Source organism: Engystomops pustulosus, chromosome 9, assembly GCF_040894005.1.
Source record: "Engystomops pustulosus chromosome 9, aEngPut4.maternal, whole genome shotgun sequence".
Classification (NCBI taxonomy): domain Eukaryota; kingdom Metazoa; phylum Chordata; class Amphibia; order Anura; family Leptodactylidae; genus Engystomops; species Engystomops pustulosus.
This window is the reverse complement of record NC_092419.1, coordinates 32,188,163-32,260,251: the sequence shown is the minus strand read 5'-3', so window position 1 is coordinate 32,260,251 and position 72,089 is coordinate 32,188,163. Positions and strand designations below refer to the sequence as shown.

At 41.5% G+C, this 72,089-nt stretch overlaps 1 protein-coding gene across 1 annotated transcript; it reads right to left on the bottom strand.

Annotated features, from left to right (window-relative positions):
• Positions 1 to 47,432: 47,432 nt before the first annotated feature.
• LOC140076928 (protein FAM162A-like) lies at positions 47,433 to 57,879 on the bottom strand. Its single transcript, XM_072123730.1, has 4 exons — positions 57,545 to 57,879; positions 49,721 to 49,826; positions 49,147 to 49,255; positions 47,433 to 48,293 (listed from the first exon to the last, which is right to left on the bottom strand). Exons 1-4 carry the CDS (start codon positions 57,687 to 57,689, stop codon positions 48,189 to 48,191), a joined length of 465 nt encoding a protein of 154 aa, XP_071979831.1. The 5' UTR covers positions 57,690 to 57,879; the 3' UTR covers positions 47,433 to 48,188.
• Between the last annotated feature and the right edge of the window lie 14,210 nt (positions 57,880 to 72,089).

Genomic DNA, 72,089 nt, shown 5'->3' with positions numbered 1-72,089 from the left:
GGGCCTGGTACAGTAGGGTGTCATTAGCATATAGACTACCGTCTCCACCACCCCTCCCAACGCCAATTCCTGAACACCAGGTGAGCAACAAAACATCTCAGTCAGAGGTTCCACAGCTATAGCTCATAGGAGGGGAGGAAGGGGACAGCCCTGGCAAGGAGGAGAGCAAGAGGGCAGCCCTGGCATGTGCCCCTTGCCAATGAGAGATGTCTACAGGGAAAACCTATGACCATGAAAGAAGCTACAAGAGAGCTATATAGGAGGTGGGCCCAAACTATTAATTTCATGCAGAACCCAAGCATCTTCAGTACCGAACACAATTAGGGCCACTCCACCAAGTCGAATTCCTAGGCCGCATCCAATGAGACCAAGACACTCAACCCAACATTGTCATGGACCACCTGCAAGAAAGAGCGTGCACAAATTAAGAGTTTACCCTATGGGCCAAGACCTTAATGTCTTGCTAATACCTTAATGTCTAGCTTTTATAGGGAGATAGGCCTGTAGGACTCGCATAGTGTGGGGTCTTTCCCTGGCTTGGGGATGACCTTCAGTCATTGAACCAGTCAGACATCCAGAAGAAGTGACCTATGCTGTGGAAAGGCTTGGGATAGCTGTCCCTCTCTTTCTCAGAAGGCTGGTACCCTGGCTAAAGGCTAGCAGACCATGGACAAGGGAAGAGTATCCCCGTATCAGCTTTATCTTCTGATTATAAAGATATACTGGCAGTCATAGTATCATATGTTCATAGTTTATACAGTTGAAAAAAGACACATGTCCATCCAAAGTTCAACCAAAGAAGGGAAGGAAGGGAAGGGATTGGATATGGAAGGGATTTTGGGAAAACAATTCTATGTAACATAACCTTCAATGTTATTTAGGTGTAAAAAGGCATCTAGACCCTTCTTAAAGCTCTCTGCTGTCCCTACTTTGACCAGCACCTGAGGCAGGCTATTCCACAGATTGACAGTTCTCATAGTAAAAAATCCCTGTCACATCTGGTGATTAAACCTTGCTTTCTCCAGATGGAGACAGTGCCCCCTTCTCCTCCAATCTTTGTTCCTTAACTCCACGCCACTAGTGACTGGGACTGTTCTTTTTATATACCTTGTATTTCAGTACAAATAATGACGAAGCATTCTCTAGTAGACTTCCATGGAGTCCCTATAATAATCTATGACAGAAAGTTTTTAAAGTGGTAAACAACTTTCCAGACAGCAGCTGGCATTCTAAAGGGGACGGGTTGTCTGCTTGCTGGTAAACAAGTCATTTTTGTTGTTTTCAAAACAATTTTTACTATATGTATGGAAAATTACTAGCTGCTCCTTAGTTAGAGATATACATTCAGAAATGTCTCTCAGTGTTCATTACCCCTTTCTACAGATCCATATAGGTTAACCCTTGATGTAAATTAAAGTAAGAAGTGATTACTTTGTATAGGGGAAATATTGAATTGTCCACAAATGTCAAAATTCACAAATTCATTGCGCCTCTGATCCAGGGAACTATACAACCATGTCAGAACTCTTTGTATAGTACTGTATATGCATGGATGGTACAGGCTGCAACTAGTGGCAATATGGATGTACTGGAAAAGAGGAATGGGATTCTGGACTCCACAATACTTGGTAAATGGAGGTCTAAGATGTGTTCTCCAGTGAACAATGATCCAATATTCTGTAAGTATGGAGTTACTACTTCATTTCTGTTCCCAATAAATATTACTTTTTCTTTTACACTCAGTATTTGAAGCAGATATTTTTGTCATTCTTCATATATTTTCAGTGTTTTGTATTTTACTTTTCTAAGCTCCAAAATCTTAGATTGCCAAGTTGTTTCCTAATTACTATGAACCTCAAAGAGGAATATCGTGTCACCCTGCATTGTTCAGAAACGTGAAGCTTGACGTTAATGAATACATACATCAAGGAGAAGTACATGCCCAGAAGTAACATGTATAATATACAAAAGGCGAATCACATTCCTTTCTTCCAGCTGGTATCATGTTTCTTTGCATTATGCAACAGAGAGGAAATGATTTGCTGAGATCCAGCTGGTATTGCCCTTAATTTTCCTGAAAATCTCATCATGAACTGTCAAGTTATGCAGTATTTTCTAAAAATTGAGTATAACTGCCCTTCGTTAGTGTACATTGGTTATTACAGTAACGTTGAGACACAATTTGCTTGTAGACACTTACAGGATACAATTTTTGCAAGTGCTTTCAGACGGTGCCCATACAAAACAGACCCTTATGTTAGTGTGCTTGGTTTATAATCCTTCATCCTGGTGCTACATTTCGAGGTAAAAGACATTTCTGATCCAGGGGCTTTAAAAAAAAGCGGTACAGAAATATTAATAGTTGTATATTAGTAAATTACCTTATATCCTGCCCCCCACACTTGCACACACATTACAAAAACAAGAGGTAAAGTGGCCAACCTGTCAGGAATCAGGGGTAGTGGACTAACTGGACCACCGCAGACGATAACTGAAGCCGACACCTGGGAGCAGAGTCTAAGTGGTAACCGGTTTTCAGCAGAGCTTAGTGTGGACAGGGAATCTTGTACCATCTTCTGTAGGTGAAATAAAGAAAGCTAATTAGGGGTTAAAGAAGAAAAGCAAATTTCATTAAAGAGTGAATTTTACATCTTAGGATTTAATTGCACTCTAACAGCTGACTTGGTAATTCTGGGGAAGGCGACTGCGGCACAGCAATTATTTTAGGATGTTGTTTCGTACTATAAGATATATGAATGCTGCTCTAAATGTCACTGCTAAACCCAAATATTGCTCCAATTTGCTTCCCAAGGTATTTTTAGCCACCATTATCCCCACATCACTGACACGGAGGCTGCATTGCGTCCAGTAACCTCTCTATTAATCATGTTAGGTTTGTTATTTTCTAGTTGCTGAATATATAGTCAAGAATTCTTCTTATTCAGGGTTTCTGCAAATATTTGTAGGAACCAAAAAAACGAAACCTGACATTTCCTATTTAGCAAAATCTCTCATAAGAACCACTGAGGGCTCTCTTGGTCTTTTTCTCAACATTTTTGACCATTAAAAAGTGTCAGAGGGCTAAAATTTACCAGCGGAGGACCGAAAACTAATAGTAACCTTTAAAGCTGACATTGGTCGACTGTCCATCAATCAGGCCACAGCTGAACACAGACTGAACTGAAGTGTTTATAAATCTTATAAAAAGCAGACCGGAGCTTGGGGACGGGATGTCCGAGGCTCCAGGGTGCTGTCTATGAACCCCCCCTTCATGACGTCATCTCCCTCTCTAACATGGGAGAAGGAGGTATCCATCACGCAGGAGGCATGAATTCACGCCTTTCACAAGATGTCACCTCGCTCTCCCAGCATGCGGAGGTCTGAGCGTCCCCGCGCTACGGCCTGCATTTCTAGGTGATCCCAACGTGTGAAGACTAGCGAAGACAAGTGAAAACTTCATTGGAGGAGTGTCGGAGAGTATTTTCAGCATTTTTTACCTTTTCATACTGGTTGATTTCCTTAAAGTGGAGTCTACTATCTCCTCACTCATTCCACAAATAAGACCAGCATTCAGTAGGGCACGTTATAAGTTATCTCGACATGCCTTTCTCATTTCACAGTGATAAGTCATGTAAGAGAAAATATTTTTCCCTTTACACAATGGTTATCAACCCCTGTTAAAGAAGGTGTATGCAGTCAACCCTTCTGTAGGTCAATAATATGAACACATGCTGGTTATATCTAAAATATTATATGATGATGGTTCTAGGAATTCTGGTATATGTAGTCGTAGTCAAGAACCATGTAAACAAATTAGCAAACAGCAGAGAAACATATAATGGAGGTGAAAAGAAAATACTGCTTAGAGTTAACTTTTCTCAAGAAATTCTTAACGAGGGTGCGGTCACATGCTCTATTTACATTTTGACTAGAAACACATGGGAGCAGACCTCTACCAAATTGCAAATCCATGGAAATGTCTGTGTTCGGTAACCAGCACTCAATGGGGCACATTTACTTACCCGGTCCTGTCGCAATCCCCGATCCGGACGGTCCAACGAAGATGAAGTCTGGCGCGATTCACCAACATCGTGCACCTGCATGTGTCGATTCCTGGCTGAGGTCCGCCGGAGTTCACCTTCTTTTTCCCAGGATATTCCGGCGCCAATGCGCCAAAAACCCCTGTTAAATGCAGCACGGAAATTGTCAGGAAAACCGATGAAAATGCAGTCCACGGACCTAAATGAGCCCCAATGTCTTGCAGTGCAAGATACCGGGTTCTTGTTACTGATGTCATGTGTTCTCCATGCGCAATGCAGGCGCCGCATGTGTCCGCACCCTGAAAGACAGTTGTCGATCAAAAGCAGCCCTGCGTGTGGTTTTGGCACAGAATCCTGACAATATGATAGTATTATTTGAATAATAAATGGAAGTATGATATCAGTACACTATAATGGTATTATTTTATAATAATATTATATATATACTGTATATATATATATATATATATATATCTATATATATATATCTATATATATATATATATACATATATATATATATATGTATATATATATATAGATAATACCATATCTTCTGTGTTTTTGCATAACCAAATGGAGTGCCAAGTGTTTTATTATTTTTATATTTGTTTTATTGTTATATATTTTATTAATTGTATTATATTTTCTATTGTATTTTTATTATATTACTTATATTAAAATTTTTTTAGTAATATTTTATACAAATATCAGATAATATTTTAATAACATATATAATAATAAAAAAATATAAAAATAATAAAACACTTGGCACTCCATTTGATTATGCAAAACCACTGAATTTTACTGGTGTACAAATTATGGCAATCCAAATTCATGTGACGTTCGGTCTTTACTATAGACCTTCTTCACACACGGATTGCAAGATGTGGAAGAGGATGATGATGAGCCGCTCTGCGGCGAGAGGCAGTAGAAAAATCAGTAAGTAGAAAAACCAATATGATCAGACCTCTGCCGACATTTATCTATTCAACTAATTGAGATTTTCTGCTCAAAGCATATAGATAAGCCTTTTCCTGTCCCTCCAGTATCTTTACCAGTAATATAAGTCTTCCTCCATCTTTCCCAGATACGTAAAAATCAAACTTTTATCCTTGAATTAGACAAAATTTGAAGTAAACAAGACACAGGTACATGAGCTGCTGACAATGAATAGAGCTTTATGAAGGATAGTTTCAAGCTGTGAGCAGCCAAAGTTGAAGCCTCGGCCACAAGAGGTATAAGACGAGCTTGATAAATGACTGGTGATATAAATAATTAATTGAGCGTTGCTCCCCGGATTTAGGGAGATGGAGAGCAAAGAGAATTCAAGTGCACGATTGATCTGTTTTCTACATAAATAAGAAAACCTTGAAACAAATCTCAGTTTTATTAACGAACTGAAGTTTTATGCGGGACGGTGTATGAAATCTAGGATTTAAAGGATAAAATGATATCATAAAAGCAGAATTTCAAATATAGGAAGTTACCAAAAAAAGCTAAATTAAATGTGGTTTGAAATTTAGAATGAACAGAGTGTAAGACTACTGGTCAGTTTTTGATGCTGCATGCACAAAATGTAAAATTGTATCTGCATATCAATACAGCCTGAGGGGCTTATTTACTAAGGGTCACGGATCGTACTTTCGTCTGACTGTTCACTGTTTTTTTCGGGGATTGCACAGCTTGGACAGGTATTTAACAGGTGGCTGCTCTGGGATTTTTGGCGTGGCTGCGCTGGCTTCCATGCAACACTGATTCGGACTGAGCGCGGGATTTAGCTTTCAAATTGTGTCGCAAGACAATGCACTTACATGCACCAGAAAGAAGAAGGTGAACTCCGCCGGACCTGAGCGGGGAAGCGACACATGCAGGATATTGGGCGCACAATCTTAGTGAATTGCGACAGAGTGTATTATAGTCGGACAATGCACTTTTTGTGAACTCCGTCGGACAGGTAAGTAAATGTGCCCTGATGTGTCCTCCATGGGCAGGTCAGGTAGGAATATATTCTACTTATGGAAACACTCATCCAATGGCGGATCTTCATATAAAGGTCTGCCATCAGTCTTAAAAAAAAAAATCACCCTCTTTCCCTAGTACTGAAAAGAAATAAAAAATAAATCACAAAAAAGTGCCATTCTCGAATTTGGGCACTGTTTTCTGTTACGGGGTTAAACAAAGTAAAAAAATGGTTATTATATTTTGATAGATCAGGCATTTTTGTATGCGGTGATACCTAATGTGTTAATGATTTTTACTGTTTATTTATATTTATATGACTTCTATGGAAAGGGCGTTTCCCAGATTTGAATTTTTAGTTTTTTTTATCTTTATTTTTACTATTTTTCAGACCCCCTAGGGTACTTTATCCCTAGGTTGCCTGATTGATCGTACCATATAATGCCATACTGTAGTATATGGGGATTTTCCTCCTCGTTCGTTACAATGTGCAAATTGCAAATTGTAATGAATGGGTTAAAACGAGACAGTCTCAGGTCTTCGGAACAACTAAGGTTGTCATGGCGACCAATCGCCGCTCCACAACGACATCACGGGGAGTGTTGCCCATGCGCCACCATCTGTTTGAAGCCGCCGGTAGCTTTGCCCGTGGCGATGGATGGGATAACACCTGTGATCGGTGCTAGCACTGATCGTTGGTGTTACCAATAAGTGTTTCTTGCAATATGCAGCAAAGACTTACCAGCTATGGAGAGGGCTCAGCCCATGCACCCGCATCAGACACGCACCGTACTAATACAGAGCACGTCGGAAAGGGGTTAAAAAGCTCCATATGCCAAAGTATAAAAAAGTTATTTGATTCACAATATGACAAAATGAAGAATTTTGTTTTCATTCAAAACTTAATAAAACTGATATAAATTTGGTAATCAAACTGATCCAAAGAATAAAGGGGAGTACACAGTTCCCAGTACACGGCATAAAAAATTAAATACCACCAATGGGCAAAGAAAAGTTGTTATACAGAAAAAAAGCCCTTATAAAGCTCTGTACACTGAACAATGAAAAAAAAAAGTTATGAATTTTTAAAGGGAAGCACAAAATGGAAATGGCAAAGAGCATCAACAGGAAGGGGTTAATTAATGGCACATACATTTCTCTATGCACAGCACATTTTCATAAGTATCAACCACGTATGTCACCTCTTCATAGCATAGCCTAGATGCAATGCTTATGCAATGTAGCGTATGGTGAAAAATACAAGATTTGTATACAGGCAGTCCTCGGGTTATGCACAAGATTGTTCTTAAGTTGAACTTGTATGTAAGTCGGAACAATATAATTTATAATTGTAGCCCCAGACAAAAATTTTTTGGTGACAATTGGATTTTAAAAATGTTGGATTATCATAAGAACCAGGATTAATAATAAATCCTCATTGCAGACACCTGTGATAACTGTAAGGCTCCATTCACACGGACGTATGAAAACGGCCGTATCTGTACCGTACCGTACCGTTTTTTTACGGATTACATGCGGCCACATTCATTTCAATGGACAGTACGTCTGACCATTTATATTGCCGTTGTTAACTCCGTTCCGTACCGTACCGTATACTAGCCGTATAAAAATATAGAGCATGTCCTATTTTCTCCCGTATTTCAGTTCCTCATGCCCTAGAAGTCTATGGGGACGTATAAAATACGGGTTACATACGTGCTGCATACGGATGAAAAACGTCACGTATATACGGCCCGTAAATACGGGACTGGAGAAATCATACGGTCGTGTGAATGTAGCCTTATAGCTGTTTATGTAATAGTAATTTAACAATATCCAGAGGTTTGTTTGTAACTAGGGGTCGTCTGTAAGTCAGGTGTTCTTAGGTAGGGGACCACCTGTAATTCGTTATGAAATCTGAAAACAGATAACAAGTGCTCTTTTAATTTAAAAAATGCCTATCTTCATGAATTGTTCCCTTTCTATTGTTGGGTAAATGTTATCTTTATGACTCAACAAAAACAATTAAATTTAATTGAATTCTCTTTAATGGGAAAAAAAGTTCCATAAATAAATAAAAAAAATAGCTTTTTTTTCGTGCCTACTGTTTCTGGAGAATGAAACCTTGGGGCAACCTGTGAATGTCTAACACCTCTGCATAATATAAGGTGATACATTGCTATGGCGACTTTATATCTCAAAGTATCAAAAATAAATCTAGCGGATTTAAAGAATGTATAAAACCACAAACATAATTCACAAAGAAAAGAGTGAAAATAAACATAAGACGATACTTAATCGTAAGAAGATTATTAAGTGTTACCTGTTGGCAAACACAGTGTTAGAAGAATTCTTTATACAATAAGAGACATTTTCAATATTTTCAAGTCATAAATAATACAAAAAATAAAACCTAAATAAGAATTCCCTCAAAATATTCCATTGAATAGCAACTAATGAATTGAAAGAGAAAAGCTCAAGGAAAGACGGAACACAAAGTAATACATTAAGAAGGAACTATTTTTGAAAGCGTAAAGCAAAAGCCCTGGAGAAGGACGAACAAAGACTTGCAGGAGATGTCTTTATTACTGTGTGTCTGATTGTTCTCACTTGTATTAGTTTTGTAGCTTCGCAGAGGAGGATGTATTGGAGTGTCGCATAAGAAATGCATTAAAAGTTACTTAAAAGCAACTAAAAACAAGCAGATTTTTTTTTCCAAATGCAAGTGTAATAAAAAGTTTTATGTTAAAAATGGATGTACCTGCCAACAGGTATTATTATCTAGGCATTCACATTTAATTTACTTCATCAGCCAGATATATACATTTCTTCAATTGCATGTGATTAAAAAACATGTACCTGTGTAAAGATAATTTTCCATAAATGTAGCCATCTTGTTCCTTAGAAAAAAGATAGCTGTTCTTGGATGCAACCACTCTTCCAGTGGTGGCCAGCCATGTCCTACCCATCTAAATTCAGGGTTTATTATCACAGGACAGCACTGGGACATGCAGTAATTCCCAGACAGCAGTGGTGGTCATATCCAAGGGCAACAATCTTCTTTCTAAGGGACAACATTTATGGAAAATTATCTTCACAAGGGCACATTTTTTTAACATGCAATGGACAAAATGTATGTATAGGGCAGATGTAGTAAATTAAATGTGGATTTCCAGATCAGGGTAGCCTTTTAAGTACTGTAGGGGTACACCATGTATCTGGAATGGGGCTTCAGTAGACAGGAGTCCAAGTCTAGCGTAAACCTCATACATTATTTTAATGGGTGGAGAGAGCCAGTGCAGTAATGCCCTAGTCACATTCCAAAGATCATGGAAAGGAAATCCAAAGTAATAAAAATTATTTGCTAAAATTTTTCTTTGCATTTGTTATGGGCTAAATATAAATTCCCTAATATGCTATTATTTAAAACAAACAATTGTATGTTATGTAGTTGCTTCGTCTAACACTAGACAACACTAGTCTTTTGCTGTGCCAGATTTATCACTCTGATTGTGTTTCACGTAGGTACTTTTAGCTGGTATAAACCTTGCATGATATGTGATACATTGGTGCTACTACTATTTTCTGTCATGCTATGTCCCTTTTCCGGAGACCATGTCCCTTTAGCCCACTCACATGCCCTTTGGTTGGATAATTTGTAATTCATAAATTTGGCACAAAGCATTTTATACAGCTTTTTGGCACAATTTGTGCCAGAAGTCTGGCCAAAGTGGGTAGATAAATTCCCCCCAATATGTTTAATCACTTAAGAGAACACATGTAAGAAGGGCTCACTTGTGGAGAAGATTATCACCACATTGGGGCCTATTTACTAATGATCCGCGGATCGCATTTCTGTAGGACTGTTCATGGTTTCAGGATTTGTGCCGCTGGGACAAGTATTTAGAAGGGGATTGTGTCGCACACGATCGGATTTTGGCGCAGCGGAGCCGGCTTTCATGCGTCAGAAATCGGGGGGGCGGGCCGTTGGACGATCCCACTGATTCGGACTGAGCGTGGAATTTAACTTTAAAATTGTGTCGCAAGCTAATGCACTTACATGCACCAGGAAGATGGTGAACTCCGGCGGACCTGAGCGGGGAAGCAACACATGCAGGAAATTGGCCGCATGATCTTAGTGATTCCGACGACAATGCACTTTTAGAAACTCCTCCAGATGGGTAAGTAAATGTGCCCCATTGTCTCGCTTCTTCTACTACTTTTTTGGCTTTTTTTTTTAACTGCAATAATAAAGTCTCAAAAAGTAGTACAACAAAAACAGACAACATGGTCATAAAGATCCTCTTTCATTCTACAAATAAAACTACTATTGTGTAGCCATTTCTTTCTCATTTCCCAGTGATTAGTCATATAAAATAAATAATTTTTTATTCCTTTACACAAAAGTTGACAACCTTTGTTAAAGACGGTGTATGCGGTCAGGGGTAACCACACTCCTATAGTTTAATAATAGGAACACCTGGTGGTTATATCTAAAATACCATCTTATGATGGTTCTAGAAACACAGACATATGTAGTCGTAGTCAGAAACAATGTAAACAAATTGACAAATAGCAGATGAACCTATGAAGGAGGTGAAAATTATGTATTGCTTATGGTTAACTTTATAAAAATAAAGTTGCACTTGATCTATATTGCTACTCTGGTTTAGTTTTTTTGTAATGGGTAACACTGCTGTTGCTTTATTACCGAACATGTGGCTGCAAAGCTCAAGAAATGTGACTCTGAATAAGTTGTGTGTAAATGATTTGCATTTTTATTGCGACTTGCCAGCCACCATGAACATTATATTTTTTGTTTCAATATGGTTCCTAATATACCATTCACAATATTTTATGTTACCCAATCACAGATTCTGCTAGAGAAGTAAAGGACAAATGGGAATTATAAAATAAGAGTTTGCTATAAAGACTAAAAATGGTAAGTCAAGTTCTACCCAAATTGTGTTTCTGTAGTCATTAGAGATTTACATTGCAAAACAGATGTGAGCACAGTTGTGTCTTAATATGAGGCCATAAAGCAGAATTCACATTAATCCCTTTAACTTGTTAAATGAAGGCACTGATTTTAGGAAGATTCAGACTTCTATTAAACTGCACTGGATCTGAATTTTAAGTATTTTTCTTTTAAAGGCAGAGATATATCAGACACATTATAAAATGGTATTACCGTATGCTAAAGAGTGTTTAGACTATTCACACAATTGACATCCTTCAAAATAGTTATAGAAAAAAATTGATCACTGCACCAGAAGTCATAGCCACACAAATGTTTGATCTCAAAGAATTGAGAAAGGTATATCTGAAAAGTGTAACATCTGTGCCCATTCAGGCTTCACCGTCATCCTCTGTTCATAAAGTACAGCTGATGATGCACTGATGGGTTTGATTTTATTTTCAGGTTATATTTTGTCCTTACCAGTCTGAACACAGCTTTATTCCTTCCTGGTTTTTCTAATTGATTTCCACCACAACCATCTGTCTTCTGTGGATTTTGCTCTGGGTTGTAAGCAGTTAAAATATCTGAGGGGGCAGGATCTTCCTCCACTCACACTTCTCACTTGCTGGTTTGTCCTGTCTGGATGTCAGGAACTGGTCCAATCACCATCTGGACTTGTAATCTTACATATCATAAAAGTTTTGCTGACTATTTCCTCCTTAATTACTATAAGTCTTATTTTGAGCTAGGATGAGTTTATCTTGACTTCTGTATTTGGTACTTCGTTACCCTTTTCTGACTATCTATTTTGCTGATTCTGTACTACATTGTCCTCTTGGTTCTAACCCATATTTGTTGACTACTACCTGTTTGTATCATCTAGTCTCTAGGCTCTGGCTTCTTGCTGTATCCAGCAGGGGCCTGTCCAGAGCTTATTTATACGCCAGGCCCATACATGAAAATTTGCCAGCTGCAGCAGGTGCACAGACATGGGAACAGGAACACCCAGCACTGGCCCACTCCCCAACTTCCGCATCCCCCTTCACATGGCAGAAAAGGGAAAATAATTGCAAGTGCTAGCAATAACCTAGAATTTGTGGCATGGCATAGAAGCCCTAATAAATACCCCCCTGGTGTCTATGTTTGCACTTTGGCACAGAAAGGGGACATCGACCAGTTGTCACACACCATTTAGGGTAGGCTGTTCAATTAGCTAGGGACAGCAGGGAAAAGGTTTATCCTTAGGGCTTACTTCACTTGTCTGCCCTTCCAGTCCATCCAAGCTGTTCCCTTACAGCAGCATTACAGAAAGTTTACATAATGCCCTACTTTGTATTGGTTTTACTTTGTATAATGCATTTTGTAGCTGGCAGACTCTCAGTAAGCCATAACATGTGCAAAATTGCTAAAACTTTGAATTTTGTCCCAAAACATGAAGGGGTTATAATCAATATGATATTAGTTGGACAAACTTGGAGCAGATTATTTGTGATCATACTAAAACGCAAAAAGAACATTTGTGGAAATGTAATATTATGTAAAGTGATCATGGAAGCAAAGTGGTTTTCATGGCGATTTGCATAAACATTAGGACTACTGAAATCTGTGAAGTCTGAATATAAAGCATAAATGTGGTCAAGGATCAAAGATTTTACATAAGTTAGGACAAGGGGCGAGCAGCAGAACTGTCTGTGTAATCTCCTTTATGAGCGCCTACTTGATGTGTTTATGTATCGCTGTCTAATTACTGAGACCCAAGTGATTACATCAACAATATTTATGTGCGGCATCATCCTCTAATCCCTTATTAACAGCTCGTGCTCCATCATATCAAGTGGGGAGGAGCGGCCGCAGAGATGTGCTCTATACTAATAAACTAAGCATCACAAATCTTAATACAAGTCTTGTTTAGTAACGAGGGAAAATGGGACCATAATGATAACTCTACTAAATAGAGAATTTTTTTATATATCTCCTATGGAACCCTTATGATACATATATATGTTGAACACAGTCCTTTCACCAAAAGTAGTATAAATGCTAAGCAAGCAAATTATTTTCCTGTGATATCATAGATGATCTTACACCTCTGAGAGGTTATCAATGTACAGTACCAGTGCAAAACATCATAATGGCGTGCCAGTGTTACTCCTTTACAGGTAATTGTAGGTTTAAGACCATGACTGTGTCAGCGTCCTCCTCGGTCCATGCTCATAGGTTTAGGAGACGTTGAGTTTTGTCTCATCCAGCAGTCTGAACCAGGTTCTAGAAACTGACTGACCTGATATCTGTCACTCATCACTCTACACACTGCCTTTGTCTTGCAAAAGTTAACTTTGTGTGCCTGTGCTTGCTCTTTCCACCTGCGGAAGAGCCTAGCCTCCTTTGTTAGCTCAGTATAGTTCAGGCTATACTCTAAGCTGGTCAAACTTCTGTTATGCCTTGTTCACATTTGCTCTATTTGTATACCTGCTAACATTCTGGTCTCTGATTTCTGGCCAATATTTCTGACTTTTATTTTGGATTGCAAATTTCTCATTGTTTGCTCCCGGTGCTGCTGATCTGGTTTGTCCACTCCATCTTGATGGGGGTAATTTATTAAGGGCCCGAATCGCGTTTTTTCGTCGGGTTGCCCGAATATGTCCGATTTGCGCCGAATTCTGCAGGGTTTTGGGCGCACGCAATGGGATTGTGTCGCATCGGCGCGGGCATGCATGTGACGTAAATCGGGGGCGTGGCCGTCGGAAAACCCGACGGATTTGGAAAAACCGACGGATTTTTTTTTTTTTAAATTGTGTCGCATTACACACACTTACCTGCACCCGGCCTAGCTTCGTGAACTCCAGTGAACTCCGGCGGACTTCAGCGCAGCAGCAACACCTGGTGGACATTGGGCGCACTACCTTACTGAATCCTGGTAGAACCCGAATCAGCGTCGGAGAACCCTCCGCTGGATCGCGAATGGACCGGGTAAGTAAATCTGCCCCATTGTGTTTTCATATTCCAGGATTGTAGCTAGATATAAGGAGGCATTATCTTCTAGTTGTCTACCACCCTAACTGTAGGAAGGGACACCTGGGAACTGGGTTTAGAATCAGGGTCCAGTGTCTGTGTCTTCTGCCTGTCCCCCCATGTGTGCCTTACATCCACTTTCAAAAACTTGACATCTGATAGCCCCCAACACTGACTCTAACTTTATGCCTTTATACTTTTGACCGTGAACTTGAAAATTTGTTCTAAACCCTTAAGCTCAGCCTACCGGTAACACATGTGATTTGTAGAAAGCTTCTAATGAATGAAACAGCAGTAACTAAGAGCAGGGAAAATGTTTTCCCAATTGGAGACATCTATGTTGTACTGCATTTATAGTAAAGGCAATAAATATATATATTTAACTTATCTGGGATCTGCACTTCCCATTACTTTCAGTAAAGAAAATATCCCTTTAACAGTGCACTTTTCCTGGGGAGAAAGTGCTCTCTTACCCTGGAATATGTCTATAATTAAAAAACACATTAATTATATTTTTTATGATGTCATTACTTATTTTTATTTCCTCTATCCACTGCAATTTCTTTGTCATTTTATTTTGGCTACAAATTATTTCCATCATCTAATGCAGATCACTTAATTACATTTTCTTTTGGCTGCAAGTTATATTCATCGTTAATTTTTAATATAGTTTTTAATTTGATGTTTTCACTTTATAGGATCTATCACCAGACAGACAGACTTTTAGAAGATCCCCTTATTGTGACTCCTCATACACATGTAAGATCAGCAGTGTGTGCCACTAGATTGGCTGAAATAGCTGGATGACAAGCACTCTGACTCAGTGGTGGTCTTTCTACTCATCCCCATGAGAAGGTTTTTTTTTATCTGAAGTATGGACACTTGTGGCACCTACACAATAGTTTTGTAAGCTGTGAGTTGGATCTCCATGGGTCAGCCATGTTTCTCCAACAGGGGTGTAACCATAGCGGTAGAAGCCAAGGCAGATGCTATGGGGCCCGTAGTTTCAGGGGTCCCCAGCATCCAACCTGACACACTAAAGAGTGGAGGATGTTCACCATTATATACATAATATACTGCACATTTTACAGTATAATATGTATATAACAAAGCGCATCATCCACAGTACACAGCATGGATCGGCAGCTCAGATAAGAAATATTGAGGGAGATGGAGAGGACAGCAGAATGACAGGATTAGGGATCTCCCATCTCTAATTTTTGCTGTGTATGTCCCCCATGTGGCCATGTGCATCTGTGTAGGTGTATAGATGTGTGGGTTTACAAATATGTATATTTTTCCAAGTTGCTTGGGGGGCCCCATTCAGAAGACTGCTATGGTACCCTGCCTCTCCGAGTTACGCCCCTGTTCTCCAACACATCCGACCGAAGATCAAATGAATTTAAATGTAGGTAGATTGTTGGCCAAGTCAATGCCCTTTTATGTTCATCTAGCTATTACAATGTGACAAATGAGTCACATTGTCTCGCCGAAAGAGACCGTTGTAATTAGAGAACACCATTACCACATTCACAGTTTGGTCTTTACAATGAGGCACAGGTCAAAGTAACACCTACATAAATTTGAGGTTAAAATGTTTTCCATGAGAACATTGTTTCGAGCATTGCAGTTTGTCCTCTTAATCCTCTTGTGCAGAAAAAAATAAAACATTGCGGCTTATTTACTTTTAAGGGACGCGGAACGCACTTTAGTCGGATCATTCTCGGTTTTTCGGATTTACGCAGCTTTGACAGGTATTTAACAGGGGTTTGCCCTGCGATTGTGTTACTTGCGATCGAATTGTGGCGCAGCTGCGCTGGCTTTCATACGACAGGAATTGGGGGGCGGACAATCCGACTGATTCGGAATGAGCACGGGATTAAACTTTCAAATGGTGTCGCAAGACATACACATGCACCATGAAGAAGAAGGTGAACTCCAGCGGACCTGAGCCGGGAAGTGACACATGCAGGATATCGGGCACAGGATCTTAGTGAATCGCGGCACAGTGCATTATCGTCGGACAAGTAAAGTAAATGTGCCCCATTATGCCAAAGAGTAGAGAAATACAAAATTAATTGTAGGAAAGGGTTAAAGAAATGCCTGAGACTCTTGTGTTGTCTAGTTGAATATAGTTCATGGTCAACGTGGTCATGGAGGGGTGTGAAAGGGTGCACACCTGCAGTGGAGTGAGCCGGTACAAGGTGATCCTACCCAGAGCCTGAGAACTAACTATAGCTTGTATCCCCAACTCTACATCAAGCAGAGCGCTGCCATCTACCAGATGCATTAGGAGGGTGGGGGGAACATGATGCGCCATCATATGATAAATAGCCCCTAGTGGTCCTGATGGCCTCTGATGTTTTTCTATTTCCTGTTACCGTTTGTAACTTTTTCTTAATTTTATATATCTGAAAGTTGAACATCGCCTTGAATGAGCTATGGAGCAAGACGATTAATCTGGTAGCTATAAGAACTTTACAAGTAAAACCTGAACATTTAGTGACCTTTTGTGATAAGCCTCGATACAGTAGTTATTCAAAGCGCATCAGCAAAGTGAAATAAAAGATCTTCCTTGCTTTGATCTACCACTCGCAGCGTCCTGGTCTCACAATAATGGACGGAAACTTTTTTTTTTTCCTTTGACTTTATTTTTGATCCGGACAGAAGCGGTAGGTCAATAGTATTCTATTAGTTCTGTCTGCCGCTTTAACCTAAAGGATTTCATAAAGCCTTCACGTTGCCAGGTTCATGAGTATATGTCAGAATTGCTAAGCTTATGCAGCTTCTAAACCCCTATGATGGATTTAAATGGAATGTAAATGAGGACAGTTAATTAGGCTCCACTTCTGAGATTTGGTAAAATAAAGTATGCTCTGCTCTTTCATGTGTCACGTATACCTTGAAAGGATAACTAGTATCTTAGATGATTGTTAGTCATTCATCGTCAACTCTTTAATCAGTAAGGCTTTACAAACCTGAATCTATTCATACACTTGCTATACTGGTCCCTTATTAACAATCCTGTGTAGGAGTTGACAGGAGATGCTCTTTACAATGACGGGCCATTGACTTTATACCCATTTTAACATACTTTGTGCTTTGTTCTTTACCTTTTTTATAGAAAAGATTCATTGAGGACCTTTCATCACTTTCACAACTTTTTTTCTGTTCCCAAACAACCAGTGCCATTCATTTCTATATCAGTTATACTAAGTAGGCACTCTAAAGTCAAGTGGGTGGTGCTAAGCCATCTACTCCAGTTTAGGACTGCTCATCTAACCACATGAAGTCTAACAGGAAGAGTTGTAAAGTGCATGTAAAGTAAAATATGCATAAAGCTCACGGCGTCAGTTTGAACAGTATGGTGGATCTATTGTAAGGTCAATGAGTTGTTTGACGTGGGAGGAAAGGAGAACGACCATGAGGGGAAGACTGCAGTTTCTCCAAGTTTTATTTTGAAAATAAGTAGAAAAAGAAATGATTGCGGCACTCACCAATTGAAGGTTTCGTTATTCCATTTCAAGATTAAATCAGTCCGACATATTTAGCCAAAGTGGGGTAGAGGTAGGAGCAGGGGATTGAGCAAGGCAACAGCCGTTTCACTCCGTCCGACGCTTTCTCTAGCCTCTCATTTTATTTTGAAAATGTCATGATGTGGCAGATGTAAAAACCTTGATGTATAGGGCAGCACTTGAGTTGAAATTTCTTGGATGTCTAACCCCTTAAAGGAAACCTACCATTTCAAATGGTCGGTGTAAGCTGTAAACACCGAGCACCAGCTCAGGGTGAGCTGGTGCCGGTGCTTAGTTTCGTTAGTGTTAAAACCGCGGTATCGCGGTTTTAACACTTTTTAAACTTTATAGCATAAACTGCTTCGGTCGCGCGTAGCGCCGAAGCGGCTTCTGCTATAAAGTTTAAAAAGTGTTAAAACCGCGATACCGCGGTTTTAACACTAACAAAACTAAGCACCGGCACCAGCTCACCCTGAGCTGGTGCTCGGTGTTTACAGCTTAAACCTACCATTTGAAATGGTAGGTTTCCTTTAAGGATGCAGTGTTTTTCCATGAATTTGTAGCTCTCAACCTTCAAAAATCCATAACTTTTTCATTTTTTTGTGTACAGAGCAATGTGAGCGCTTATTTTCTGCGTTACAAATTTTACTCCTCAGTTACATTATTTATTATTCTATGCCATATACTGGAAAGATGGGAAACAAATTCCATAGGTGGTGAAATTGGCAAAAACCTGTGTTTTCTTGAGGGTTCTGTTTTGACGACTTTCACTGTGTGCTCCAATGATGTTCTAGCCCCGATGCGGGCAATATGCAGCAGACCCCACCTTTGTATGAAGAGGGCTCACCCCATGAGCCTTCTCCATACAGCCTCAGCAGCTCTGGAGCTTGAAGAGATTAAAGGGCTTGCCCAAGATTAGAATGTTCTTAGGAAAGATAATCAAATCTTCAAGTATGTGGATTGCTGAGGATCCAACCCCCAAGCACCTCCACTGATCAGATGCTCTAAGTGTTACTACCACTTCCACCCAAAACACAATCAGTCAGAAGTCCGGTTTTGGTTCACCACCTATCGGTAACACCTTGCATCGGTGCTGGCGCCGGGCAAAGCGAAGCACTGGAAAAAGCACAGTATGCAGTGGGCAAAAAAACACATACACACCACCAATTTCCTGAAGATCGTGGCTCCTGTGATGGCATGGGTAGCAACAAGATGAAAAGATCGGTGCCAAAATGGCGGCATGTGGTATGTAATGTATAACACCTAAAATTGGTGCCAGCATTGATTGCTGTTGTTACCAGTGGGTGAGTGGACCCATACAAAGGGTTCATCACTACCTGTGATGTCACTTCATATGGCCATATTAATCAAGTAAATGGGGCTGATCTGTAATACCAAGCACAGACACAGAGTCATCATCACTTGTCCAAATGCTACAGCCTCTTCAAACATCTGATCGCTCGGAGGGCAGTATATCGACGACCCCCCAATTAATGAAGTGTCAACAAAATATCAGTCCTGGAAAACCTCTTATCTATTTATTATGCATTTGTTATGACTTTTTTCTTATTATGTACTTTTTGATTCTCTCCCAAATATCCCCTCTGGCCTTACCGTAGTGCAGTGAAAGGCAATGTCTGAGCACAGTTTGCATTGACTGTAGTAATCCTATTTACATAGAGACAATACATCTAATATTAGATTCAGCAATGATGAAAGTACACAAATAATGAGGCCGTTTCTACATCTGCATGACAATGATTTACTCTCTAGTGTTATCCTGAAACCTGTCTAGTATATCTTCCTGTGATCTTTATGCAAACAGTAGAACCTCACATGCACATAGGCAATTATTTCTGTCTGTTGCTTACAATCCGTAACATACAGCCACATACACCGTATTGTATTCTGCCTAATGGGACACACAATTAAAAAATGTTGATCAGAAAATCCTATTACAAAGTCAGTTGACTATCTACACATCTGAGATCAAAAAATGTGCTGAAAAACAAAAAACTTGAGTAAAAAAAAAAAGAAAGTCATTACTTACCTTTCCAATGACCTCCACGGGTCTTCTCTTCTCTGTTCCAGCAGCAGCAGGTTCGTGTGACGCTCTAGCACACAAGCTGCTGACATTAGAGTGTGTGCCGGATGGCTATATATTGGGGCAAGGGCCTGGCTATATACTGTAAGAATGCTGACTGGCTATATACTGGGGCAGGGGGCTTGCTTGCTACATACTGGGGCAGGGGGCTGGCAGGCTATATATTTGGGCAGGAGGCTGGCTATATACTAGAGGAATGTTGGCTGGCTATATACTTGGGCAGGGGGCTAGCCATATAATCTGGCGCAGGTGGCTATATACTAGGGAAAGAGGCTGGATATATATTGAGGGGAATGCTGGCTGGCTATATACTTGGGTAGGGGGCTGGCTATATACTGGAGCAGGGGATCGGCTATATATTGGGGCAAAGGCTGGCTATAAACTGGGAGCAGGGTTTGCTGGCTATATACTAAGGGGAAAAGGTGCTGGTTGGCCATGTAGTTGCTGTGACCAATGCATTTCCCACCCTAATCTTTTAAGTCAATAGGTTTTCCCAGTTTTTTGTGGTAAAATTAGGGTCCTCGGCTTATATTCGGGTTGGCTTAAAATCGAGTATATACAGTAAATTGTTTGTTTTTTTTAACTGATTTATTTTCTGTTTCCATAATGGCAATATAGTCACCCAGGCTCCCAAATATTATTTCTCATATTATTATCTCATATTAGCTCATATTATTCTCATCATATTATCTCATATCATTGCATATTTCTCACATGACGTAAATATTGTCTAAAGCCCAAGACTTTAATGGACCAACTGGCTGTGTTTTGTGTATAGTGGAGTCATAAGGATTGAGTAGATGAATTATGACTTTCCACATACATTATTTTGCCATATGCATTAAGTGCCCATTATTGGCTTATTCCAATTTCCCAATTGAGAACACACTCAACGTATTTCCCCTTTTATGATTTCTTAATCTTTTTGATGTTTGTCTCACTTAAATGTCTCAGAACACAAAACAAACGTGAATATTAGTCAAAAACATAACACAAGTAACACAGAATGCAGTTTATAATAATAAGTCTTAATAAAGTCTTTATTATTAAAGGAAACAGTTATCAAAAACTACAGGGCCCTTGTGAAAAATTTGAGATTAAGCCATCTGTTAAGTTTGGTAAAAGTGAAGCAGGGGAACAACATGTGATCCTTCCCAGGAGTGGCTAGTCCTCCAACATCGCCCAAAGAGGGCAGTCATGACTCAAGCAAGAGGTCACAAAACCCTACAACATGCTTCACTTGCCTCAGTTAAAGAGGTATTCTCATTTTAGCAAATTAAGGTTATTGTTATATGATGATAAGTTATACAATTTTCCAAAATATGTTCTGCAACAATTCCTCATGGTTTTCCAGATTATTAAGGGAACACTTTAAATATACATGTATATGGGATAATACACTTAGTTTTGGATACCGTTGGCCAGTGTACTGCTAACCTCACGTTGGGTGATAGGCAAGTGGTTCTTGCTCCTCAAGGCCTTCCACAAGCCCCGCCTCACTAGTCTTCATGCAAGTTTTCTATATATTTGGAGTTTTATATTGTGCTCTTTTGGTACCATTTGTTTGTGTGCTTACCCAGCATTTGTATTACTCTTGATGTAGTGAAATTTAGGGAAACGTTTTCCCACATTTCAGATGTGCGTTGTGCGCTCTATTTTATGTGTAAATAATTATTAATAAATAGTTTGCTATTTTGTGATACATATTTTGGTCATGTTTGGACATATCACTTAGACCCGTGGTATAGGATTACTGCTGAGCAGTGAGTTGGTACTCATCCTCAACTAGTGGCTTACCGGGTGGCTTGGGATTTGTGAAGTCTAAAAAGAGCCTTTTATGTCAGAGCTTGATCCACTTTTCGCTGGATCATCTAAGTGTTTTGCTCTGTTGAGAGCAGAGAAATGTTGAGGCTCATCATGTTGTTTAGAGTGTGTCTTGTTTGAGTGATGGCCGGCAGAACTAATCAGCCACTGGTGTAGTGTCCAGGAACTCCATATAGAGGCGGTCCCTTATTTAAGAACACCCGACCCCGAAAAGGGGCCTCTAGTAATCGGTAATGTACTGTACTTTAGCCCCAGGCTACAATAAACAGCTATAACAGTTATTAAAGGGCACGGTAATGAATATTTATTGTTAATCCTAGTTCTTGTGACAAACCAACATTTTGAGACAATTGTCTGGATTTACAATTATAAAATATACAGTTTCTACTTACATATAAATTCAACTTAAGAACAAACCTAAAGAACCTATCTTGTAACCCGGGGACTGCCTATATACCCACTCCTCACTCTAGTCAGGGCGGATTATACTGGTCTCTTGCTACTTGTAGTACTACTTTCTCTATTGTGCTTGTTGCTGTGTTGTCTGCCCCTTGCTTTGTTACTGGTTAATCTTTGCCTCCAGATTATGTACCTTGCCACCATCTTGGTTTTGACCCAATTTGCCTGACTATACTTGTGTCTGTCTATCCCTCTGTTTGGCATCTGTCCTTTGTTCATACCCAGAGTAGGGACTGTCATCCAGTTACTGCCTGTTTAGCACAGGGTGTGGCAAGTAGGCAAGGACAGACGTAGTGGTTAATTTCAGGGTCTCCATCTGTTTCTTTTCTTGACTTTTTTCTTTGTTTCTCTAAGTTCTCCCAATACATTTTTCTAAATTATACTAGAAGGGGATGGGGAATTCAATATTTAGTAATAAATACATCATGCAATTGTGAGAATCAGCAGCTAGACAAAACAGTCTAAATAGTCTAAACCTAAGGCCAATAAAATCCACATTGATTTATGATTAGGGTGTAGCGCTGTTACAGCTGAGATGCAACATGTTAAAATTTTAAGTAATCAGATTTATTTAATGTGTCAATAGAAGCCATGGCTGAATTTCCCTTGGGGTTTCATAGACGCAGCCTTTTAATTAATAATCAATGCGGTATGATTGCTTCTGGGTTTAGTAAACCACTTTTGCATCCAATGGATTCGTATATAAATGAAAATAATGAGCCATTTATCACAAATTCATTAATTCATATCAAATGATAGCTGAAGGTACAATTAGGTGCTAGGAGGATAATGAACAATATTCTTTTAGTGCCTTTTATTCTTGCCTACAAAGTACAATTATGTGCAACATGTTTATTTCTTTATGAGTAACTGTGTCTTTTTCCCAGCGTAAACACAAAGCAATTACTTGCGAAAATTTTCAGTGTGATTTAGATAATTGACATAAATGTGTCAAATTTGGGAGTTCAATTAGGAGAAATCTTGTAAACATAACTGAGGCTCAGATCTCGATTTTAAGTTTAAATGCTAGTATTGTGAGTTAAGGGTTTGTAGAATTATTCGTAGAGATGGATATTTAAGTATTTTCCACCCTGGAATGTTTGTATGACCAGATAGCAACCTGTTCCTACATCTTCTGTCATGGGTGTCACTGCAATCCATATCTCGGATCACAGGCACACCCGTGCCCCTCTACGTGGCGGCACCCATACAGGTCCTCACTCACCTCTTCACGCTCCTGCTTCCGGGCTGGCTGGTTGGCACGTGCGTCCCTGCTCCCTAGTGTGCGCGCGGGTCGGCTCACAAAGATTCAAAGGTCTAGTGCACCGCTGATTGGGGCTGGCCTTTTCCGGGTTGTTATTGAAACTGGCGACTCCCATCAATCCCTGCCAGATCTTTGAGCTTCATGCCATTGAGAAAGCTTCTTGAGTGTTCCTGTTCTGACCTACCGTTGTGACCCCGGACCTGACCCTGATTCAGCACCTCTGCCGCCTGTCTTGAACTTCTGCCTGCTTCTGACCATGAGATTGCCTGCCGTTCCTGTACCTCAACCTTGGCTGCCAACACGGGTTAGTCGCAATGATCTGGTGGCACCCTGCCGCAGAAAGACCATCCTGTTGCTCTGGTGAAGACCGGGTTACGCTTAGATTCCGGTCCCAGGTGTCGGCTAGTGTCATCGTCCATGGTGGTCCAGAGGGTTCACTGACCCCAAGCACTGACATCTTGCAAGTCATTTCAGTGCCCTGGTCTCATCATAGTGAGGGAGATTCATGAAGCTGTCAGTGCCAGAATTTTGTCATAATTTATGCCACATTTATTAAGAGTTTCAGACTACTTTTAGATGCTTTTCAATTTTGTACAACCAAAGGTTTGTGGATTCAAGGGAAAAGGTCAGTGCAACAAAAATTCTGAAAACATGCCAAAAAGTTGGCCCAGTTTTCTAACATTAGCTAGACCAACTGATAAATTGTGCAAAGTATTACTCCAGAGTCATATACTATGCCAGATTTCATATCCAGCATCGGACACTTTGGTAAATCTGGTGCAGTATAATTTAACACTCTTGGGATTACATGAAGAAACAGAAAGATATGAACAAGGCTACATCCACAAAAGATCTGTGCTTAGTTTTCTAAGTTTAATGTTGGTTCCATGTTTGGAATGACCACCCTGCTTAGTCCTTTGAAAAAATGTGTGCAGGTGTATCTAGAGGAATCTTTTCTGTTTGATGACAAAGGATTGATACAGCAAATACTGATATGATTTGGATTTTTTTTGGATTTTTACTTGTTATTTTTTTATTTTGACAATTGATAAAAGAAACTATTAGCACTTCTATTTTTTCCACATTTTTCCCACACCTTCTTAAAACAATTTGTACAGTACTCTAGATACTCTGACCCTTCTGTTATACCATATAATATAATAATAATAATAATACACTGCTCAAATCATATTGCAGTATTCTGCCCAAATCATATAGAGATTATTCTAACTTTGAGAAACAACTATGGGATTGGGGTAAGCAGTGGGAATTAAAATATATGCGGTTATGGTGGTAGCCCGGGGCCCAAGCCTTGTAGGGGGCCACCCAAACCACCTACCAAGAAGGGCTTTCACCAGTGAAATACTCATACATCTATGCTGCTCTCCATACACATGTACACAAGAGCCATTTCAAGGCCTTTGAAGATTCTCATCATCTAGATTTGTACCAGTTACCTTTTCCACTTTATTTCTTTCATGTCATGTAATTTTTATTGATTTTTTTGCAAATAAGTAACATAAGAATAAAACATGGTAGACACTGTACCAGAAAACATTCTGGTCGACATCATCCAGCTCGAAAACAATATAGCCAATCATTCCCCAACCCCTTCCGATCCAGTATCTCCCCAGAGAGTCTATAATTGCGTCTAACTACTAAGAACTTTTTGACCCTTTTTGTAAATTTTTCCCAGTGTATGTTCTTATCTAGGGCAGGGTCGGACTTGGCCCCAGTGATCCGTTGAAACCACTGTTGGGCCCCAACACCTGCTTACTCTACCCCTATTTGAGCTGGCCTTACCCCTGATTTCCACTAAGGAGTGAATATATAAGTAAACATATAAGGTTGGGGGCAGAAATTAAAAAGATATGGGGAAGAAATGCTAGGACTTGCAATTGATGGGGTTCCCAGGTGCCAGCAGGATTGATCTGTGATGCATTCTGCTCCATCCCAAGGGTTTAACTCCCCAATAGCACTTAAAACCCAACAAACTATTGACAAACACTGTAAAATATAAGAATTTTTGGGAAATAAATTGATGCACTTGATGTTTTTAGTCTCTCTGGACTGCTCCACTACATGTTACTACAATGAAAATGTTGTTGAGTTCAGGTCAAAGTTGCGGGGCCCCAATGCAAAATCTTTATCAGGCCCCTCTTCACCTCCTCAAGTTGCATACTTGAATGAGACGCGTTTCATGGCCCAAATATGTTATTGTTAGGGACGTAACTTGAGGGGGTGCAGAGGATGCCCAAGAGGCTTTGGGGGCCCATAAGGTCTCACTTTCCCATATGAGAAGACTAGTACTATGAAGCATACATTATAGTCGGGGGCCTGACACAGACTTTGCACTGGGGCACATCAGCGTCAGGTTACGCCACTGGTTATTGTTCCATAAATTACACTTATAAGATCTGTACTGGTACTAATAGCCTCATGCACAAGCCTTGCCAAGTATATGTGTGGCACAGATTAATAATAGGTGCCCAAACTGCACCTCTGTGTACCCATTATTTTTACAGCCCTATTGTCCTCATTAACACTATTAGCCAAGTACATATGAAGTTATAGGTGAATATCTGCTTCTTTGTCATCTTAGGCCACTTTCCTATTACTTACCTGCCCCCGTTGTCTTATCTAGGAGAACTGTAAACCAAAAATAGAAAATGCATTTGTGAGTGCAACAACAACAACAGAATGAAATTTTAAACACAACCTCTTCTCTGCTAATAAATACATGTTTTGTCAATTACGTAACTTTCCTATTAAACTTTTTTACCCTCTTTAGAATTTGGTTCATGTCTACTAAGACCGCAGCATATTCCACCCTGATAATGGTAACAGAACGGCACGGAATGAAAACTGTTATAGGCTTCAAGATATTGGAATCAGTTAATTAACTTCTCCTACAAAGCATAATTTAGACCCAGGGATTTGCCCCTTCTAATTCACAATGTCGATAGGCTCCAGTGTGTATAATACAGGAAAATTAACACTAAATTGAATATGGGAATAAAGGAAGTTTATATTGTTACTCATTTCCAGTGGAAATACTCTGCTGAGGATAATTCTGAAAAATGGCTAAGGTCATACCTATTATTTAAAGAAGGTCATCATATTGTATGTTATGAGCTGATTAAATTTAGATGTATTCAGAATGCTCAGAGAAGGAAAAGCTATTAAAAGTCACCCAATGACCTTAGCATCCCAAATCTCTAGCTTTTTACAACAGCTGTATTTATAAGTTTTCAAGTTATGTACAAACATTTACATTTCCCATCTCTTTAATATATATTAATATTTGTATGTGTGGTAATATAGTCGACTATGATTAAGAGCATGTTATAGCTCGAAACACGTCAGTTTTTTCTCCTTTGGTACCTTTTTTAATGCTTTTATCCAAGATGAAATAAACGTGAAGTTTTATTCCACCATTGATTGAATTCATGCCTGCCTGGTTGCTGGATACACCATTTCCCTTGTTGCTACATTTATATATACTTTAAGGTCAGACAACAAGTATAAGCAATCAAGTGAAAGTCAATTAGATTCTGCTGCAATGGGGAGGAATGGCAGCACTTTCAGATTCTTCCTGCCTTTTTTATATGATCATATGTTGTAATAATCCCCCAACAATAATGGTCGAAAGAACCCATTCTCTTTTTTTGATTGTGTAGACAACTAGCCCTCCTCCAAGCCAGCCAGCCCACCCCCCATCCCCACCTCACTCCAAGGAGGGTAGATCAACTCAAGAACCTTGGATGAATTCTATCTTCTCAATGGGAGGTCATAGAACTACAGTTATGGTAACATCACACCCGTCCTGATCTCCGGTATCTTTTTGAGACTGAACATTATACGTTTATTATGAATTCCTCATTTAATAGCATCCAGAATACAATTAAAATCTAGTGTGAATTAAATTCGCAGTCCTGATCCCAGAAATGTTTTTGGCAACTGGCTGGGGTGACCCATAATTCCATAGCAGGCATATGAAGTTTTTGGCCATAGACCCTTTTGAAGTTATGGAGGGACCTCTATGAAGAGTCTTAGTGCCAATGAGCTGGTGGCCCTATTTTTTTCTATAGAACCTCAGCAATGAATCTGGCCTCTAGTACTACTTTGAAGGTGATTGTGATTCTGCTGAAATGGACAGATGGGTCATAGTCGGTGGACAGAAGGAGAGGTGGTGTGAGGGACATGGAAAACTTTCACATTCTTGGAGTCTTTAAGTCTTTAACTAGGCCCCATAATTTGGTGGTAAGTTAATTCCAGAGTGCCCCACTGCTAGAGAGATCATGAACACTTCTTGTAATGTGTAAGAGAACCTAAGAGCAGGTTTACATGTGGTCTGCAGTATCACCACTACGAACAATTTTAGGCTTCATTTACATAATTAATACAAATAATTAATAATTAATAATTACATACAAACCCATTCACCTGAATTGGTTAACGGAAATGGATCTAATTCCTAAATTTGTTAAAGGATCCAACATTATCTATTGTTTAACTTCATATCGTGGGACATAGTTGTAGAGCCTTGTACTGTTCTCAACTGAACCAAAGCCCAGTCCACAAAATGTACAGACTCACGGGCCCTTCTGGGTATGATACAATATCTCCACAATGTGATATACAAGGATTCTGAATATGCGGCGTGAGATTGGCCCACTGGTGCCCCCATCACTGCTTTCTCCACCATCCTCCTGCCCTCTTTGCTGGGACTTCAACTCTGTCCTCAAGACACAGAGTTGACTAAGATGATGGTGCAGAGAGCTGTCAGCAATCACCAGCAGGCGCCATGTGGTGATGTCATCACGTCTACCGGCATCAATGCACACAGCAGCAGCAGCATTGGAAGAGAATAAGGTGAGCACTGCTGGGGAACGGGTGAGTATCCGCTGTTTAATAACTTTTAATTAAGTTGAAATAAAGAAAGAATGAGAAGGGGCCCACAATATAAAGTAGTGCTGATGAGAGGGGGTCCACAAAATGAGGGATGGGTACAGGTTGACGGAAAGGGTGCACAGTATAAGTGGAGATAAATAAATTCCCCTCATGGGGGCTCATTTACTAAGGGTCCGCGGAAGGCACTATCGTCAGAATATCCGATGATTTCCAATGTGCGCTGCATTTAGAAGGGCTTTTTGTCGCACAGCATCAGATTTTGGTGCATCGCCACCGGCTTTCACGCGACACAAATCGGGGGGGGGGGGTGTGGCGTCTGACAATTGCCGTCGGACAAAGCGCAGGATTTAACATGTCAAATTGTGTCGCAAGACATGCACTCACATACACCGGGAAGAAAGTGAACTCCGGCGGACCTGAGCGGGGAAGCGACACATGCAGGATATCAGGCGCACAATCTTCGTGAATCATGCCATCCTCGTCGGACAGTCCGAATCGGGGATCACAACAGGACCGGGTAAGTAAATGTGCCCCATTGTCACCCTTCTCCAGACACTCAGGAAATGCCTCATGATACTTGATCGGCCAATCACTGGGATCAATTAGACTTGAGTAAAATGAGTCATACAAATGAAGGAATTCATTTGATATCAGAATTCTCAGATATTTCTTTGGTGATACTAATAATATGTGCTAAAATTAACAGATCTAGTCCCTTGGAAATCTCATAACGTGTATTAACAGGAAAAATAGACTTGATATTAACATGTTATTTTGTGTTGCTGTTTATGGCTCATTAATTATTATCAGCATAGGAATTCAACTCTAATTTGCAGTAATAAGTAGACAGTAGTGTGAATCTCCATGAAACCAGTCTAATATTAGCCCCTTCATCCTGTGACATACAAACAAATAGGTTTTTCACCAATACAGATAAAATAAAACCTATTGGATTCCACTTCGGGTCATGATATGACAGCACCGTATAACAATTAGCTGTATCTAATTATTCTATGTGCGGCGCTCACAACCCCCTGTTTGTGCCGCTCCATTAATAAGCAATGTATCTGCTCAATTCCAACAGTTTTTCATTGACAAGTTGACATGACATTTTTCATTCTTGTTTATGATTCTGCAGCACAGATTCTTATTTTAGCGGCTTAGATTTGGGATTGACATAACTGGCCAATATTTTGTATGTTTCAGAATAACCTTTTACCATGCAGAGCTCCGATTACACATCCTCATCATATATAAGTGTTATATCCCATCAATCCTTTTGACACCAAATGTGTTAAATATCTAGTTACAATTTTCTATCGTAAAAAAATCCTATTTTCATAATTTTTGCTTCCCTGGGCTGCTGATGATGTTACTGTGGACAAGCATAATCAGTCTCCTTCTCCTCCTGGGAACTTGTAAGAGTATTAAGACATGATATGAATTGTCTGTCTATCTTTATCTTTATCCTTAAATTCTGGTCATTGGGTGGATATTATTTTATATGGAAATGCTGTTCTTTTTACGTAAAATGTGCATTGTTTCTACTTATACAGTCAAAAAAGTATGATGTTTCCAATATAGAGACAAAAAACTTCCTTCTCCTATTTCACTGTAGCATAAACAATCAGAATCAGCAGCATGAAGGACTTCATACAGCAGCAATGTTCAGTGTCGCTGTGAATCCACCATTAGAATGAAACAGCTGTCTCTCTGCAGCTCCTGCCAACTCCTCTTCCTAATCACCAAAAACATCTAAAAGTAACAACTGTAAGCACAACCTACTGATATTGGGAAATTATCTCCACCTTTAGCAGTGACTCAAGAGAGACAGATAAATGAAATAGAGGTAGAATTAGAGGCAGTGGGGCACATTTACTTAGGGTCCGAATCGCTTTTTTCAGCCGGGTTTCCCGGATTTTTACAATTTGCGCCAAATTGCCCCGGGATTTTGGCGCACACGAACGGATTGTGGCACATCGGCGCCGGCTTTCACGTGACAGAAATCGGGGGGCCTGGCCATCGGAAAACCCGACGGATTCGGAAAAACCACAGAATTTAAAAAAACGAATTGTGTCGCAAAATCACTCACATGCACCGGGAATAGGTTGGTGAACTCCAGCGGACCTCAGCGGACTTCAACGCAGCAGCGACACCTGGTGGACATCGGGCGCATGACCTTAGTGAATCGCCTGAAGACCCGAATCCTTGCTGGATTGCGACAGGACCGGGTAAGTAAATGACCCCCATTATATTCAAGGAAAATTTACTCTTTAAAAGGGGTCCTCTCTTTCAGCAAATAATGAATATTGTTTGTGAAATGACAAGTTATAAAATTTTCCAATATACTTTCTGTTTCAATTTCTCACATTTTTTTACATCTCTGCTTGCTGTCTTTCATTGTTTACTTCCCGTGGATAGAAATATGTCCCTATCTGTCATGTGATGTCACACAGGTGCACGGCTCATTATATCCCTGGTCATGCTATGTCACACAGGTGCATGGCTCGTTATTTTCCTGGTCATGTGATGTCACAAAAGCGTATGCCTTGTTATATACCTGGTCATGTGATGTCACACAGGTGCAAGGCTCATTATATATCTGGTCATGTGATGCCACACAGGTGCACTGCTCATTATATTCCTGGTCATGTGATGTCACACAGGTGCACGGCTCATTATATCCCTGGTCATGCTATGTCACACAGGTGCACGGCTCATTATATCCCTGGTCATGCTATGTCACACAGGTGCACGGCTCGTTATTTTCCTGGTCATGTGATGTCACACAGGTGCAGGGCTCGTTATATCCCTGGTCATGCTATGTCACACAGGTGCATGGCTCGTTATTTTCCTGGTCATGTGATGTCACAAAAGCGTATGCCTTGTTATATACCTGGTCATGTGATGTCACACAGGTGCAAGGCTCATTATATATCTGGTCATGTGATGCCACACAGGTGCACTGCTCATTATATTCCTGGTCATGTGATGTCACACAGGTGCACAGCTCTTTTTATCTCTGGTCATGTGATGTCACATAGCTGCACGGCTCATTATATCCCTGGGCATGTGATGTCACACAGGTGCACATCTTGTTATATCCCTGGTGATGTCTCGATGGGGTGCAGAGTGTACATTAATGAGCAAAAAAGGACCTTTTTTTGGGTCGGGGTACTTCCCGTACCCAATGTAAGACAAAATAAAAATCTTATAAATATTAGGATTTAAAGAAAGTAATAGTAAAAAAAATAATAATAAGTATCCTCTTCCTGCCCCTCCCCTCTCAATAGACTTCTATGCAAAAAAAATCACTCTGAAAAAAGAAAGCGTGGATGAAGCAGTTCCCATAACCCTCCAGAGCTTCCAGTTGGGCGTTAGCTCAACACTGGAAGAAGTGGAGCACCTCAGGAATCGGGGACATGGTAAGTATGCTACTTTTTTTTTCTTCCTCAGGCCCCTGTCTCCTTGGGGTGTTCCATATTCATAGAGAGCCCCTTTAATTCTTTGACTATAAGGCGTATTCACTGCTGGATAGAATGGATACAATGAAATCATATGTAACATAACAGAATTCTACTCATTGTACACATTTTCAGAAAATGTCATTCTCACCATAGATAATATGACATGTTATGCTAATTACATGGACATTTTTATCACTTTCATTTCTGCTCAGATCCAACATCACCCAAATAATCCGGTTTAATAAATGGCACTAATAAGCTGAGTTTGGTCAAACATTGATGTCATCTTGATTGTCCAATTAGCTGGTCTCACAATTACAAGCGCTCAGCAAAAATAAAGGTTGTAGATATCAAAGGTCTCCTGATAACATTTAGAGCTCTGGGGCTCATGCAGTAAATATGCAAACTTCTGTCTGTGTCATGTACCAGCTTAAAGGGGATTTCTGTTTGCAGTAACGAGCAGACACAGTAAAATTTGGGAAGTTAACTGTTTAAATGCCGGTGGCAAACCCTGCAATGATTATATCGCTGCCACTGCATGCGCTGGCAATAGCAAGATGTCATTGGGACCATCGACGCTCCGCAACATGGCGGCCTCGGCGCCATCAGCATGTCAGTACCAGTGGGCTCACATCTGCGGCAATTTAAATATTGACGGCAACTTTAATGGCAGCGGAAGGTTTGGCTTGAGCCGAAACAGACCTAAATTTCAAATAAAGTTTGGGATTAGGTCTGGCGGACCCAAAACTGCGAAGTTCGGAACAAACGCGAACTTTGCGGTTCAGGCCCTTTCAACACTTTCTATTTAATCCAAAGAAAAATGAAAATTGTACCGTATTTTCCTGACTATAAGGCGCACTTAAAAGCCTTGGATTTCCTTGGAAATCCAAAGTGCACCTTATAGTCCGGTGCGCCCTATGTATGGCGCTGGGCACAGGGCAGCGGACCATACTTACATAGGTCCCCGCTACCGGAGAGACAGATCTCCAGCGGGAACTGCAGACCACGCGGCACGGACAACTTCTGTCGCGTGGTCTGCAGTTCCCGCTGGAGATCTGCTGTCTTCGGTAGCGGGGACCTATGTAAGTATGGTCCGCTGCCCTCCTGCACCTCCCCCTCACCTTCCCCACTCACCTTCCCCGCGTCGCCGCTTCTCGTCTTCGGGTCGCGTCGCGTCTCTTCTCCGCGTCTCTTCTCCGCGTCGCGTCCCGGACCTCCGACACACCCCCGGTCCGATGCGCCTTATATATGGAATTATTACATATATAAGGCGCATCGGACTAATGCGCCTTATATTCCGGTGCGCCTAATGGCCCGGAAAATACGGTATACAATAATAAACAAACGTTTAGACAGAATCAAACAAGACAGTAGAATCCTTTAACATTTGATAAATTTTGGCTAGCCGTATGGGTCACCAAAAATACACCGCAACACAGCACAAAAGGTAGCACAGAAAAAAAAAGTTCTAGCCCTTAAACAAATATGAAAATCTGCTTAAAAAACACAAAGAGGCTTATTTACAAAGGGTCCCGCAGCCGCATTTCCGTTGGGTTTCCGGACGTTTTCAGGGATCGCTTCACTGGACAAGCATTAAGAAGGGGATTGTGTCACACTCGATCAGATTTTGGTGCATCAGCGCCGGTTTTCATGCGACAGAAAGTGGTGGGCCGTCGGACGATCCAACTGATTCGGACTGAGCGCGGGATTTAACATTTAAATTGTGTGGCAAGACCAAGCACTTACATGCACCAGGAAGAAGAAGGTGAACTCTGTCGGACCTGAGCAGGGAAGCGACACATGCAGGATATCGGGGGCACGATCTTAGTGAATTGCGCCCCAGTCCATGTTCGTCGGACAACACACAGCAGGGATCGCGCATGACCAAGTAAGTAAATGTGCCCCAGTGGGGCTTATTTACTAAGGTCCCAGGGCCGCTTTTTGGTTTTACACCGTTTTCAGGGATCGCACCAGGGATTGTGTCAGGGGTGGACCGACTGACGATCCGATGGATTCGGACAACACGCGGGATTTAACATGTGAAATTGTATCGCAAGACAAGCACTCACTTACACCGGGAAGAAGAAGGTGAACTCCGGCGGACCTTAGCGGGGAAGCAACACATGCAGGATCTCGGGCGCACGATCTTGGTGAATCGCGCAGGACTTCATCCTCGTCGGACAGTCCGGATCGGGGATCACTACAGGACTGGGTAAGTAAATGTGCCCCAATGTCTTTAATGCCTTTTCCAGCCTCATCATTACCAGTTTCTTTGGTTCTGTAGAACACAGAACCACAAGCCTGATGTGATCTAAAAGATGAGATTCTTATCTTTAATATGACACCAAAAGTTTTTAGGTACAATAGAGCCTAAGATAGTGCTATCTGTATTGATGCCACACCTTCCACTATGAAAAAGTAGCTAATCTCATACAAAATATGACTCTTCTCTGCTCATTTTCACATGACTTTGGAGGAGATTTCTTATAGGTAAATGGGCAACATATCACATAAAAGATGGAATTCTAGAAAGAACATGTCCTCACCTGACGGGGCTTGTAGTGTAATGCGGTAAAATTTGTTGACAGCGTCCCTTTAAACGCTTGTCCCTAATCAATGACTGGGAGCCCACTCCTCATGAGATCCTTCATCCCTTTAAATATATTGCCCACTTTACATGCTCCATTCAGTTCTATGAGATAAATAAAAACAATGCATTTATGTTACAGTTTTTTCTTTTCTAATTTAAAGCGCAGTAAATAACCATTATTTCGTAATCGCATTTAATCAGTAATTAATAAAGCCTGCGCGGCGGTGTGCAGGTGTCTTTAGCATATGTTGCGCAGAAAGATGGATGCCTCTTCACTGTTATTCACACATAAAATGGAATTATGCCGAACTTCCAAAAACTGAATTTATTTTTAGTGCCATTCCTGATTCAACCCAATAATTAGCAATGATACTGATGGTCTTATGAATATGCAACATTTGGCATGATCACTGCTATTCATCAGCAAGAGCCATTGCAATCCAGACTACAGAAAACTGAATGTCACTAAACTCCATTAGGATTCCGGAAGGCAGTGCGCGCTGCTGTGCTATCAGATCGCAGGTACAGACAGGCGGCTTTCTGGGTAGGTCACAGAGGGCATTTTTCTCGGGAACCACAACTCGGCGAGAGGGATCTAAAAATTCCCTTGGGGTCAGAACAAATGTATCTTCATTGCAGAGGTTTAGACCAGTTATTCTAACTAATGCCAGATACAACGTCCACAGGTCTCAAGGTTATATTACGGATCCATGTTGCAGAAAGTCTATAACGCAGAGCACTGCAGTTGGTATTGGTCCTTATTATTCTTCCATTTGCCCCGGATTTTATATTAAAGTAGAGAAGCATTATTAATTCATTTATTTTATATTTTCCAATCCCCTATAAATAATGGCTTAACCATTTTACAGGTTCTCATATCTCCTGCCTCACCCCTTCATCCTCATAGATTGTAAGCTCTTGCGAGCAGGGCCCTCATTCCGGTTCTTCCATATGACCCTGTTATTCCTCTGTAATGTCTTATGATATTTGTATATGTCCCCCATGCTCTGCGGAATATGATGAGGCTAAATAAATAAATAATAATAATAATTACTATTATTATTACAGTGGATTGTGCACAATTTTATTGTAACATGATTCATCCTATATCTTGTCATAGATGTAGCCACAAACACAACAGAATAAGGGCTGGATGTCTGATCAATGGGAAATACAATGCTAGGATCGCACGGCGGCTGAGTGAGTAGCACTTCTGCCTTGCAGCGCTGGGGTCCTGAGTTAAAATCCCACCCAGGTCAAATTCTGCAAAGAGTTTGTATGTTCTCTCCGTGTTTGCGTGGGTTTCCTCCGGGTCCTCCGGTTTCCTCCTACACTCCAAAACATACTGTTAGATTGTGAGCCCCATAGAGACAGGGACCAATTTGACATGCTTTGTGCAGCGCTGCGTAATCTGTAGGCGCTATATAAAATTATAGGACCCACACACATTGGGCAGATTTATCAAGCTGTCTAAAAGTAAGAATGTTCTTAGTTGCCCATGGCAACCAATTACAGCTCCCCTTTAAAATATTCATCTGCACTGGTGAAGTGAAAGCTGAGCTGTAATTGGTTGTAATAGGCAACTGAGAACATTCTTACTTTTAGACAGCTTGAGAAATCTGCCCCATTGGGGCACATTTACTTACCCGGTCCCGCAGAGTTCAAGAAAGTGCATTGTCCAACGATAATGCCCTGTGCCGCCGTTCAATAAGATCGTGCGCCCGAAATCCTGCATGTGCTGCTTGCCCCCCGATGGCTTAGCATGGAAGCCAGCGCAGCTGCGCTAAAAACTAATCACGTGTGACACAATCCCAGCACAGACACATTTTAAATACCTGTCAAAGCTGCGCAAATCCTGAAAACCGTGAACAGTCCGACAAAAGTGCGATCTGCGACCCTTCGTAAATAAGCCCCATTATGTCTAATTATAGACATACTGGGGCACATTTACTAAGGGTCCGTGGACCGCATTTCCATCAGGTTTTGGCGGCGCACTAAACAGGGGTTTTTGGCGCACACGATCGGATTTTGGTACAATAGGAGGCAGAGAGGGGGGCCACAATGTTAGGGGTTTCGTATAGGGGGACTACAATGTTAGGGGTTACAGAGAAGTAGGGCCACAATGTGAAGATGAGGGGAAGGGGCATCATACATGGTGAAATTAGTTTAAAGCATAAATGAGCCAAAGCAAAAGGGGGGCATTATAACAGTGTAACAGAAATGAAGCATTATATAGTGTGGGGGCCATAAAATTGGGTATTACATTGGGTGGAGGGGCTGAAGAGATAAATATTTTTTGCATCATTTATCCCTCTTTGTGTCTGGTTCAATTTGCTCCAGCTGTGAATGGGACTTAGTTGCAGCACCAGGCACAGCCACTGCCAAATATATGGAGCTGTGCCTTCTCTTAAACTATTGTAGTGGCCTGCTGGACTGCTCCAGTTGGCTTCCTGGTTAGCTAATGTAGCATGGCCGACTCTGTTAAAGGGTCGCCCAGGACCTCATTTTCACTACAGACAGGTTGCAGAATCCTATCACACCTGCCTTACAAACATGTCTGTGTGCCTTATCTAAGCATTTCCAAATTGTGGCTTCCTAACAAAATCTTCTGTTTAGTCCCAGGGGTTGTGTAACATAGCACGGGACAGGCTATGTTGCAAAATTGTGAACCTTTAGTGTCTTCTAGATGTAGGAGAAGTATGGCCAACTAATCCTACAACCTGTATAGGTTCCATAGGATAATACCTTTAAAGGGAACCTACCACCAAGGATCTATAAAGGTAGATCGGGTGATAGGTACATCTATAGGATGTGAGGACAGTCCTTTTTAGGGCTAATCCTCACGTCCCCTCAATCTTTAAATAACTTTTAATTCCCTAATATGCAGATTAACTAAAGAGGCTACTGGGGCATGAAGCAGTCGGAGCGGAGGCTACACGTTACTCCACGCCCCAGTAGCCTCTTTGACCCTCCTACCAGATTTCTTCGGCCAAATACATCAGGTAGGAGGGTCAAAGAGGCTACCGGGGCATGGAGTAGCCGCCCTCTTCCGCAAAGCCATCAGACGCAGGCCTGCTGTTCTGCGCATACGCAGACCGCAGGCTTTACAAACAAGGGCATGCAGCTACCAGGAGCTGCGTGCCGAAGACATCTGGTAGGAGGGTCAAAGAGGCTACCGGGGCATGGAGTAGCCGCCCTCTTCCATAAAGCCATCAGACGCAGGCCTGCTGTTCTGCGCATACGCAGACCGCAGGCTTTGCGGACGAGGGCATGCAGCTACCAGGAGCTGCGTGCCGAAGACATCTGGTAGGAGGGTCAAAGAGGTTACTGGGGCGTGGAGTAGCCGTGCCATGTAGCCTCATCTCCGGCTACTTCGCACCCCGGAAGCCACTTTAGTACGTCTGCAAATTAGGCAAATAAAAGTTATTAAAAGATTGTGGGGATGTGAGGATTAGGCCTTTAAAGGGCTATCCTCACGTCCTATAGATGCACCTACCACCCAATCTACCTTTATAGTTAGGTCCGTGGTGGTAGGTTCCCTTTAACCCCTTACCAACGCACACCGTACTAGTAGTCGGTAAGTTTTTGCTGCATATTGGAAAATCTGTAGTATGGCAGCATATGGTATCATCGATCAGACAACCTAGGGTTAAAGTACCCTAGGTAGTCTGAAAAATAGCAAAAGTAAAAATAAAAAAAGTAAAAAAAAAATTATAATAAAAAAACTAAAAATCCAAATCACCCCCCTTTCCATAGAACTGATATAAATATTAATAAACAGTAAAAATCATAAAGGTACATCATTAGGTACCGGTTTAACCCGTAACGGAAAATGGCAACGTAACGGAAAAGTCGAGAATGGCACTCTTTTGCCATTTTGAAAAAAAAATAAAAAAATCTATAGTATTTATATAATATATATATATATATATATATATATATATATATATATATAGTATAGTATTGTATAGTCATAAAAGTGATAGCAATGAAAACGCCATCAAAAGTCGCAAAAAATGACACCACCCACAGCTTCGTACAGCAAAGTATGAAAAAGTTATTAGCGCCAGAAGATGGCAAAATTTAAAAAAAATATTTTTGTTCATGAGGTTTTAAATTTTGTAAATGTATGAAAACATTATAAAACCTATACAAATTTGGTATCACCATAATCGCAACGACCCAAAGAATAAAGTAGACCTGTTATTTGGGGCGCAGAGTGAAAGCTGTAAAATCCAAGCCCACTAGAAAACGGCACAAATGCGTTTTTTCACCATTTTCACTGCATTTGGAATTTTTTTCCAGCTTCGCAGTACATGGCATGAAATATTAAATACTGTCACCATAAAGTGCAATTTGTTGTGCAGAAAATAAGCCCTTACACAGCTATTTACATGGAACAAAGTTATAGATTTTTGAAGGTGGGGAGTGAAAAATAGAAATGAAAAAACAAAAAAAAGGGCCAGCTCGTTTAGGGGTTAAGAAAGATTATATTCTATGTCCTTCCCTTAGCAACATTGGCATCTACTGGTTCCATTTAGTACTGCAGCTGCTTAATATCTACCTGAGAGTAATGTTAATTAATAATAATAATAATAATAATAGTAGTGATTTCTTTATTTATATCGCGCACACAGATTACACAGCGCTGCACAGAACTTGTCAAATCGGTCCTTGTCCCCAATGGGGCTCACAATCTAATCAACCTACCAGTATATTAATTACTGTGTCCAATCAAACGCCTTGTTGTTCTTATATTGTACAAAGGTACTGGCTGGATGATAAGCTTGCCACTCACAAGGGGAGTGTATAAAACCTCTTGTGGTGGGATAGCTCTCTCTGTTACTGCTAGTGATGAAAAGTCCAGCTCTTCCTAGTGAGCTGGATCATAAGTCTCCGCTCACTAAGAAGAGCCGGCTCTTCTGGCTCCTGAAGTCTCCCTATGCAATATATAATAGGGAGCCTCAGACCAGTCAGTCACCTCACACTACTTCACTTTTAACCCAGTTTTATTGAGTTAGAGGGGATGTGGTGAGGCGATTAGGGGCGGGGTTAGGGGAGCTATTAATTCAGGGCAGATCAATGGGCCTTCCAGTAAATTGGTTAATGGCACTGAGCTGTAGGGCTAGGTTCATCCACATTTGAATGTAAAGCTACAATGTTCCAGTGAACTACAGGTACAATACACTTTGTTCTTCCAGGTCATTCCACCGTCAAGTATTGGGAAGCCCAGATGACCTCATTGACATGTTTTAAGATTACTCATCTCTGTTTTCAAGACTCTCTCTCTTAATGTATGTAGTATGATTATCATGTGGAGTTATCTATCTACATACAATATATATACTATATTGGTTAGACTCATAATGCTCCAGACATAAATCAATTTTTACCATAAATTCCCACTTATAAGATGTAGCATTGGTCCATAAGTAATGTCACCATCAGCCTACTACTACCAATACCTTCCTGGATATTTCAGACACTACTGTGAGCAATCTCTTATAGTAGTAATCTATATACTTCTCTCTCTCACCATCCATAAATGTCCATCATTGAGGCCATAATACTCTCAGAAATGTGGAGCTTCTTATTGATACAGTAAATATGCATTCACTTGGAAAGCATTATTTCATCTCTTCTGGCTATGAACAAGATAGGACACTCTTCCCATGGCACAATGTGATGAGTTTTATGTAATAAAAGGAGATATAACAAGAGAAATAGTGACATCATGTGGACATAACTAAGTAATAAAGACACCATTTACATTACAATGCTCTGTGATCCAATGTAAAATGAGATTATTAATCCTGGTCTAAGATAAGATAAGATTCCCAGGTCTAAGATACCCAGTTATTCTACAATATTTATTGATATACATTGCACAGGGCAAATAAAGTGCATAAAACTGATATAAATCAATGCACAAGCAATAAGAAGAGTTAACGTATTAAAGTATTTCAGTATGAAGAAGTTATCACCTAGCCGGAGAATAGCCTGCATAGCTTGATGAACGTGGGGGTCTCAGTGGTCGAAAAAAGTCAGGTCCATTGTACCCCCAAATTAGTAGAGCAGCCGGTTTCATCTATATGGCAATGCCAGAGAAAGGCTCCTGTTGTGTCTCGCAGGGGCGTAACTTGAGGGGGTGCAGAGGGTGCGGTCACACCTGGGCCCAAGAGGTATAGGGGCCCATCATTTGTCACTTTACCATATGAGAAGACTAGTACTATAAACTGTACATTGTAATCGGAGGTCTAGCACAGACTTTGTACTGGAGCCCATCAGCTTCAAGTTACGCTACTGGTGTCTCGTGCTGGCAGTATGAGGCTGAGAGGCAGCAGCTTAACCCCCTAGAGATGTCCTATATCTGTCCTCAGCTGATCATTGGCCGTATGAACCCCCCCCCCCCCCCCACCAGCCTGACCCACCCAGGTGCCAGTTAAATTCCAATTTCCTGGTTCTTAGGAAGTGAGTTATTTGGAATTGAAATTTATTAGGACCTTTGTCTATTCTTGATTCTGATTTGGACTTCAATGTTGTGACCCCCGACCTGGTTAGTCTCTTGTCTAGTAATAAGTTATTGACTAGCAATGGGTGGATTCGAACCTTAAAGTTAGGGTTGTTACCAAACTTTACAGGTTAGGATTAGGTTTCAAACTTAATTATTGATTCAGGGCCAAGGGGCTCAGACCCCCTCCCTCCACAATTAGCTCCTCAATGACTTGTAAATTCATTTGTTGCTTCATATCATATATCATTGAAAATGTAAATGGAGTTTTCAAGGTTTTAAAATGTAGATTTATTTTGAATAGTGCACCCCAAACTTCATTAGAATTTCATGTCTGGGTTTGGCTCAAAGCCACCTCCCTCCCCACACCAATATTTGGCATTTAGCTGCATATAAAGGAAATCTACCATTTGATTTCATGCATTATGAACCAAACATACCTTAAGAATGCTGTAGCTATAATGATGCAGAAACACATCTCGTTTAATCCCTGAGCTCAATGTTTTTGCTGAAAAATACATTTATAACATTCAGGACCTTGGGAAAGGTGGATTGCTTCAGACTGCCATTCATAAGCACATTACAAAGTTTTCTGAACTGTTCAGAGAGGACTAATCAACCTGGTGCAGTGATTGATTACTTCTTCCTGTCAAGCACAACACAGTGATTACATCATTCGCAGGAGCAGTGCATGTGAGAGGAGAAGCGCCGAGCTCAGCACAGAAGTGACAGAGCTTTATGAGAATTTTATAATTGCTTTTTCAGCAAAACTACTCAACTCAGGGATTAAACAAGATATGTTTCTGCATCAGTGAAGCTACAGCATTCTCAAGGTATGTTTGGTTCATGAAATCAAATGGCAGATTTCCGTTAAATTGCAGTGATGCCGCAATTTTGAAGAGGATAGTCACTCCCCGATGAAATCATCAGGAGAGACAACCCTCCCCAAAATGGCAGCACACACCACTAGGGGATGCACTAGAGCAATCTACATTATAAAGTGGATGGAGCAAGATGTAGAAGCCATATTGGTTCATGGGGACAAATACCCCCCTCCTTTAAAGCAACCACCCTAGTTTCAGAGAATTAGAATTAGGCCACCATTATCTCGGTGGATAAGTGATAACTTCTTGAAACCCGGACACCCCTTCAACAATAGGACTTAAAATCCAAATAGTAGATGCCATGAGATATCCCTGGTGAATGCCATCTGATATCTTATGTTTTGCTATAGCTTTTCTCTGCAGTGGGGAATGGTCCACCATGCAAGACAAAAATTAGCATGTACACAGCAGTTTACATCCATTGGACTCAAAGTTGGCGTGATAACCCCTATAATACATTCATATGGTATGCTCTAATACGACAAATGGTGGGGGCACCTTAAGAGAGGTTGACTTGTTGAGACAACACCTAAAACTTCTACTCCATTTCTATTCCACCCTATTTGTCATAATAATACAAGTAACTGTCTTCCTAACTGAGAACATTAGTCCCTGTAGGTATGGACTGAGTTTGATTGATCTGGTTTCTTTAATTCACGTTGTAGACTGTGTACTTGCCATGCATAAATCTTCTGCCACCTGAAATCCCTCTTATTTTTCCCTTTGCACTTCCGCTGCTTCATTTCGAACACATCTTGAACATTGCTATTGATTTGCAAAGGAGACGTCCCCAAGGGTCTATCGAGGGACCGCTGCCTCCTCCTTTACCCACACGTCTGGGTGACCTAATTTCATCTTTCTGAATTCAATTACCACCTGTATTCAGATAACTCACAAATCTACTCACCAGTGACCTCGAAGTGCCGGTTCACACAGTATCAGTCCTGACATCAGGTCTCATTGATTTATCTGACCTCGCTCAATAAGTCCTTAAAAACTTCCCTAAGACATATACAGTAGACACTATAATACTTAATTAATATAAATATGAACAAGACAGGATTGAAATTTGGTTATAAATCCTTCAAACCAATGCAAAAAGTAACATTAATAATATATCTTAATAAGACTCATTGGGGCACACTTACTAAGAGTAGCGTAAACTACACTAAATACAGTTTGACTGTGTAGTGTGAAGGGGGCACCTTCTTCATGAATCTGGCGCCCCCTGAACTGCCATGACAGAGTTCACCAACTTTTTTTTGGTGCACCTTTAACAGAGGGCCTGCAACAGACTTTGCATGAAAAATCTGATGCACGCTGTGGTGCATAGGAACCCTCCCCCCCCCCAATTTGTGTCACATGGTGCCCAGTGCAGCTGGACCATAAATTGGCCTCATGCATACTACATACAAGCCCCCTCACTTACACAGCCCTCAGAACACACCATTATACGTGCCTTGAACCAGAACCTCCTATATCAGACACCAGACCGATCCTGTATACAGAGAACTGATAATACTTCTCTATGACACATCCAAGACCACCCCTTTATCCCGGTATGTCAAGCCTGCTACTCCACTAAGTCCCCCCCACTAGAGTACCTCTTTCCCTCTAAAAATGTAGTGCAGACCAACTAGAATGTGAATATGGAATATCCCTTTTGAACCCAACCCCGTGGAAAACTTCTCACAAATTTGGATGCCTTGAGTTGGATTCCAGTATTCTCGAAGCTAAATAAGGTGGATTAAGTCGGAGGTCCCTGGGATAGGCCATGTAGACAAACGAGTAGATCACGGCATGTCATTATGTGAAGCCTACTACTCCACTAGATCCCCTCCCCTGTACCTCTTACCCTCTAAAAACATAGTATAGGAGTATAGGATACTAAACTTGTGGGAAACTTCTTACAGATTACATAGATTTTCCAGTTTTCTAGAAACTGGGCTAGGTGCATCAAGTAGGGGAATTAAGTATAGTGCGTCACTGGGATAGGCCATGTAGACAATGGATAGATGAGGCCATGTTGAAGCTGCCATATCACTTGATACCCTACCCCCATGTACCTCTTACCCTCTGATGTTTAACAACATATACAGTAGTTGCTTTATTTATCCCATTTTCATAATTCTCTCTAATAAAACTTTATTAAACTACAAAAATGTATGGGGATGAATTACTTTAGGATAGTTAAAGGGAACCTGTCACCAGGGACCTCATTTTCACTAAAGACAGATTGCAGAAGTCCTGCGGTGCAAATCTGCCTTTCTGCCTTCTCTAAGCATTTGAATTACAATATAATTGTGTGTTATAACTTACCTTGCTCCCTGACAAAATTCTGGGGTAGTCACAGAGGCTGGGCTTTGGTTTGGATGCATTTCAAAAAACAACATATGACTTGTCTGCGTTACTCCCTCCTAAGAGCTTGGCCCCTACCTTTGTGCTCCTGTACAGCTCCTCCTTCTGCTTCTTCTCAGAGGACACAGCCTGGTGAGCTGACATCAGTGGGAGAGGGAGGAGCTGTACAGGAGCACAAATATGGAGGCAGCCTGTAGTTCAGACAAGTCACATGTTGTTTTTGAAATGCATCCACACCAAAGCCTAACCTCTTTGACTACCCCAGGATTTTGTCAGGATGCAAGAGTAAGTTATAACACACAATTATACTGTAATGCAAATGCTTAAAAAAGGCAAAGTGGCATTTTTGCACTGCAGGTGTCATGGGCTTTTACAATCTGTCTTTAGTGAAAATGAGGTCCCTGGTGACAGGTTCCCTTTAAGGAATAGTTTGATGCCACACAGTGTCACAGTAGGTATGTAATGTAGGATCCTAGGGGTTTAGTAATAGGATAGAACAATGTACTATACATTGTATAACTATGAGCATGAGACACAGTAATACTGAGAAATGTGAATAGAAGAACTGCTCAGTAACTAGCTGTGATGGGTGTGAAGGCTTATCATGCCATGAGGCAGTAATAGAAAAGAGAACAAGTCTTGTCAGTATGACAGAGATCATCATCATATAGACAGCGTGACTACATCAGAAATTCAGCACATGGAGAACTGCATTGTGAGAGGCATGACAGCAATCTAAATATTCACAGATATAGTATGGGGAAGATGGAACTGCCAAAGTGGTTTTTTAATAATAAACATAATGATAATACCGTAATTGATTAATAATAATAATTTGTACCTAGTAACCAGGCCGTTTGTTATATGTATGTAAGCTTGTGTATATGAATACTATCATATAGCCCTGGAAGTTAGAGATCACATGACCCTATATCTGCGACCATTTTTTGGACAGGAATCTTTGGCTGATGAGGTAAAAGCCTGGAGGCCATTTGAGGAAAGTAGTGTAGAACTATTATTAGATGTGTATAGGTAAATTACATAATCCGGCCCTCCCCCAACAAATGAAATAAATTGACCAACCTCTTTAAAAGAAAGGTAATGAGAGCTAAGAATCAGCACAGTAATTATGACACTGAATCAATAACATTGGGGCACATTTACTTACCCGTCCCAATTCCCCTCTGCGTTGTCTGACCTGGGTTCGGAGCTGCCGCAATTCACTAAGATTGTGTGTCCAATTTCCAGCATGTGTCGCTTTCCGCTCAGGTCTGCCGGAGTTCACCTTCTTCTTCCCGGTGCATGTCAGTGCGTGTCTTGCGACACAATTTGATTTTTAAATCAGTCGGGTTGTCCGACGCCCACGCCCCCGATTTCTGTGGCAAGAAAGGTGGCACCGATGCGCCACAATCCGATCGCGTGCGCCAAAAAAACCCGACAGAATCGCAGTCCTCGGATCCTTAGTAAATGTGCCCCATTGTATTAGGTGGAATATACCACAAGGATTGCGCAAGATGACCAGAGTAATGTAAAAGTGTGTGGTATATAGGCAGTCCCTGATTTAAGGACAACCAACTTACAGACGACCCCTAGTTATAGACGGACCCCTCTGCCCACTGTGACCCCTGGTGAAGCTCTGGATGTTACTATAGTCCCAGGCTGCAACGATCAGCTGTAAGGAGTCTGTAATGAAGCTTTATTTATAATCCTTGGTCTCATGACAGCACAACATTTTGAAAATCCAAAGGTCAGAGAGACAATTTTTTTTTGTCTAGAGTTAGAATTTTATAATATACAGTTCCAACTTACTTATAAATTCAACTTAAGTACCAATTTAAAGAACCTATCTTGTACGTAACCCTGGGACTGCCTGTACGGTAAGATAAATCTGCATTGTTAAAACCATGATCAAAATTAATTGATGGTAAAATCTGTTTTCCTTTATATATTTTTCTATCTTCTAAAATTGTATTTTAAATAAAAAGCATCCACTTTGGGTCAATGTTTAAAAGTCTTATATGCAAATTAGATTACATGTCAATCTCATTGGTCGCGTGTGCACTCTATGGCAGGATCTGCTCTTCTTTTAGCTTTTTAGGCCCCCGTTTTTTAAGGAAAAAGGCTTTAACAATTATGCAAATGAGTCTGAGGGGCTCCAGGCTTCATTAACACGGAAGGTTAATTTGCATAGTTGTAAAAGCCTTTCTTGTAAAAATTTTAAAAAACAGGGAATTAGAAGCTAAAAAGAAGAGCGGATCGTGCCAGAGGGGGCACACATGAGCGTGTAAGTGTGCTTGGTTTACAATCGGTGCCGCACATGTCCTGATTCCAGGGAAAGATAGGACATGTGCGGCACCGTACCGCTCACATACAGCGTCGTGTGCCCATTGTGGTCTATGAGGAACGTATATACGGCATATATACGTCAACCGTATATACGCCCCCCATACGGAAGGTTGAATGTAGCCTTAGAATTAGGTGCGTTAGTTTTTTCTGCTACTCCTTTTTTCCAAAATTAGCTGAAAGAGATGCTTATTGGTTGATTAAATATGAAGATGTGAACAGTTTTATTTGCCCACAGAGAAGAGGCCCTAAACCCATTGGATAATACAGCGATGTGTTCAGACAATGGGCCATGTTATTTTCCATTAACCAACAGAGTTTTGCTGATGGTTCAATTGAATATGATTATTTGCATGGGTTTTCCATAGTAGAGAGGTCCCTAGCCTATTGGGCTGGATAGAGGCGTGTTTTCAGATAATTTCTCCTACTAGCCCGGTATAGGCCACATTATTTCTCTTAGACCACTGGTGTTTCACTGATTGGTTGATTAATGTTAGCTAAAACATTCGATGGAATTTCCCATATAGGGTAGACACCCTCACTCAGGTGAGGTGTGTCTCTTTTCCATCCCTCCCATTGGTTGGTTTTTGTCTATGTCATTTTACATTAATGGTTGACCATGAGTCTGATGGCCGGTCATGGATTTTTAATAAGTAACTTTATTGTAAAGGCAGAAAATGAAACGATCTTGACCCAATGTATAATTTTGATCTTTTTTATTCAATATGTAGAAATGTTTTAACAATACATAAAAGGGTAGATAATAACCAGAAGCATGTCCAGAAATAAACGGCATAACCCAAGGTTGGGCATGGATATTTCTGGCTACTGCACAAATTGATTGTACCCATTGTGCTGAAAAACTTGTTTGTTGGTATAATAATAGTATAGTAATAGTATATACTATTTAATTCCATTTGGAGTCTCAGTTTATTTTCACTATTTATCTACTTTACTTTGCTTACCTTGGGGAAATTTTTTTGCCCCAGCGACAATTGGATTTTCAAATTTTGTGCTTTCATAGGAACAAGGATTATCAAAAAAAACTTCATTACAGACACCTTACACCTATTATTGCAACCTGGGACTAAAGTAAAGCATCCAGAGAGCTTCACCAGATGTCACAGTGGGCAGAGAGGTCTGTCTGTAACTAGGGGTCGTATGCAAGTTGGATGTACTGAAGTCGGGGAACCGTCTCTACTTAAAAAGTAACACATAGCAGCATATTAGACTCACATATGTATCATTTATTGATGTATATATATTTTTTACATTTTACCCAAGTAGTTAGTTCTAAGTTAAAAATAAAGTTCTATAAAATGAAAAGTCTATAGAAAACTGCTTTCTCTATCTCGGAGGTAGCCCAGTCCAGCATATCCCTGTTATCCTGAAAGCAGCACAAGAAGATGAATTCCTGTGTTCCCTTCAACATTGATCTGCTTGCAGCAAGTAACAACTTTTGACATCTTAAAAATACTGCAGAGAACGGTGAGGTCAATGCCGCCATCCCCTGACCTTTACCAGACTGGAGAGAGGAGAAGAGAAGCCGTACCTGGATACCTATCTATTTAGACACTAAAAATATCCCAGGCTTGACATAAAAGTTTTAGTTTTCTTATGAAATTTAATAAAAGGGGTTTTCAATGGTAGTAAAACATATTATCTATCCACAGGGTGGGTGAAACCTGTCCGATCAATGGAGGTCTGATCAATGTGACCACCATGAGGTATAAGACCAAGGACCTCTTACCCCCTCTTTAAACTGGGTCTATGAGACAACAAAAGACCGCCAAGTACAGTATAGTAAAAGCAGGTATCATAAATCGTCACTCCTTTCCAAAGGGGGCCTTAATTTAAGTGCTTAGTGGGAGCCTCCATGAACCTTGTGGATAGGTGATAGGTTTTTTTTCTATGGAAAACCCATGTAAAGCATTGCACCAAGACAGGCTGCACAAATTCTAAAGTAAAATGATGGCAACTGATCAATGACTCTTGAGGGAAGAGGTAGGTTGTTCCGCTGCTTCCTCTCTCCATTTTGCCTTCTTCTCTAAATTCCTTTGAATCAAAGTATTTTCTTCCTGGAGAGCCTGGAAAAATAAAGAAGGTAAAAATCACATGAGGGAACATAAAGTAAGGCTTAAACTATGGCGGTTTTAAGAACATGGCAGACCATAAAATCTTAAATATTCAAGACATGTTCTAGGGAAAAAGTTATCTGGTGCAGAGGACCCAGGCAGACCCTTCAGAGCCATAGAAAAATCTTTGCCAGCATGTCAAAGGGAACCACTTAGGACTGGTTGAGACACTGAGACAACAACTAGTCTGGTGGTTATGGACCGGTGGTTTAGTGTCAAAAATAGTCCTTCCCCCCCCCCCTCCTTTTTCCCTCTGTACCCGTAATATAAAAAAATGTACATATACAGTATACCTTACTGGGTTTGGAGCTCTCGGTGCCTGCACAGTGATTCAATGTAGACGACGTGGTCCACCTCATGCACATTAAAGTCATGCGTACTACGCTGGCTTCACTGAGAGGCACAAGAGAACCAGAGATAAGCCCGGTGCTATTTATTTTACCCCTCTTTAGGTAAGTATAATTTTTTTTTTATAGTGGCCACAGTGAAATATAACAAGGCTATTTGGACCCTAAATCAAAGGTCCGAGTTTTCCCTATAAGGCCAATTCACAAACAGATTTAGGCAGGCAGGCATGGACACCAGGTTTGAGTAGGAGAATAAGCAGCCTGTTCTCCTACACATAGACAGAGAGGTCCCAAGGATCAAGTTACTGACGGTGACTGGCTATTCAGTCAAAGGCCAACACTGTGCAAAGATTAACCCTTTTCATTGCCCTTAAGTTGACATGTAGTTTGCACACAGTAGAACACAGTAAGCTAAAAAAATATTATGTCTGGCACTCATAATCTCATAATGCGCTCACCTTCTTGCCAGATCGAACCATCAAGATGCATCCAAGGACTGTGCCAAATATCATTGCCATGCAAATCTTTATCCGGAAATTGCTTCTGGCACCTGCTATAGCCTCCCACCTACAAGAAAACACAAAACTATTTCTAACATCACAATTGTATCTCATCTTTTCACAAATCTCTTGCTGTGGCCTGGTCATATGGAGGATACCTGTGGAACATGTGACTTTGTTGAATTGGAACACGTGACTTTTTGTCGAATAGCTGGAAACTCGCAGGTTAGGGAATACTGAACATCTAAGTAGTCAATATCTTCATCCACATTTGTCTCATAGTCGTATGAGACTAGACAGGTGTGTAACTACAGCAGTAGCAGCCATAGCGGCTGCTATGGGGTCCGCAGTGTTAGGGGGCCCCAGGGACAGATATGTGTAAATGTATAAATCATTGCATAAATGTGTGAGTATACAAATATGTAAATTTTCTGAGGGGATAGGGAAGCCCCATTCAGAAGTGTGGGCGAAGCTTTCATTCCTATTGGCGACATCCTACAGATATGGTGGCAATAGTGTACAAAATACTCACGAAACATATTCTGGAATTTCTTCCTGTTTCTTGAAACGTCCAGACCACACAAGCACCTTCTTGTCAAAATCTGTTGGTTTTTTCTCATTTCTATAGAGATGATGTCCTGAAAGCAGAAAGAAATAAAACATGTATAACCATATAATGAAAATGTTTAACATGCACTTTGAGAATTTGTAGAGAAAATTCGGGATTAATGCCATGTTTAAACAATTGTATTTATTCCTGCACATCATATACACTGGAGATCGAAAATAGAGAACGGCGAGATTTATCATCAAGTTTCTGAGGTAAAACTGTTCTTGTTGCCCATGAAAACCAATCAGAGCTCAGCTTTCATTTTATAAACAGCTGGGGGAAAATGAAAGCTGAGCTCTGATTGGTTGCTATGAGCAACTAGAACAGTTCTGCTCTAAGAGACTTATGATAAATCTCCTCCAATGTTTTGTTCAGAAAGGATGTAATCTCCATTGACCAACATTTCGTAGATTTTTTGGAGTCACCAAGCCACTAGTACAGTGTTTTACAAAATTACAAAAGTATATCAACATTAAACCTTTATTTTGCACAAAAACATGATGAGCATAATTAGAGAACAGCAATGACTGCAGCACAGAGAAAGATTATAATCATATTTTCTGAAGGTCTCTTCAGCACATCTGTGGCCACAGGACATCACTGGTCTCTTCTTCCAGTCTCTTCCACAGTTCTATGACTGTTGTGGGTTTCTTGGTTATAATTTATCACCAAGGATTTTCCAGATGTTTTAGCATGTACAACACCCCTCTATTCAGTTTGTTTCGGGGCTGCATTGTGTAGATGGCTTCTTGGATCTTTATTAAATGGCCACCCGTTCATTTTTCACTGTGGGGAAAAACATTAACCCTTTAAATTGTCCTCAAGTTTACATGTAGTTTCCCCACTGTAAAATACAACAAGCTAAAACATTGGGGCACATTGACTTAAGGTCCGTCGGACGTTTTTTAAGTTGGGTTTCGCGTTTTTTTGACCTTTCTGCCCTGAATTGCCCTGGGTTTTTGGCGCACGTGATCAGATTGTGGCGCATCGGCGCTGGCTTGCATGCGACACAAATCGGGGGCTGTGGACGTCGGACAACCCAACTGATTCGGACAAACCGCGGAATTTAAAAAGCAAATTGTATAGCAATATCAGCACTTACATACACCGGGAAGAAGAAGGTGAACTCCGCGGTCCTCAGCGGGGGAAGCAACAGATGCAGGAAATTGGATGCACAATCTTAGTGAATCGCTGAAGACCCGAATCCTCGTCGGACAAGTTAAGTAAATGCGCCCCATTATGTTTGGCACTTTTCAAGTTTCCTGTTATTTTCATGTTTTTAATCCCATATCGGTTGTAGATCTAGACCCTGGGCTGGCCATTTCACATGTTTTCTGGACAAAAAACTTGCCTTAGCCATTTTGTTGTGTGACGGGGATAATTGTCCCGCGTGAGGATTGTTGGCTGATTGAGTGATGAACCCAAGGAAGGAACCACATGTTGTTGAAGAAGGATTTGATACACACTTGCATTCTCTCGGCCCTGTAGCTGTATGAGAGGTCCAACTGTTGCTGCTGAAAACATTCCTAAAACCATTGCACTTCCTCCACCACCATTCACTGACTGTTTTGCACATTTTTGGGTTAAGTCTTTACCCAATTGGGTTAAGTGTTTCCCATCAGACACAAATAAATTACAAATAAACTTGTTTTTACCACTAAAATGAACTGTGAACCACTTTTCCTTTGTTTACACAACAAGCTCCTCAGTGAAGGAGAGTCTAACCTTCTGATTCTTTCTGCTAATGGGAGATGTGTTCTCTGCAGAGTGGGCTTTCATTCCAAATGAGAGACATATCTTTACATTGTTCAGTGCTAAACTGGTGAGGAACTTCAGCAGCAGTGTTGAAACGATTACCCATGGAGATTCTCTGCATTATCCTATCCTCTCTTGATTTTGTCTTGAGGGTGACCAGCCTTTTTGGGGGACTTGAATGAGATTGTGAGGCTGTAAGGCTGCAATAATCCTGCAATATTCCTGCTTCTGACGTGGGTTTCAGTCATTTTACACACCATTTTTGCAGCCTCATTGGAAAGTTCGTCTACCAATTGCAGATGATTTGTCAGGTAATTAAGGATATTAGCACCAGGTGCCAGATTAACTCCAGTAACCTGCAGGTATCTGAAAGGTTCTCTAATTTTGATCAGTGTTTTTTTTTAAAAAAAATATATATAATTTAGGAAATAAGATTAAAAAGACTTCTATTTTACTCATGTTAGGAAATATTCACAAAGGACTATTTAATGACAGGAGATTGTGGGGCTCATTACTATGGGTTGCGGGCCGCACAAACGTCGGATATTCCGACGATTACCATTTTGCGCCGCATTTAAAAGGGGATCGCACGCTATCAGATTTTGGCGCATTGGCACCAAGTTTCACGCGACAAATGGGGGGGAGGGGGCGGCCTGTCGGACGATCTGACGGATTCGGACAACGCGCGGGATTTAACATTTAAATTGTGTTGCAATACCAAGCACTTACATGTACCAGGAAGAAGATGGTGAACTCCGGCGGACCTCAGCAGGGAAGCGACACATGCAGGATATCGGGCGCACGACCTTGGTGAATCATGCCAGACTTCATCTTCGTTGGACCTTCCGGATCGGGGATCGCGACAGGACCAGGTAAGTAAATGTCCCCCTGTGTGTTCTTGCTGCACAGGAGCTATAGAAGCTAGATCAAAGTGTAGCCATTTACTGATACTGAGATACTGATTTCAATGGCCATGAGACACCGCTCCAGCAACTATGGTCTGCTACTGTAAAAGTAATATAATCCATCCATGATGGGTCCTTAGATCCAGGCTAAGCACTGTAGTCCTCACTTCATCCAATGTAATACAGCTCATTATTAGGTAATTTGGTTGATGAAAGCAATTATTAGCCTTCTCATCCATCAGTCTTGGAGGTGAAACCTCGTTCAGAAGTTGCAGACCTTTTGCTAATCAAGTCTACAGAACTAAACGAGGCCTCCAGACTATAATATATTGTTACAGAACTAATCTCTTTGTGTTGGTAAAAGGCACCAAAAGCTTATAGGCCCCAGTACAAGGGCAGCCCCAGGATCCCCTAGCATAAACTTAATAAATTATACATTTTTCTCAGATTGTCCATATATCTATTATAATAATCCCAACCTCTTATTGCAGAGATTAGGTTTTTCTTCTGAATACCTTTTACAATTCACTAACCATTGTAAGAAACATCATACTTGTTGTACTCTTGTGTTTCTTGTGTAACGTCTACTTCTTGCTTAACCAGTTTCAGTCTAATCAGATGAAGGATACAAGGCTGTAGTTTCTTCATTGCACTATTTATTTTCACTCTATATAGCATAGCTGTAATTTCTTTTGGTTGCAGAGCATGGCCCTTTTATTGGTGGATCCATGATGGGACAAAATGCCCAAGCATCAGGTTCTTCTTCTTTCTGTGTTTTTCTTATGGCACACATCCAGCCAACCCAGCTTTCCTGTATGTCAAGCTATGGTGTGTAGAGTCAATTTCTACTTTTTAATGCTGCCTTTATTATGGTCTACGGGTTAATATTGAGATTTTGTTGATTGTCCATAAAGGTGTTTTCTGGCCATATAATTGGGTTTTGTATCCGGTGATATCAGATATTGTAGGGCTCTTAGACTGTGACCAATCACCCAAACACTGCAATAAATTGTAATGTATAGTATAGGGCTGTGATCTGCCAGTTTCATTCAGTATATAGGTCCCAGTGCTGGAACTGATAATTGTTGGTGGTCTGGGGTGTGTAGGACAGGCCTTCATTGATTAGGGGCCAGAAAGCCTCCTTAAAGGGGTGTTCCCATTTCTGCAAATACGGTAAGTGTTATTGTTTGATGGAAAGTTAGATAATTTTCTAAATATACCATATATACTCGAGTATAAGCCGAGATACCTAATTTTATCACAAAAAACTGGGAAAACCTATTGACTCGAGTATAAGCCAAGGGTGGAATATACAATGGGCACAGCCTCCGCCCAGTATATAGCCAGCCAGCCCCCTTCCCCTAAATAAATAGCCAGGCCAATGCCCCCAGTATATAGCCAGCCAGCCTGATGCCCCCCGCAGGTCCTCTTTCTTCCAGCAGAGGTGATGTCACATGATGTCAGCAGCTTGCTAGCATTATAGCATGTGCACCAGCCACGATAGGTCCCACACTGGCCTATACATATACACAGTACTTTCTGTATTAATTCCACATGGTTTTCTAGATCTCTTGCTATAATTCTATAGGAAACTTTATTATTTACTTCCTGTGGATAAAAGTCTCGTTACCTTACACAGCTCTGATTACTTTCTGTGATGCTAACAAATCTGTGTGACATCACATGACAAGTAAAGGATTTCCATATCCACAGGGAGCAGAGATCTAGAAAACCCTGAGAAATTTATACAGAAAGTATATTGGGCAATAAGAGAACTTTTGATTATACAAACAATATCAATTATTTACTGATATGGGAATACCGCTATCACTTAATACTGCCCAAATACCTAATATCTCATTCACCCCAACTAATATCTTGTACCCTACAATGTGAAATCCCATACTGACCCTGTGTATCCCATCTAATTATATTACGCAGTATACGGGCATCCTCATCATATGTGAATATATCCCAGCTAGAGCCTTTCCGATGATTCCTGAATTCTATATTAATCAACTTCACAACACAAATCAATGGATAGTTTTTAGACTTTCAATCGATGCCTTCACCTATTCATCAAACAATTAGTAGATTGTAGACTACGAATTGTCAGTAACAACTTTCATAATTTTAAGATCACCTCTTTTTGGGGATAGCTCGAGATGCCGGAGAAGACCAGGGATGGATCAAATCGATGCCTATTGCTGCTCCAAAAGATCCATAGTCAGCTATGCGAGAACAACCAACCAACTTCTAGGGAGCGGACTCTCCTGGCATACACATTGTGCCACTGGGCCTGATCTATGTCTATCTTCACAGGTGCATATATTTACCAAGATGGGCGACCCCAAATCTACTGCTTACTGGGGCTCCTGTGTCTAGTTTCTGGCAGCATAGAAACTCAGACTTGGATATAAGTGCAGCGCTCTAAAAGCTGGAGTCCAGCTACAGCAAAGACTCATGGTCCCTCATGTTTCGATGATACGATCCTTAGGTTTTCCTAAGTTAGGTTTAGGTTCTCCTAAATTAATGTTATTGTTTGTATTATAAAAAGTTATACAATTTTCCAATATATTTTCTGTATCCATTCCTCTTGGTTTTCTAGATCTCTGCTTGCTGTCCTTCTATAGAAAGCTTCTATGTTTACTTCCAGTGGACAGAAATCTGACCCTGGTCACACAGATGCACGGCTCGTTAGCATCATAGAGAGTAATGAGAGCTGTGTGATATAATGAGCCGTGCACCTGTGTGACCATGGTCAGATTTCTGTCCACTGGAAGTAAACATAGAAGCTTTCTGTAGAAGAACAGCAAGCAGAGATCTAGAAAACTGTGAGGAATTGATACAGAAACTTTTTATAAGACAAACAATACCATTAATTTGCTGAAATGGGAATACCCCTTTAAGTCAGGGCTTCCGATCCCCATTGACTACAATAAACGAAATGTCGCCTTCTGTTATGCATGTGTTATTCATACCGGAGATTAAAAAAAAAAATATTGATAGAAGCACTATCACTCACGGAACACTCACAACGCAGGTGTGAACTTCGCCATAGAAAACAAAGATAGACTGACAGCTCCGTCCATTGTCACTGCAGGAGCTGTGTCTGTAGTGATCATTGGTGTCTGCTTCAATAAAGATGGAGATATCTGCTTATTACTCCATCACTAGTTTAGGACTAAATGAAGGATCCGAGGATGCAGCTCTATGAAGTATAAATAGTCTATTTACCAATTGTATGTTTCTCACTGTTGGTGAATAAATCACCCACATTGGAGCGCTGCTTCCCTGGATTCTTCATTTGTGACTTACACGCACCTTGGAGCCAGGTTTGTTCGAGGCATGCACCCTAGCTTTGGGCAAACTATTGCTCATTTACTAGTTTAGGATTGATGAAAGCACCTCCACAATCAGGGCTGTCATCAAGGGGCTTTAGTGTGACTGTTAGGGGGCCCCAAGGAAGAAAAGGGGCCCCAAGTCACAAAAAATCCTCCTCCCTTCCAGCGTGCAGTGAATTCACTGAGCACACAGGGCTGGATTATTATTCTGACTATCATTGCCGGGGGGCCCCAAACTTCTTAGTGGTCCCCAAACTTCCTAGTGGCGGTTCTGTCTGCAATTAGCAGTCCCACAATCAACCATAAATAACATATTTTTAGATGAAATGTTATCCCCCCCACACAGGATTGGGAATAATATGATGATTGTTGGAGGTCCCATTCCCCCACTATAGCGGTAGGGGCAGGACACATTGATCAATTCCTTCCTTTTGCTCTCCCATTGGTTTCGGGGTTGTAGAAGTATAATATAACATGATAAAATTAAATTCATCATTAAAATATCATTGAAATCATTGAACAGATTCCACATGAATAATCCACAACATATTAACAGCCCATAGTAGAAAAATAACACATAGGTAACCAGGTTTATTTCACTCAATGGGGGACACTAGGTATCCTCTGTGTGACTCAATCCTAAACTAGTGATGGAGTAATAAGAAGATATCTCCATCTTTAATGAAGCAGCTACTAATGAGCACTACAGGACACAGATCCTATTGGAGTGAATTCAGTGACTACCAATGCTATAAAATGGATGGAGCAGTCACGACATATAAACAAGAGAAAAGTAACACACACATAAGCAGAATAATTTCGCTCAATGGGGACACTAGGCATCCTCTGTGTGACTGTTGGTAGTCTTCGGAGATCTGCTTCCCATCACATTTGTGTGGCTTTGGTTCGTTTATATAACACTGCTTGTAGTATTATTCTCTGCAGGGTTTTTTTTTTATTTTTTAAAGTTGCAGTTTGGTCTTTGAGTCAAAAAGTCACAAAAGCCTAGATGCAACTTTTTTGATGCCAAAAAAAGTTGCAGAAACAAAATGATGAGTAAAAAATGTAGCTTTTATGACACATGTGAATACTCTGATCCATTGCTACTCTCATATATGCTACAGGCGGTCCCCTCCTTAAGAACACCCGACTTACAGACGACCCCTAGTTATAAACGGACCTCTGGATTTGGCCATTTACTGTACTATAGCCCTAGGCTATAATGATCCGCTGTCAAAGTCAAAGGTGTCTGCAAATAAGCTTTTTTTGTCAGTCCTGTTTCTTATGACAATCCAACATTTTTTTAAATCCAATTGTCACAGAGACAAAAAAAAAATTGTCTGGGGCTACAATGACTACTGACTTACATACAAATTCAACTTAATAACAACATAGAGCATTGTACAGCGCGCAGCTTCCATATGTAAGCGCTACAACGGACTAGAGAACACGCGCAAGAAAGATTTGGAATATAGGAAGAGTTCCTGATCTTCTACTGTTTCAAATGATCATCCAACAAGTTATAAGTATAAATTGTCTTTCCCATGTCGGCTCTGCTTTACCTCAGCTGCATTAGCTATAGATAAAATAATAACCGATAAAGTTAATAATACAAACGTTAAATACAACATTACATAAACCTGTTACAATGTGAAAACGACTGTAGCTGATGATGGAGTATATAGTCCTACGTAGACCAGGGAATATCAGCCATGTGCATTGTATACATGTGCTGTACTTACCAGAGTAGGCTTCATTCTTGGTTACACTGGGCTTGGCCGGGGTCTCGCTGTATGACCTTGAGTACAGGGTGCTCCTTGTGCTGGTCCTAGGGGTGCAGACCCCCCTCACTAGGGACCTGAAGGCAGCAGAAGTCAGTCTGGACATGGTGTCTGCTGTGGATTTGTGTTTGCTAGGCCTCAGTAAACAGCTGAGAGCTCCCTGTACACTCTCCTTCTTGCTGGAGTGTGAGTGCAGGCAGTGAGTACAGGAAGTGCAGAGGCCGCTCTGGCATTGGCTGCGCTTTTCAGCTTAGTCACAGTGACAGCTCCTTTGTGTGAAGTCTGAACAGGCTCCCACAGCTGCTGCACTTTTATGAACTTGGGAAGACAAATTGCACGTAGGCAGGTTGTCTGCAGGAGACGGTGTCTGGGAAGGAGAGTTATTACACATGGCACCTCTGCTACAAATATGTTTTGATGTCATGGTAGATTCCTCCTGCCGGCCTCTGCCCTAATCTGTAATCTAGGCCTGAAAAGGCTCTAGTGACCACGGGATTTTAGCTAATTTCTGTGAGCAGCAGTTTACGGGGCATAACTTTTTTTTTTTTTAGCATGCTTCTACAAATTTTTTGGCTGTGGTTTTTTTTAAGACACATAGAGCTAATTAAAACATAATAAAAGTTTAAAGATTTTTTTGAATTTTTTTTATTAGTTAAAATTGGGAAAAAAAGGCTTTTTTTGTAATTAATATTTCATATACTTTTTTTTATAATTTTCAAATGAACTCAACGTAAGCATTATTAATGAATTCCTGATTTTGTTTTGGTCGTTTTGATATACAATGACTCCCTTGAAAAATCGCGACGGCGAAACACGTGTCGGGGGCTTACGTGTGGGGTCCCACTTATTGGTATGGTATTGGTCTCTGGTTTGCTCACTTTGCATTTTTGTACAGCAGCATTTAGCTGCATATCTGTCGTTTACATTGTCTGCACCTTGTTTGACCATATAACCTGCCTTAAATCCATAAGGGCGTTACCTGGTGACCTACATGGTTTTTATTCCTTTGTGTGGTCTATACATCTCACCAATTGTTAAATATCTTTGTCTTCACATTGTTTTATTCATCTTTTAATGTTGTATTGAAATAAAATTGATATTTTGCTATAGCCACGCATCATCTTTTTTGGTCTTTTCAAATATTTTGTGTCATACAATAAGTTTTGTACATGTCTTGGTGGGGCAGGAGAAATCTCCTTAAGTCATATATTATCCACAAACTGCTTTACATGTACCAAACAGTCTCGATATGGTTGACTAACTCATTTTTTAAAGGAAACCCCGCATAAGAGCAAGCTTGTTGAGTCAGAGAGTGGAGCACGGAGGCATTAGCCTCCCTGAACCCAAAATATATTACCTGGCAAATAGCTAGATGGTCGTCGATTACCCGGGCCCCAGAACATAGTCTATATAAAAATATATAATTTATATATATATAATTTAAATAAACATCATTTATTTAAGACTAAAAGTAGCCCTAATCTGTGGGGACTCAGATTTCCATCCTTTGATCCTACAAAGGACATCATACTCCATAGGAAGTATTACACCACGAGATGGTATAAGACCCATTGGCTCCACAGAGTATTTACAGAAGTACCAGAAACATGTTGGAGATGCGAGAAGGAAGTTGGGACTATGTCCCACGTCTGGTGCCCCCTGATACAAGCTTTTTGTATTGCAGTGCTGCCTGAGATAGACCACATCAGCAGCCAAATGCCAATTAAAAGTAACTCACAAGTTGCAAACGCATTGGCGTCCTGAGGACACCAAAACAGTAGATAAAGGAGAAATCTGGATTATTATTTTAGTTTCCCTCTAAGGTCCCCTTAACAGGATTAATCACAGGTCTGGAGAAGGGGCTACAATGATAATCCAGCTCTGTCCATAGCTCCTTGCTCCTCAAGCACTTCAAGTCACTTTGAAATAGCTCTGAACATGGCACGTCCTAAGCTGCCTGTGACTGCAGAAGATTGACTTGAGTCCTGAATGGTGACCTTTGTGTTGGGTGATGGCCTGTGTGCCCACAGAGAGGGCTCTGAGTGCCACCTCTGGCACCCGTGCCATAGGTTTGCCACCACTGTCCTAGGGAAACCCAGCCAACAGTTTGCGCTACAAAAAAAATCTTTGAACTGTTAGACTTACCATTTAGTCAGCAGTTAGGAGATATAAGGAGATAATGGACTGATACAACGTTTGAAGATGTGTTAGGGATCGCCCCAAGGTTATACTCTGTAAGGGCCCGATTCGCGTTTTCCCGACGTGTTACCCGAATATTTCCGATTTGCTGCGATTTTCCCTGTATTGCCCCGGGATTTTGGCGCACGCGATCGGATTGTGGCGCATCGGCACTGGCATGCACGCGTCGGAAATAGGGGGCGGGGCCGAACGAAAACCCGACAGATTCGGAAAAACCGCCGCATTTAAAAAAAAAGTGTCGCGGGACTCGCGCTTACCTTCACTAGGAATAGGCCGGTGAACTTCAGTGCATTCCGGCGGGCCTCGGGGAACTTCAGCGCAGCAGTGCCACCTGGTGGACGTTGGAAGAACTACCTTAGTGAATCCCGGCCGGACCCGAATCCACAGCAGAGAACGCGCCACTGGATCGCGAATGGACCGGGTAAGCAAATCTGCCCCTGTGTCTTCATTATATTTCTCCTTGCTGAAACACCTATGGGGCAGAAGCCCACCACAACTTTTTAGAAGCTGAGAAAGCAGACTGCAAGTCTCGGATGTGCACAATACTATATTATGAGGGTGTTCAGCAATTCGGTGGGTAATAATTAATGAAAGGTGATGAGACACAAACTTCAAACTAATGCACTGGGCAATTTATGGGATCAATATCCTGCCCTCTCAGAAATTCCTTGATCGCCTTACGACATGCCCCAAAAGTGGAGAAAGCCTCCCAGATCTGTGGCATGGTATATGGTTGTGCCCGGTGATTCAGAGCTTTTGGCAAACGGTAATAGAATATGTTAAAAAATATTGGAAGGTGGAACTGGCTCAACAACCACACAAACTGTTATTTCATGACTTAGGAGGCAGAATGGCTCATTCCGAGGGAGTGGAGGAGGATAGGACAGAAGGGAGTGTCCCTTTACGCTTAAGATTTCCTCATATTATCCTTATGGTTGCGAAAAAATGCATCCTTTCCAACTGGATACAGGCAAATCCACCTACTTTGTTGGTGGTCAATTGAAAAATCTATTTAATATTGACAAAATAGATACAACAAGATATAAAGAAAAAGGTGCTAGAAGGTTTTTTTCTAAATGGAAAACATTTAATATAGACTATTTACTGTGGACCTCCTGATGCCATTCCAATATCCTCAGTGGTATTCCCAAGAAGCATTTAGAGGAATTCAATTAACAATTGAATATGTTGGTTCAATACAAGGGGGCACCGAATGGTCGGTGGAGGTTAGTAGCGGTTGATGCACTGGACAGAGGGAGGGCGGGCGGTTTGGCAAAAGTGAAAATGAAAGATGGAAGGGGAAAGATGTGTGGCCTTCGATTTGGGCCTCTCTGGAACTATGCAAATAAGGACTAATGACCCACTGAGGGATGGGAAATATGTTCCAACTTGAGAAATGCCTGATGGTTCTGTAAATCTACAAATGTGGAGCATGATTTAACTAAATAAATCTTTGAGCATGGGATCAAGGGATGGAGGAAGGGGGAGACTCTCAGCCTCCTTCTCTAGCAAGGGAAAAATGTATGTTATGTAATGTAACCTTAAAATACCCACATCAGCGCTGTAATGTAATATTCTCTTGACCTAGTTGATATGTTCCTCTTCTCATGTTTTATATTATTATTGTAAAAAAACATAAAAAGTTTTGGAAAAAATGATTTGCAGGCCATTCTTTTCTCAGCTATAATTTGCTAATCCCTCATAACTGGAGAAAGAACATGGCCCCAACTCTCTCCCAGTGGAAAGATAAGGTTCAAGAGATCTGCAGGTTTGAAGAAGTAGCCCAGTGGAAGGGAACAAGTTCTTAAAGATTTGGTAACGCTGGTTTCAGTACCAAGTGGGTTAATATTACTCAATCTTAACATCTACTCCATTTACCTACTCCCATTCTATCATCACCATATCCATTACACCTAGAGGAGAGGCAGTTTTACCATGACCACAGACAGGGCCACCATCTACACCTAGAGGATAGGCGGTTCTACTATCACCATAGACCAAGGGCATCCTCTACACCTAGAGGAGAGGCGGTTCTACCATCACTATAGAAAGGGGGCATCTTCTACACCTAGAGAAGAGGCGGTTCTACCATCACCATAGACAGGGGGATCCTCTACACCTAGAGGAGAGGTGGTTCTATCATCACCATAGACAGGGGACATCCTCTACACCTAGAGGAGAGGCAGTTCTATCATCATCATAGACAGGGGGCATCCTTTACACCTAGAGGAGAGGCGGTTCTATCATCATCATAGACAGGGGGCATCCTCTACACCTAGAGGAGAGACAGTTCTACCATCACCATAGACAGGGGGCATCCTCTACACCTAGAGGAGAGGCGGTTCTATCATCACCATAGACAGGGGCATCCTCTACACCTAGAGGAGAGGCGATTCTACCATCACCATAGACAGGGGGCATCCTCTACACCTAGAGGAGAGGTGGTTCTACCATCACCATAGACAGGGGGCATCCTCTACACCTAGAGGAGAGGCAGTTATATCATCATCATAGACAGGGGGCATCCTCTACACCTAGAGGAGAGGTGGTTCTATCATCAACATAGACAGGGGCATCCTCTACACCTAGAGGAGAAGCGGTTCTACTATCACCATAGACAGGGGCATCCATTACACCTAGAGGAGAGGAGGTTCTACCATCACCATTGACAGTGGGGAATCCTCTACACCTAAAGCAGACGAGGTTCTACCTTCACCATAGACAGGGGGCATCCCCTACACCTAGAGGAGAGGCGGCTCAATCATCACCATAGACAGGGGGCATCCTCTACACCCAGAGGAGATGAGGTTCTACCATCACCATAGACGGGGGAATCCTCTATGCCTGGAGATGAGGCGTTTATACCATCACCTTAGATGGGGGCATCCTCTACACCTAGAGGAGAGGAGGTTCTACCATCACCATAGACAGGGAGTATCCTCTACACCTACATGAGAGGTGATTCTACCATCATCATAGACAGGGGGCATCCTATACACCTAGAGGAGAGGCGATTCTACCATCACCATAGACAGGAGGCATCCTCTACACCTAGAGGAGAGGCGATTCTACCATCACCATAGACAGGGGGCATCCTCTACATCTAGAGGAGAGGCGGTTCTACCATCACATAGACAGGAGGCATCCTCTACACCTAGAGTAGAGGCGATTCTACCATCACCATAGACAGGGGGCATCCTCTACACCTAGAGGAGAGGCGGTTCTACCATCACATAGACAGGAGGCATCCTCTACACCTAGAGGAGAGGCGGTTCTACCATCACATAGACAGGAGGCATCCTCTACACCTAGAGGAGAGGCAGTTCTACCATCACCATAGAGAGAGGGCATCCTCTATAGGTAGAGGAGAGGAGGTTCTACCATTACCATAGACAGGGGGCATCCTCTACACCTAGAGGAGAGGCAGTTCTACCATCACCATAGAGAGAGGGAATCCTCTATAGGTAGAGGAGAGGAGGTTCTACCATCACCATAGACAGGGGGCATCCTCTATACCTAGAGGAGAGGAGATTCTACCATCACCATAGACAGGAGGCATCCTCTACACCTAGAGGCGAGGCGATTCTACCATCACCATTGACAGGGGACATCCTCTACACCTAGAGGAGAGGTGGATCTACCATCACCATAGACAGGGGCATCCTCTACACCTAGAGGAGATGAGGTTCTACCATCACCATAGACAGGGGCATACTCTACACCTAGAGGAGTGGTGGACCTACCATCACACTTGGAAAGGGGACATCCTCTACACCTAGAGGAGAGGCGATTCTACCATCACCATAGACAGGGGGCATCTTCTACACCTAGAGGAGAGAGCGTTCTATCATCACCATAGACAGGGGACATCCTCTACACCTAGAGGAGAGGTGATTCTACCATCACCATAGACAGGGGACATCCTCTACACCTAGAGGAGAGGAGGTTCTACCATCATCATAGACAGGGGCATCCTCTACACCTAGAGGAGAGGAGGTTCTACCATCACCATAAACAGGGGGCATCCACTACACCTAGAGGAGAGGCGGTTCTATTATATCCATATACAGGAGGCATCCTCTACACCTAGAGGAGAGTTGGTTCTACCATCACCATAGACAGGGGGCATCCTCTACACCTAGAGGAGAGGTGATTCTACCATCACCATAGACAGGGGACATCCTCTACACCTAGAGGAGAGGCGATTTTACCATCACCATAGACAGGGGGCATCCTCTACACCTAGAGGAGATGAGGTTCTACCATCACCATATACAGGAGGCATCCTCTACACCTAGAGGAGAGGTGATTTTACCATCACCATAGACAAAGGTTCTTTACTGTAAGAGCAGTGAGACTATGGAACTCTCTGCCGCAGGAGGTTGTTATGGCGGACTCTATGTATGTGTTCAAGAAAGGCCTGGATGCCTTTCTAGAGAGCTAAAATATAACGGGTTATGGGGAAAAAAACATTTGTTTAATTCTCAAAGGTTGGACTTGATGGACTTTTTCCAGCCTTATATACTATGATACTACACTATACATTGTACACCACACTACATCCACATTCCTATAGAGCTGCCTTAGACCCGGCTTTGCTGAGCTCCACTACTTTCCTCTCTTCCTAGTGTAGTGTGAGTGCAGGGTGTGACATCACTACAGTCAGTGCATGTAAGACTATCACTGTATACATGTTATACTTCAGCTTAGTCACAGTGACAGCTTCAGGCCATGTCTGTACAGGATCACATGGATACAGAACTTTTATGGTCTGAGGATGACAAATTGCACGTAGACAACTGGTCATCTGTCATAAACCAGAACACTGTACTGGATGGTAGATTTTGTACATCATATATATTTATACACTACATACATACATTTTTTAACATGCAATCCTATGGGATTCACATGATCAAACTGAACCTGCTGATAATAATATCTTACACATAAACAACTTAAAGGGAATGTATCGTCAGTTTTATTTATGTTTGACTTAACGTTTTGCGTGTTATTAGTAGTAGCAGGACGTGAAGAATTAATTTATATTCCAGAATTTTAGCCCTACTTGGGCACTTTCTCACACTGCTGTTTTCTTAGTTGTCTGCATTGAACTGCTTTACAACCCTTCCCCACTGCACTGAATCACTTCTGTAGCAGGATTATAGTTTTATACTATAGAAGAGCAGAGAGGAGGGGCTATTAAGCAGTGTGATGCAGTGTGTGGACACTCCCACAGTGCTTCAAGTCCAGCTACGATACTGGATTATAAAGGCATTTTTCACTGCTACAAAAAAAACACAGATCTCCACACTGCTATGCGGCACTGCAGCTGCATGTATGGATAAAACTGCTGGTAAATGCTCACAACGTTCAGTGTTCAGTTTTCTTTCTACCTTTTTAATTTTTTTAGACCCCCCTTCTATATTGCTCAATGAATTTCTTCCAAACTACTCAAATGCGTTCCAGTCGGCATGAGTTTCCCTAGTTTGCTTTATAATGTCTTAGCATAGATCATTCTAAAACGATTAAAAACAAGTAATAAAACAAATGAAATGATACCGGGAGATCAGTAACATACAAGGTGGAGCGCCGCGAGGCAATGATATATGGCAGACAGATGGCAGCCCCTGAATCACAGCAGATATCCGAGGCTTACCCGGGGGGATGGCAGATCTCTCCGAGCACGCGATGCGTTTATGTCTCTCTCAATGCCATTTTAATGATATTAGAAGACAGAATCTCGGCGCTAATAACGACTTTGTTCTCTGCCTCCCACAAGAAACACATAAAATGAGAGGAAACAGAAAGCATCAAGTGTTCTGCCTAATGCGCTAGTAATTCAATAAAATAGATGAAATCTGTTGTACCCCGAGCCAAATAAAGTTTTTGTTTAGTCAGGTGGCGGTAATATAGCACAATATATGGTGCATCTCATATAATATGTGTTATCATTTGTGTTATTGTAATATGTTTTGCAAAGATAAGTCAAAATTGTTGTGCCCTGGGATTAATTTGCCAAATAAATGATAAAATCCATCATGGGGGGTTGTATGGCTTACACCTCTCCATGCTGTAGCTTCACATGCTGTTACACTGTCTCCCACTTCCAACCTACTCCCTGTAAGCCAGGGGTCTCAAGCTCACATCCTGGGGGCAACTGCGGCCCTTGGGACAATAGTTTGTGGCCCCTACCTCCCTTTCAACCACCAGGTCGTACTATAATGTCCTGGTGCTTTGGGGGGTGTATGGAGAGAGCTCACGGCTGAGCTCTCTCCACACACAGAGGGTGTCAGCTGTATAATAGAGCTGACACCCGCCTGTTACTGCTACCGTCGGTGCTGGTACATTACACATGGCTTGCCATGTGTAATGATCTCTAATAGCCAGCAGATGGCAGGCTGTTAGTGATCAGAAGAAAAAATTGCTATATACTGCAGTACAGTAGCATATAAAGATAAGAAAGAACTTTTACTTACCTGTGTCCCTACCTCCATTTCAGCATGACAGAGGACCAGACAGAGGGAAGTATAATTTCTTTCTTTCAGACCACCTTTTTATGCCCCTTCTTCAGACTTAAAAATGACCGCTCTTCTGTGGTTCACACAGTTAATAATGTTTCCACTTGTGCCCCCCACTCTAAATTATACCCCCTCTTGTGGCTCCCAATCATAATGCCCCCCTTGTGGTTCCTGCTTTATAATGCCCCCTCTTCTTGCCCTCTGCTCTTTATAATGCCCCCTCTTCTTGCCCTCTGCTGTTTACATTGTCCCCTCTTGTTGCTCGCTGTTCTTTATATTGTCCCCTCTTGTTGCCCTCTGCTCTTTATATTGTCCCCTCTTGTTGCTTGCTGTTCTTTATATTGTCCCCTCTTGTTGCCCTCTGCTCTTTATATTGTCCCCTCTTGTTGTCCTTTGCTCTTCATATTGTCCCCTCTTATTGCCCTCTACTCTTTATATTGCCCCGCTTGTTGCCCTCTGCTCTTTATATTGCCCCCTCTTGTTGCCCTCTGCTCTTTATATTGTCCCCTCTTGTTGCTCGCTGTTCTTTATATTGTCCCCTCTTGTTGCCCTCTGCTCTTCATATTATCCCCTCTTGTGGCCCTCCGCTGTTTATATTGTCCCCTCTTGTTGCCCTCTGCTCTTTATATTGTCCCCTCTTGTTGTCCTCTGCTCTTCATATTGCCCCCTCTTGTTGCCCTCTGCTGTTTATATTGTCCCCTCTTGTTGTCCTCTGCTCTTTATATTGACCCCTCTTGTTGCCCTCTGCTCTTTATATTGTCCCCTCTTGTTGCTCTCTGCTCTTTATATTGTCCCCTCTTGTTGCCCTCTGCTGTTTATATTGTCCCTCTTGTTGCCCTCTGCTCTTTATATTGTCCCCTCTTGTTGCCCTCTGCTCTTTATATTGCCCCCTCTTGTTGCTTGCTGTTCTTTATATTGTCCCCTCTTGTTGCTCTCTGCTCTTTATATTGTCCCCTCTTGTTGCCCTCTGCTCTTTATATTGTCCCCTCTTGTTGCCCTCTGCTCTTTATATTGTCCCCTCTTGTTGCCCTCTGCTCTTTATATTGTCCCCTCTTGTTGCCCTCTGCTCTTTATATTGTCCCCTCTTGTTGCTCTCTGCTCTTTATATTGTCCCCTCTTGTTGCCCTCTGCTCTTTATATTGTCCCCTGTTGTTGCCCTCTGCTGTTTATATTGTCCCCTCTTGTTGCCCTCTGCTCTTTATATTGTCCCCTCTTGTTGCCCTCTGCTCTTTATATTGTCCCCTCTTGTTGCCCTCTGCTCTTTATATTGTCCCCTCTTGTTGCTCTCTGCTCTTTATATTGTCCCCTCTTGTTGCCCTCTGCTCTTTATATTGTCCCCTCTTGTTGCCCTTTGCTCTTTATATTGACCCCTCTTGTTGCCCTCTGCTCTTTATATTGTCCCCTCTTGTTGTCCTCTGCTCTTCATATTGTCCCCTCTTGTTGCCCTTTGCTCTTTATATTGACCCCTCTTGTTGCCCTCTGCTCTTTATATTGTCCCCTCTTGTTGCCCTCTGCTCTTTATATTGTCCCCTCTTGTTGCTCTCTGCTCTTTATATTGTCCCCTCTTGTTGCCCTCTGCTCTTTATATTGTCCCCTCTTGTTGCTCTCTGCTCTTTATATTGTCCCCTCTTGTTGCCCTCTGCTCTTTATATTGCCCCCTCTTGTTGCCCTCTGCTCTTTATATTGTCCCCTCTTGTTGCCCTCTGCTCTTTATATTGTCCCCTCTTGTTGCCCTCTGCTCTTTATATTGTCCCCTCTTGTTGCCCTCTGCTCTTTATATTGTCCCCTCTTGTTGCCCTCTGCTCTTTATATTGTCCCCTCTTGTTGCTTGCTGCTCTTTATATTGTCCCCTCTTGTTGCCCTCTGCTGTTTATATTGTCCCCTCTTGTTGCTCTCTGCTCTTTATATTGTCCCCTCTTGTTGCCCTCTGCTCTTTATATTGTCCCCTGTTGTTGCCCTCTGCTGTTTATATTGTCCCCTCTTGTTGCCCTCTGCTCTTTATATTGTCCCCTCTTGTTGCCCTCTGCTCTTTATATTGTCCCCTCTTGTTGCCCTCTGCTCTTTATATTGTCCCCTCTTGTTGCTCTCTGCTCTTTATATTGTCCCCTCTTGTTGCCCTCTGCTCTTTATATTGTCCCCTCTTGTTGCCCTTTGCTCTTTATATTGACCCCTCTTGTTGCCCTCTGCTCTTTATATTGTCCCCTCTTGTTGTCCTCTGCTCTTCATATTGTCCCCTCTTGTTGTCCTCTGCTCTTCATATTGTCCCCTCTTGTTGCCCTTTGCTCTTTATATTGACCCCTCTTGTTGCCCTCTGCTCTTTATATTGTCCCCTCTTGTTGCCCTCTGCTCTTTATATTGTCCCCTCTTGTTGCTCTCTGCTCTTTATATTGTCCCCTCTTGTTGCCCTCTGCTCTTTATATTGTCCCCTCTTGTTGCTCTCTGCTCTTTATATTGTCCCCTCTTGTTGCCCTCTGCTCTTTATATTGTCCCCTCTTGTTGCTCTCTGCTCTTTATATTGTCCCCTCTTGTTGCCCTCTGCTCTTTATATTGCCCCCTCTTGTTGCCCTCTGCTCTTTATATTGTCCCCTCTTGTTGCCCTCTGCTCTTTATATTGCCCCCTCTTGTTGCCCTCTGCTCTTTATATTGCCCCCTCTTGTTGCTCTCTGTTCTTTATGATGTCTCCTCAGGGCCCAGGCTAAAAAGATAAAGGGCACCCTGCATCTTTTAGCCTAGCGACACCCATTGAAGCTCAATCATGAGTATTTAGGTGTTTTTAGTTTAAGAATATTGAGATGATTGAGAAAATCTTAAAGGAAACCTACCACCATGGATATACCTATAAAGGTAGATCGGATGGTAGGTGCATCTATTGGACGTGAGAATAATCCTTTTAATGGCTTATCCTCACCTCCCTGCAATCTTTTTATAACTTCTATTTCCCTAATATGCACATTTTGTAAAGAGGCTATTGTGGAGTGGAGTAGGCTGTACTGAGTCTACACAGCGCGGCTACTCCATGCCCCAGAAGCCACTTTGATCCTCCTACCAGATATCTTCGGCACGCAGCTATGAGGAGCTGCGCGCCCTCGTTCGCGAAGCCTGTCACCTGCGCATGCGCAGTATCTCCGGCTTTGGAGCAGTGACCTCGCAGCCGCGAGGCGCAGTGTAGCCTCAGCTCTGGCTACTGCACGCCCCAGTAGCCTCTTTGGTTATAAAAATATTGTAGGGAGGTGAGGATTAGCCCTTAAAATGACTATCCTCACGTCCAATAGATGCACCTACCACCCGATCTACCTTTATAGGTACATCCGTGGTGGGAGGTATCCTTTAATTTCAGGCAAAATCACCTAGCGCTACTTTCTTTTTTCCAAATATTACTCTCTTCTAACATAAAGCAGACATGTTATTCTGACTTAAATTGTTTAAGCCCAAATAGACGACTTCACTGTTCTGAAGATTTGGGCTTATTTGCCAGCAAATCACTAAAACAGACAAAGCAGAGGTTTCTATTGTTGTGAAGGTAAAATCTAAGACATAGATCTATAATATTGATCGTTGTTCTCAACATACTGTACAAGTCAATAAAGTTTTTATTTGAACTGGAATGTAAGACTCGATGATGGGGCCAATGTAAAACAGGACAACATGTATCCAGTATGTCTGTATTTAGGTGGCATTGAATACAAGTCGAGGTTTTTCCCCTAGAAATCAATGAAAGCTGAAATATCAATTTTTCTTGAAATTTTATATGGATGACAATAATACATAAATGTAAAAACAGTTATTGTTCTACAAAAGTCTCATACAGTTCTTGTGGCAAAATTATTATGGATAAGTTACAGCCAACACATTGATGGAACTTTATAATAACATTGTGTAAGGGTGTAGAAGGTGGAGGTGTAACACGCAAGCTTATGGAGCCGGCTTATCGGACCAAAGTGCTTGTGGTCTACAGGCTTGGATTAGAAAATTTTTTAAAATAATAAAGAGTTTATAGTCACCTTCTCGGGCAGTCCCATGCAGCCACGGAACTGCTCCCTACCACTGAGCCCTATTTATAGACAGAGGGCAGCAGTGATGGAGCATCGGTGGGCGTTTTAGCCAGGAGTAGATGCTCGGCTGTTGAGGTGACGTGTATCAAACAGAGGCTAGTGGTGAGGAGTGTCACTGCATCTGAAAAAGAGCGATGGAAGTGAGCATGACCCCCTACCCACCTGGACCTATATTTGGAAAGTTTTTTAAGTTGAAAAACCCCTTTAAGGATAAAGAATGGGCCTTTGTATTGGAGCAGTTCTTAGTAGCAAAGATGTCACATGTGCCAATTCCAAGTATCACAGTTCTGCCAAAACCTCATAAAAAGGTATAATTTCATTATGAAGTAGCATTCCCTGAACCCTTACTTTTGATCACTATTGACATTTATTGTAAAAATTAATATAGTACAGAACTTTACATATCAATATAGATGTATATTACTGAATATGTTTGTCTTCTGAATGTACATACATAGTTGATGAGGTAGAAAGAAGATACTGGCCCATTAATACTATGCCAATTGTGCCATATTGAGGGAAAAATTTCCTTTTGATTCCAAATAAGGAATTTAGAACCACTTATATACCTAAATCCCATGTCCAGAAATTTAGCTCACATAAAATATAGTGTTATTTAAGAAAGGCCCCCAATAAAATGTATCAATCAATACAACACCCTAGGGCAGAGAGTTTCACAGTCTCACTGCTCTTATAGTAAGAATCCCTATCAATGGTGATGGTAGAATCCCCTCTCCTCTAGGTGTAGAGGATGCCCCTTGTCTATGGTGATGGTAGAACCTCCTCTCCTCTAGGTGTAGAGGATGTCCCCTGTCTATGGTGATGGTAGAACCTCCTCTCCTCTAGGTGTAGAGGATGTCCCCTGTCTATGGTGATGGTAGAACCACCTCTCCTCTAGGTGTAGGGGATGTCCCCTGTCTATGGTGATGGTAGAACCTCCTCTTCTCTAGATGTACAGGATGCCCCTGTCTATGGTGATGATAGAACCACCTCTCCTCTAGGTGTAGAGGATGTCCCCTGTCTATGGTGATGGTAGAACCACCTCTCCTCTAGGTGTAGGGGATGTCCCCTGTCTATGGTGATGGGAGAACCGCCTCTCCTCTAGGTGTAGAGGATGTCCCCTGTCTATGGTGATGGTAGAACCGCCTCTCCTCTAGGTGTAGAGGATGTCCCCTGTCTATGGTGATGGTAGAACCTCCTCTCCTCTAGGTGTAGAGCATGTCCCCTGTCTATGGTGATGGTAGAACCACCTCTCCTCTAGGTGTAGAGGATGCCCCCTGTCTATGGTGATGGTAGAACCGCCTCTCCTCTAGGTGTAGAGGATGTCCCCTGTCTATGGTGATGGTAGAACCACCTCTCCTCTAGGTGTAGAGGATGCCCCCTGTCTATGGTGATGGTAGAACCACCTCTCCTCTAGGTGTAGAGGATGCCCCCTGTCTATGGTGATGGTAGAACCACCTCTCCTCTAGGTGTAGAGGATGCCCCCTGTCTATGGTGATGGTAGAACCTCCTCTCCTCTAGGTGTAGAGGATGCCCCATGTCTATGGTGATGGTAGAACCTCCTCTCCTCTAGGTGTAGAGGATGCCCATCTCTATGGTGATGGTAAAGCCGCCTCTCCTCTGTACATAGAGGATGCCCCCTGTTATTTTCATAGCTCAAGCAGTAGGTGCAATATTTCCATGTTCAGTGGGGACTACTATGAAGGTTATCACACACACACTGTTTACTATGGC

Bases quoted from the DNA above. Each gene is read 5' to 3' on its own strand.
- LOC140076928 (XM_072123730.1), bottom strand. From the start codon at position 57,689: ATGTCCAGACTGACTTCTGCTGCCTTCAGGTCCCTAGTGAGGGGGGTC. The intron at 49,256-49,720 runs GTGAGTATTTTG...GTTTTCTTGTAG, and splicing joins GAAATTCCAGAATATGTTTC to GTGGGAGGCTATAGCAGGTG. The intron at 48,294-49,146 runs GTGAGCGCATTA...TTATTTTTCCAG, and splicing joins TGGTTCGATCTGGCAAGAAG to GCTCTCCAGGAAGAAAATAC.